Source organism: Gorilla gorilla, chromosome 9, assembly GCF_029281585.2.
Source record: "Gorilla gorilla gorilla isolate KB3781 chromosome 9, NHGRI_mGorGor1-v2.1_pri, whole genome shotgun sequence".
Classification (NCBI taxonomy): Eukaryota; Metazoa; Chordata; class Mammalia; order Primates; family Hominidae; genus Gorilla; species Gorilla gorilla.
The window spans coordinates 141,752,418-141,813,365 of NC_073233.2; the positions used below are offsets into that span (position 1 = coordinate 141,752,418).

The following is a 60,948-nucleotide window of genomic DNA, read 5'->3' on the forward strand; positions in this document are numbered from 1 at the left end:
AGGAGAATCATAGCCCTTTGGATGAGGAAACTTAAAGTCTTAGTTCTCAAAGAAGGTTAGTGATTTGCCCAAGGTCATACAGCTTTAATTGGCTGAGCTGAGAGTTCAACATGGGCCTGATTTGAGAGCCTGTGTTTTTAACCGCCAGAGTATAAAATATAAAATGTAAAACTACTCAATTGCCTTGATTTTAGGGGCCCTCGACTTGAACTCGAGGTCCTGGGAGGCCATCCTCATCTTTCCTTCGTAAAAGCTGGAGTCTCTTCCACATCCAGGAAGCCCATCCTCCAGCTAGAAATCCCTTCAGGCCTCCTTGAGGAAAGTATTGCTATAAATGAGGCACATTAGCTCTTTTTGTGTTGTGTATTTATTTCTTTATTATTTGCTCTCATTATCTAGAAATCTATATTTTAACCCTAATTGTCTCCCTGCGGCAATGATTAAGGCATGACTCTGAGATTTGCATTGCAAACACCATCAGGCCTTCAACAGGAGCAGATGAATTCCAAACTTGGCATCTAACAGCATTTATTGCTTCATTTTCATGTCTTCCCGGCTTCAGTTTGGGCCAAAGTTGTTAATATTTTTTTCAGGTTCAGAAAGGATGGGAGGAGCTGGAATTCAGGATCATGATTTCAGCCTGCGTTGACTCTACCCAGTAGATCAAAATTGAACTTTTACCACTGAAACGATATCTTTGAATAAAAAAACCTATGGATCAGTGCCTTATGTACATTTTACTAATGAATATTTATAGGACCACACACAGGGTGTACAATCTCATACAAGCCATTCTATTAAGACAATGGTTATTTGGGAAAAACAAAAGGGGCCCTAGAAAAAGCTGTGCAGTAAGTGGGATGCATTTTTATTCCTCCCAAGGGGAGGCGAGAAGCCTTCAATGGATAGCTGCACTTTTTCAGTTTTATTGTCTTAAAAGTTTTATTTATTTTAGAAATAGTTACAACCTAGCCAGGTAAATATATTGCGATAAATTCCATTTAACTTTTTCCCTCACTGGAATAGCCTCATAAAAGACAACAAAAACCTGCAGAAAATTCAATGAGGGAATAAGATTGTCAATACAGTGTGTGTGTATTTGAAAATAAAATGGCACAATCAGGTATAAAGAAGAGTCTTCATTCAAGTTAATAAAAATCAATCTAGAAGAAAGAAAACTGCATTTTGGTGTCTAAGTAATCTTATCTTTTAATAACAATAAAACTTTCTACTTTATAGGGCTTTTTCTTTGGAGTCTCTAAGAGTTTGTCAAGCAAGTGCTGGACTAGGGTTGATGGTACACCCAGAAGCTAAGAGTCTGTCCCTGACCTCCACCAGTAATGATGGCGAGACCTTATCCTTGAGGCACCTCCGCTACACATACAGTTCCCCACCATCGCCATCCCTTAACTCACCCATCAGTAATGCTGACAAGCCAGTGTTGTTCCAACTACAAAACCAAATATAATTAAGAGGAAATGGGAATTCTGTAAAAAAGCCTGTGCATTAGGTACTATTTTGTTGCAAATAATGAAATGCACTTAATAAATGGGAGCGATGCCACATGAATAGATGACTCTAAACACCCAAATGAAAAATAATAAATCTGACCTCCAGAGCCAGATAAAACTATTTTCATTTTATTGAACTACCATATTTTTATGTCTCTAAGAAGTCATTGATTGCAAGACACGCCATCAATCTAATAACTTTCCAGGGAGAAAGGAAAGAACAACCACATTGAATATACATATCAATTATAAGAAACATATTGATTTTAGAAATGTTAAAACATGGGGGGGGAATATGTCTTACAAGTGAGGAAATACAGCAAATATAAATGTATACTAAGTTTAAAGAGTACTTTTATATTTATTATCTAATTTTTACCACAATTTCATAAAGCTGCTATGATTATTCCATTTTACAGATGAAAAAAAGCCCAGCCTCTGAGATGTTGATGAACTTGCTCAGGATCACACAGCTAATAAACCAATACCCTTAACTCTTTGCTTCTGAATTCCGTGTTCTTCTCACCACTCCACACTACCTTTCCGTCTTAAAGTGATAGAACCCTTTTATCTAAAATGTTTTTCTGATCACTAATAAAGAAAGATACATTTTTACAAGACTGCTCCAATAAATTCTTCACAACTGCTCTTGAAATTTCTTCACGCTTAGCTAAGATGGTCTTCACACCACCTATAAATCAAGTTCTCTACTCATTCTTGGTAGTCAGGTTAATAGAGATGCAGCCATCCCAAAGGATGCACCCTCCAAGAAAAGATACGGATCACTGGCTGAAAGCTCATGTGGCCCCTGCAGCAGCTAGTTCACTGCTGTTCGCTTCCTCACTTATTCTGGACAGAGCACACCTGCTTTTGCAGATTAAAATTGTGAATTGGCTACATTAATTACCCTTGGTGTGTTGTGAATCTTCTTTTTGAATCTTCACTAATGAATGTGCAGTGCCCATGAAGCTTTCATTGACTGGTTATGCAATCAGCTGTCCCCACAGCGTCTTAGTGATGACAGTGGGAACCTGCAAGTGGCTTTCTTTATTACATAGATTGCTAGAAATCGATTCAGTGGTGGGAGTCTGGCTATACCTGGTTATGACCTGGAAGCCTCCTGGGAGGTCAGCAGATCTAGAGTCAGAGGAGCATTTGCCTAATACGGACACGCCTCACGGTGTACCATCCAGGCCCTGGGTATGCGGCGGCACTGGGGGACATCTGACATCCCCCATGGTGCATGTGGCCAGCACGGTGGCGGCAGAATGTGTAAACAGAGGAACCAGAGCACATCCTCATCAACACAATCGGTGCCACAACCGGATGGAGGACAGACAAACCTCGAGAGGGGAAAGGAGGCTTGCTCTTCCCTCTGGCCTGCAGTAAGGGCCCTCCAGGCTACTTCACCAACCACAAGTCCCACCTTAGACAAAGCCAGGTGCACTCTGCAATCCCGCCCCCTTCTCACCCGCAGAGACACTGTGCTGGAGGCTATGGAAGTACATACGGAGTTTCTGTTTTTGTCCCAATAAACATCAACAAGTAAGCAGAGGTATTTGTTTTGGTTTATTAGTGAAAGATTCCCCAGAACCACAAGTTTAGTGGTAATTATTTAAGGGTTTGAATTTTCCATTAGTATTCAGGGGCTGGCTTTATGCTTCAAGCCTAATGCTCTTACTAAGTCACTTCTTACCATTTAAAGAGGGGGAAGCTATAACTGAGCTTGTTGTGTAGGAAAGGCAAAAAAAATGAGGACAAAGAGAGAAGCCCATGATAAATTTGGAATGCAGTGGGGGTTCCAACAGTAACACCAAAGTGACTTTCTACGTAATAATCAGATCCTCTGAGACCAGTGGTCCCTTTGCACGGCCCCAAGAGAAAACCACACAGAAAACAGAGACAGCTTTTTAAAGGCAAGAGAAAACTTGTTTGATTTCCTCTTTTAACATAATTTGGGGAAAAAATACAAAACAAATTAAAAAATTGAGTTTGCTCATTAAAAAGCCACAATGAGTTTGGGTGTGGTGGTTCATGCCTGTAATCCCAACACAAGACAGATGAAGGCCAGGAGATTGAGATGAGCCTGGCCAGCATGGTGAAACCTCCTCACCTCTACTAAAAATATAAAAATTAGCTGGGTGTGGCGGTGCGTGCCTGTAATCCCAGCTACTCAGGAGGCCGAGACATGAGAATTGCTGAAACTGGGGAGGTAAGGTTGCAATGAGCTGAGACCACACCACTGTCCTCCAGCCTGGGGGACAAAGTGAGACGCTGTCCAAAAACAAAATAAAAACCCACAATGAAATATATCACCTCATACCTGTCAGAATAGCTCTTATCAAAAAGATGAAAGATCAGCAATGGCAAGTAGGTCAAGAAAAGAAAGCTGTGGCACACTGTTGGTGGGAATGTAAATTGGTACAGCCACTATGGAACACCGCACGGATGGTCCTCAAAAAATTACAAATAGAACTACCATGTGATCCAGCAATACCACCGCTGGGTCTATACCCAAAGGAAATGAAATCACTGTGCTGAAGGGATACGTGCCCTCCCATGTTCATTCCAGCACTGTTCACAACAACCAAGATAAAATGGGAACAACCTAAGTGTCCATCGCCATATGAATGGATAAAGAAAATGTGGTATCTATGCACAATTGAATACCATTCGGTCATAAAAAGAAGGAAATCCTGTCGTTTGCAGTAACGGGGGTGAATTTAGATGACATCATGCTAAGTGAAATAAGCCAGAGACAGAAAGACTATATTATCTCATTTACATGTAGAATCTTGTGGTGTTTTGTTTTGTTTCATTTTGTTTTTTGAAACGGAGTCTCGCTCTGTCACCCAGGCTGGAATGCAGTGGCACGATCTCCGCTCACTGCAACCTCTGCCTCCCAGGTTAAAGCGATTCTCCTGCCTCAGCCTCCTGAGTAGCTGGGATTACAGGTGCCCACCATCACGCCCTGCTAATTTTCTTTTTGTATTTTTAGTAGAGACGGGGTTTCACCATGTTGGCCAGGCTGGTTTTGAACTCCTGACCTCAGGTGATCCACCCGCTTCGGCCTCCCAAAGTGCTAGGATTGCAGGCATGAGCCACCACGTCCAGCCACACATAGAATCTTAAAAAGTCAAACTCATAGAAGAAGAGAGTAGAACAGTGGTTACCAGCGGCTGCGGGCATAGGGGAAATGGGAAGATTTTGGTCAAACGGTACAAACCTTCAGTCACGAGATAAACAGACGCTGGAAATCAGCAAGGGTGGTGATGGAAATGTTAATTAACTTGGTTGTGGCAATCATGACACCATGTATTCATATGTCAAATCATTATGTTATACACCTTGGATATATACAATCTTTATTTGTCAATTAAACATCTTTTAAATTAATTAACTAATTGTTTTAAATGCCCTAACTATAAAGAAAATTCAAAGCAGTTACTTTAAGAGAAACCCCCTTTCCCAAAAGCCATGTAAAATGGGGCAGACATTTCCTCCGTAGTGTGACCCTACGTCCCATCCAGAGACCAAGGACAGCACAGGAGGTTACCTTAGCAGCCCCCGCTCCTTAGGAGATGGATTTTACTTTTCTCTCTATTGTAAAAAGGGAACAGATGTCCCCTAGGCAATTTTACTGCAAAGGACCTCAGCAAGTGGCAGCTGCTTCAGGCTTCAGCCATCCCTTCCAGGCACTTCTGAACTAAGGGAATTTCCTTCCTTCCTTGGCCGCCCCTCCTGGAGTCTCCACCCACAGAGCTGAGCCTGCCTGGTCCGCTCCACTACAGAGCGTGAGGACAGATCTGATATACATAAATCAACATATTCCTCATTTTCTAGCACTGCCTTTGACAGCTGTTACATGAGCACATTGTTGGAAACTGTCAAGCAATGATACACAGTGCCTTTTACAACATATGTTGACTTTTATCTAATGTAGCTCCATAATTAGCCCCAGGGAAAGTGAATCCAGGCATCCACCTGGCTGTGTGATCTCAGTTAACCTTTGCTTTCTTCTGAGGGAAGTTAGCGGGGTCGGGGGTGGAGATCCAGGCAATGAGGCCCCCAGGACTCAGAGAAAGGCAGTAAGTGTGCAAGCTGTGTAGGGTATGGGAGACAAACTGCTTACACTTCCCTACCCTCAGCCTATGGTCAGAGATTGGGGGGTCCAGGGGTTCTGGTCAGGGTTTTCAAGTCCCTCAGGCCTGGATGAGCTCTGGGATCATTAATGGAAAAATAAAATAAATCTTCCTGGAACCTGGGTCATTCAACGTGAAAGAACCTGAGAGAAAAAGCTAAGTGTTGCTTCAAACAGTATTCTTGTTGCTCCTCTGTTTCTCTTTCAGGAAATGACAAAACTTGCAAACCACTCATGGCAAGAAAAACACATTTCCACTGACCTTCAGGGTTTGGCAGGTCTTTTAGCCATGAAAATTGATACAATAAAATATGGACTTAGGGTAAGAAGGTCTGGATTCAAGTTCCTGATCCTTCACTTACCAACAGAGTAACCATGGGAAACTTATAATTTGTCAGGGCCTTCCTGTCCTCAGCTTCAAATGGGAACAAGGGCAGCAGGTGCATTGCCAAAATCATTAAAGCCAGTGATGCGGTAGTGGTTCTCCATGGCTCCCCCAGCACCCTGGACAGTGCCTAGACCAAGAAACCTTTTTAATAAATGAATTCATACATTCAGTATTCTAATGAAGACCAAATGAGGAGATGTAGAAACATTTTGAGGACAGAAACTCAGTGTCCAAATATCAGTTACTTGATTTACGCTTCCATGTCTGGTTTTGGGAGCTAGGTCAGAGACAGAGCACCAGCTATCTTACAAGCAATAAACCAGAATAAATCTGAGGGAATTCAAAAGGTATGAATTGAACTAAAGGCAAAAGAGTTGTCTAAAAGTTTAACTATTTGAAGACAACTAGCATTCCCCATATAGACACACCCCAAGTCAAAAAATGGAAAAAGGAGTTCCCAAGGGGATGTCCTCCTGAAGGAATTGTACCTCCGTCCGCATCCGTTCACCATGAGTCCCACCTCAGCCGTCCATGAGTACCACCTGCCACATGCAATGCAATGTCAGAGAGACTGTGGGAACTCACAAACCGCATAAAGCAAGGTACCTGCTCTGCAAGTGTCTGGGTTGGGCCCCAGGTATGCAATAGACTGGACACCATGCTTGACCTCAGGGAGTCCAGTGGGAGAGGGAGTCCAATGGGGTGGCAGTGCAGCAGGGCTATGATACAAAGAAGTAGCCAGGAAAAGGGCCACAGACAGGATCCCAAAGAACAGCCATTTAGGATATGGACAAAGAGGACTGTCCAAAGTAGTAAGAAAATTAAGAGAAAAAGATGTCCTAGAAACCAATAGAGAAGTAAATTTCCAGAATGAGTCCTCATTTCCTAGGTTAAGATGCTATGGAAAGTTCAAGTAAAATAAGGACTGAAAACCATTCAGGAGATAACCAATCAGCAACGAACAGGTGATTTTATTGAGACACGTAAAAAATTAGGTAGTATTATCAAGGCAGATCTGACCAGGTGTCAAAGGGTAAAAATTATAAATGCTATGAGAACTCATAAGATGGAGGGAAAGATCTCTGTAGGAGAGAGAGGTTAAGAGATGACTGATTCACAAGATATAAATTGAAGTGGGCCTTGAGAGATGAGTAGAATGGCGGGGGATAGGGAGGACAGCAGGGGACTAGAGCTCCCAATTAGGGGTAAAGCTTGAGTACAGCATGGGGCTGTGTATACTCTGGTGATTTCCAAGGGCCAGGGAAGAGGGTTTGGGGAAATGAGGCTGGGAAAGGAATTTGGGGTCAGACTGAGAAGGGACTTAGAGGCCAGAGTCCCAGTTTGTCCCATAAGATTTGGGTAGGGTCAGACATGTGCACTTGAAGCCTGGAGAAGATCCATGTAACAGCAGTGTGCTGGCTAGACTGGAGGGGAGAGAAGCAGCTAGCTCAGAGGCCACAGAACAAGAGGAAGAGGCAGGGCTTAACCTGGAAAATACAAAGGGTCAGGCTTTCACTCATATGAGCAATATTTTTGTCATAAAAGAAATGAGACCATTTGCCTATCATGGCAGGGAGCAAATCCCCTTATCCCTTGTATCAGCATGCTAGGTTCCCTTAGAGTTTAAGACGATGGGGTCTGAAGTCAGACTGAGCTGGTTCAAAGATCAAATCGGTGACATCCCTACCACACGCCCTTGTTAGCTTGCCTACCTCCTTGGAGCTTCAATTTCCTCATGTATGAAATGGAGAAATCAATAGAACCTACTCAGAGTGTTTTAAGTATATTAAAAGAGGTAATGCATGTAAATGGCTGACAAAGGATAAGCACTCAATAAGTGTTATCTATGATACTATTTTATTACTGAAGAATATTGCTCAATCAGGTTGGAGAAATATCTGCAAAGCAAAATAAACACCTCGAGAAATGCAAGTCATCAATAAACATGAAAAATTGCTTACCTTCAGATATTCAAAAATTTACATGATCTAGTAGCTGACACTTAAACAATCTGAGAATACCAAGTGTGGCTGGCAAAATTCTGAGAAGGTCTCCAAGATTCCCACCCCATGATGTGCAGGTCCTGTGTAATCCCCTCCCCTTGACTGTGGGCAGAATCTGTGAATAGGATAGCAGTCCTGTGATTAGATTAACAATCCATCAACTTTTAGTTAATCAAAAAGGAGTTTATGCCGAGTGGGCCTGACCTAATCAAAGGGGCCTTCAGAAGGCGGCAAAACGTCTCGAGGCGTGCTTCTCTTGGCCTTGCTGATGCAGTGTCCGTGCGTCTTACAGCTGCAAGGAATTGAATTCTGCCGACAGCCAGGGGAAAGAGAATCCTGAGACTCAGATGAGACTCCAGCCCAGGCTGATACCTTCAGTGTAGCCTGGGGAGACACTGAGGAAAGGACCCCATTCAATTGTGCCCAGACTGTGGCCCAGGCAAACAGTAAGGTGATACACCTAAGTTGTTTAAAGCCATAAAGCTTGTGGCAATTTGCTATACAGCAAAAGAAAATGAATATACCTGTGGCTGGCAAAAATGTAGAGAATCAGAAAATTAAATCCGCTGTTTGGGGGGATGCATTTGAATTCAATTTGGAAAGCAGGTTGACATACTCTATAAGGTTGGAGATACATACACACCATACCCACCCACTGCCGTGCTCTTGCACGTGGCCTGGCTAAACCACTGCCTGTGTAAATAGGTGCATGTGTACCAGAATGTGCATGGCAGTGCAGCTTAAATAGTCAAATGCTAAAAACAACCTAAATTAAATGACCATCATGATAAGAATAAATAAATTTGTGCTATATTCAGAAAATGGAATATTAGCAATGAAAATGAGCAACCTACAGTTAAGATATAACATGATAGATCTCAAAAATATAATGCTGAGAAGCAAGATGCAAAAGAGGACACACATTCCATTTCCATAAAGTTTGTAAACAGGCATAGTAAGACTACCCCCACCTAGAGATGCATACACGGGTATGAAAAAGAGGGATTTTTTTAGAGGCAAGGAAGTAATTTTCGTGAACTTCAGGATAGTGATTATCTCCGTCTGTGAGGAGGAAGAGATTGTGTTTGGAAAGGGAAAAATGAGAGACCTTCCGAGGTGCTAACAATGTTTGTTTCATGATTACTTTTTACACATGTGTTCACTTCATAATTTAAAAAAATATACACATACACTCTATGCATGCCTCTGTGTGGAGGACAGATCTCAGGACTAACAGGTGGGATGCTGAAGACCTCTGAATGACCTATCTTATACTCTGCCAGGGAAATCTGCCTGAGAAAGCCCAGGGAACACAGATCTGGGGGCTCCTCTGACATGTGGAAGCCCCCAGTGGGAGTCAAGCTTCCCAAGAGCCTGTACCAGGCTTGGAGCTGATGGCTCAATGCACCGTCCCCCACCCCCTTCCACGCCAGAGAAGCCATCAGCTTCATGACACCTGTGCTGGCGCGGCAGCTGCGGGAGGGAGGAGGGAGCTGTCAGGAGCAGTCACTGGCATCAGACTAATAATAAGATTCATTTCTCCGAGACTCCCAGGACACAACCCAGGGAGACTGAAGAATGCTAATGCTGCCTGCAAGGGCTCTGGGGGCTGGTTACTTATTTTTATTTTTTAAGGTCAATTGTTTCAGGTCGGTACGCTTATTAGAGGGGGGATCAGTGGAAAAAGAGCATGTACCTCTATTCTAAGCCTAAAAGCAAAAGCCAGACAAAAAGAAGACATTCATTCATTAATCATGTCTCAATCCTCTTTGTTAGAGGGTACCTGAGTGGCCAGGGACAGAATCAAGACCTGTAGTTGTTAGTGGTTGTGGAGCTTGGAGCTGAAGAATCAGAGTCATAAGATAGAGATGCAAAACTTGGGGACTGCTGTTGCTCTTTCTTTCGTCCAGTCCTTCTTGAAGGTTGTTTCTCTATGCCTTCATCCTCATCACTGTATCAGTTTCCTATGGTTGTGTCACAAAAAGTGCCATACTTAGCAACTTAAAGCAACATAGATTTATTATCACAAGGTTTTAGTAGGTCAGAAGTCTGGGCATGGCGAGGCTGGGTTCCTGCTCAGGACCTGACCGGACTGAAATTCAGGCGTTGCCTCAGGTATGGTTTCCATCTGCAGCTGAGCAGAATCTGCTTCTGAGCTCCTGTGGTTGTGGCAGAATTGAGTTTTCTGCAGTTGTATGACTGTGGTCCTCGTTTCCTTGCTAGCTGTCATGTGGGGGTCACCCTCAGGGCCTAGAGGCCACCCACATCCCTTATCACATGGTCCCTTGCATCTTCAGAGTTAGCAACAGAGAAATACTTGTGCATCCAATTCCTTAATGCTTCAAATCTCTGACTTCTTTTTTTGCGTGTGAGCAAAGAAAATTCTCTGGTTTTATAGGGCTCAAGTGGTTAGGTCCAGCCCACCTGAATAATCTCCCTAACTTAAAGTTAACTGATTCAATGCCTTAAATATATCTGCAAATCCCTTGCACAGAAGTACCTAGATTAATGTTTTAAATAATGGGGAAAACATGCTTATGCCAACGGCTTGGAATCTTGGCAGATGGTCTTAGAATTCCGCATACCACAATCATCAGTTGTTAGTATTGCTATTCTGAACACAGCATTCATGGGGATGTAAACAAAACAATGTGCCCAAAGGGAGGAGGAATGTCAAAAGATGGCCCAGACAATTGGGAGATTTATTCATTATTTGAGTTGAACTACACCTGGAGTTGGGAATAATAGCTTTCATTTATTCACTCATTCAACAAGCATGCTAGATGCTGTAGGAGGTTACACAGATAAACAGACCCTTCCATGACATTTACAGTGTAAAAAGATAACAAAACTGTAATATTCATCCATTTAACAAATATGTATTGTGTGCCTACTATGCGGCAGGTGCTAGATACTGAGGATATAGTGAATGACTAACATTACTAGGTACAATGCTGCAAGTCACAGCCTAAAAGAGTGCAAGTCTCATGGAAATTCAGAGTAAAAAAAGGGCTTCTCCAGGCAAGGGAATGTGCAAAGGCAACCGCCTTACAGAAGAGCAGATGATGGGCTATGCGTTATTTTAAGAGGAACTGACGATATGAGGGGAATGGCTTGCTGGTTAGAGAAACTGATGTGAACAGAATCCCAAGGTGAGAAAGAGCAGCGAGAAAGTGGAAAACAAAGCCCACTTTAGATAGATTAAAAGTGATAGGAAAGAGTGTCATGCAAGATAAGAATATAAAGAAAGTTTGGGCCAGATTTTGAAGGATCTTGAAGGACAACGAAAAGCCCTTTTTTCAGATCAGACACTCTCAAAGCTTCACTCTCAGGAGGTCAATTCAGTAACACTATCCATTTGCTCCTTCAATATCTACTAAAAACCCAGCATGTAAACCCAGGCACAGTTTAAGCTGCTGGGCATACAAGCTGAAATCTCTGACCTCATACTTTCACTCTAGGGGAAGAGACAACAATAAACAAAAAAATCAATAAACAAGATCATTTCAGACAGTGATGTATCATAAAGGAAAAACTATCAAGCAAGATAGAGTGATGGAAATTGGGGGAGAATGGTTTTAAGTTGAAGGGTCAGAGCAGCCTTCTCTGAGCAAGCCATATTAGAGCGAAGACCTGTACTCTAGGAGGAAGCAAGCCATGCAGAGACCTGGGGGAGCTTTCCAGGCAAGGGCATAGGAAGGGATCCTGACATGGACATGGTGTGGCAGGTGAGAAAAGGCAAGGCTTCAGTGCGGTAGAGTGGTGTGAGCAAGAGGACCACGGAGGGAGTGAGGACCATGGAGGGAGTGATGTCAGAGAAGTTGGCAGGGCCAGATCTCTTAGGACTTCGAGAGCCAGGGAGAGTAGTTTAGATTTTATTGTAAATTCACTGAGAAGTTCCTGGAGATTTCTAAGTAAGGCAGAGTGCTGAAATTACTGATCAGTCAGGCTAAGATGAATCCTAGGGGAGCAGGAGCAGGCCCACTGCTGCTGTCCAGCCTCTGAGAGGCAAAGTCCCCAGAGGCCAGGGGCACTGGCTAGATGGGGATATCTTTAAAGGGAGCCGAAAGGTTTTGCTGATAGATTGAAAGAGGGGTGAGAGAAGGGGAAAACTGACAAGAGGAGAAGGGGGCAGGGGGACCTGGTAGGACCTATTGCTAACAGGATGGGAGAGCAGAAATGAGAGGCTAGGCCATGTCTGGCATCAAGGAGAGGGGGTGACAGGTGAGGAAGGTTGCACACAGATCAGGACTAGATCAGGCAGACGAGGTCAGAGAAGGAAGCTAAGGTGACTCTGATTCTTCCAGCCTGGACCACTGGGGGACTAGTGGTGCCCACTAACAGAAACAGGGAATTGAAGAAGAGCAGCACAGAAGGAGGGCAATGAAACAGTTGTGGACATGAGGCCTTGCAGGGGACAGGCTCCCTGCACATAGAAAGGAGGGGCTACTGATGGGAATTAATGAGCTGCATGAAGCTGACTAAGCCAGAACTGGCTGCCTGCAAGGTGGACTCCAAGGTCTAGTGCCATTCATTCACCAGCAAGGCTGCCAGCCGGTGCTGACCATAACCCGCCTCACTGGAATGACAAGGGGCCATGTTACCCCACAGTCTCACCCCATCCCCTACTGCCCCCACACAATGACTAATCGATACAAGACTGGAAAAGCTTGGCTCTGTTGCCTGAAGGTGGGACAGCGCTGGCTGCGCTCAGCGACCCCCACTGGGTCATGACGAGGCTGGACTCCAGCTTTTGCCTCGCAGCTAAGCGTCAGGCTCTCCCCTTGCCCTGTCTTGTGGTGACGATCATAATCCCAAAAGACACAATCCAAAATTCCATAGTCTCAAATGTTGAAATCCCAAAAGAGCAACATCCCCAAATCTAAAATCCCAAAAATCACAATCCCCAAAGATTAAAATCCCAAATGTTGAAATCCTGAAAGCCGAATTCTGGGGAAAGAGTGGAGCATTTTCAGTTGTATGCAGAATGGTTTCACCATGTTAGGTGGCACTATTGCCTTGCTATTGTCTTACTCGGAAATTAAGAAAGGTTTAAGGAGGTGTGTATGGGTGCCAGGTTGTCAAGGGGTGGACGTGTGGGCTGGATGTTAGGTGTCACTTTGACCAGAAGAAGGAATCCCTAGAGACCTGGTAAAGCCCTCCTTTGGGTGCATCTTGAGCTGTTTCCAGAGGAGACTGGAGTGTGAGTCTAGGTGGACTGGGGGATCCTCTGCCCTCAGTGCTGGCAGGTACCATCCAGTCAGCTGGGGGCCCAGAGAGAACAACCACAGAAGGTGAACTGCTCTTTTACTCTGAGAGCTGGAACAGACTTTTCTTCTGCTGCCTTGGACGTTAGAACTCCAAATGCACTGCTTTCTGGACTCCAGAACTTATGACACCAGTGGCCCCCCAGGGTCCTAGTGCTTTTGGCCTCGAACTGAGTTACGCCATCAGCTGCCCTGGCTCTGAGGCCTTCAGACTTGGACTGAGCTAACCTAGAGTCTCCAGCCTGCAGATGATGACCTGTCATGGAACTTCTCAGCCACCATAATCATGTGAGTCAATTCCCCTAATAAGTCCACTCTCCTTTCTCCCTCTCTCTCTCTCTTTCTCTCTCTCTGAATTTCTCTCCCTCTCTCTCTCTCTCTCTCTGAATTTCTCTCTCCCTCTCTCTCTCTCTCTCTCTCTGTCTCTTTCTCTCTCTCATCTATCTATCTGTCTATACATACACACATATCCTAATGGACCTGTCTCTGGAGAACCCTGGCTAACACAGATTTGGTATTGGGGAAGCCGAATATCATTCCTTCCTACTATATTCCCTATCTTGCTTCCTTCATTCTCTTACAGGTTTTACCCCCTCAATAAATACCTTGCATAAAAGTCACCATTTCAAGCTCTTCTACAGAACTGGACCAAAATCTATTTTTACTCAAAATAATAAATAGAATAACAGCTAACAACTATAATAATAATAAATAGAGTAATAGCTAACAAAAAATAATAAATAGAATAATAGCTAACAACTACTGAGCACTTAATGCAGGCCAGGCACTGATAACCCCTTTCTTGAATTATCTCATTTAATCCTCACGATAACTCTGTGGGATAAGAACACTATTATTGCTAGTTGTATTCATTTCCTGGGGCTGCTCTGACAAATAACCACAAACTGTGTAGCTTACAACAACAGAAGCCTATTCTCTCACGTCTCTGGAGGCCAGAAGTTCGAAATCAAGGTGTTGGCAGGGTTACACTTTCTCTGGAGGCTCTAAGGGAGAACCTGTTCTTCATCTGTCCCGGCTTCCGGTGGCTGTCACCATTCCTTGACTTGGGTCTACATCATTCCAGTCTCTGCTCCACAGTCACAGTGCCACCTCCTCTTGTGTGTGCCTTCCTCGTAAAGATACACGTGATTGCATATAAGGTCCACCTAGATAATACATGGCAACCTTCTCCTCTCAAGATCCTTAATCACATTCTTTTGCCAAATAAAGCAAGATTCACAGATTCAGAAGATTAGGAAGAGGATGTGTCTTTTTGAAGGCTATTTGTCCCACTACACCCATTTGTAAATGATGGGAGGAGAAAGGCAAAAGTAAAAGAATAATAAACAGAAATCACAAAATAAGACAGAAGAAATACATTAGTAAAAACAATAAATTTAAATGGAAAGGGCATCCCAGAATGGAATAAAACACACTAACAAAATATAGCTAAATGCGGTTTACAGGAGACACACAGAAATTGAAGGGAAACTGAAGGGAACAAGATTGAAAAGGATATACCAGGCAAATACTACTTCAAAGAAAATTGGAGCTGCTATAATACTGATAAACAAAACTGACCTTAAGGCAAAGGCATTAGTAGGAATGAATTGGAAGTATTAGTCATGATAGGTTAGGTTAGGCCGCAATAACAAACAACCCAGAGGATCTCGGTGACTTGCTTCTTACTCATGCAACACATCCATCTCAGAGTGGGGAAGCTCTGCTGTACGGTATGTTGACCCTTGGACCCGACCTGATGGATTCGTCTCTATCTAAAACAAATACTGTCTCATGGAAGAAGAAAGAAAAAGATACTATGAACCAACTTCTGGTTCTTAAATCTTTTGTTTGAAAGTGATGCTTCTCACTTCTATTCAGATGTCACTCCCCAAACCAAGTCACACAGCTAACACTTACGTCAAGGAGAAGGGAAATACAATCGTCCCTTAGCACAGGGAATAAATATTTTAACAATGATACAGTCTACCATAATGGGCCACTGAATAGTGATCAGCAAAACAATTCACCAAGATGTTATAACAATTCTGTTGTTTTGTGCAAATAATAATTTAGCCCCAAAATATTTTTTAAACCAACAAAATTTCACATAGGAAATGACAATTTTACAATTATACTTGGAGATTTTAGGATGTTTGTTTCCAAAATGAGTAAATAAAGTAAATTAAATTAATAAAGATATTAAGTATAAACATACAAAGAACTATTATTCAATCTTAAAAAAGAAGGAAATCCTACAATTTGTGACAACATGGATGAATCTAGAGGAAATTATGCTACGTAAACTGAGCCAGTCATAGAAGGACAAATACTGCACGATTTTATTTCTATGAGATCGTAAAATAGTCAAACATAGAAGCAGAGAACAGAACGGTGTTGCCGGGGGCTGGAGGGAGGTGGAAATGAAAAGGTGTTACTCAATAGTTATAAAGTTTTGGTTATGAAAAGGAATATTAAATATGCAAGATAAGTAAGTTCTAGAAATCTTCTGTACAGCATGGCACTTATAATTAACAATATAGTATTGTGCACTTAAAAATGTGTTTAAAAAGTAGATCTGTTTTAGCTTTTTGGCTTTTTTATTTAGCTGTTTTTTTTAGCTGTTTTTAGCTTTTAAAACAAGGAGCACCCAAAGGAGGGCTTTACCAGGTCTCTAGCGATTTCTTCATCTGGTCAAACTGACTCCTAACACCCAGTCCACAACGTTAGCTGCTCTGAGTCCTGCAACCCCCACACATGCACCCAAAGGAACACAAGGAAACTCGGGGAAGTAATTGATATATTACGACCTTGATTCAGTGATGCTATCATGCATGTATGCATAATAAGTTCAAAGTCATCAAATTGTGTAGTTTAAACATGGGCAGGAGGTTTTTGCATATCAGCTCTGCCTAAATAAGACTGTTTTTTCAAAAGACATTACAGAAGATGCAAACAACAAAGTAAGCAAGTTTGAGCCAATAGACACAAATATAGAGCGTTGTGCCAACAAAGAACATACATGAAACTTTCATAAAAATAGAACTTGAACTAGCACAGAGAACATTTCTGAAAATTTTAAAGTATAAATATCTTATAAAACAAATTTTTACCAAATTGTAATTAAACAAAAACTAGCAATAAAGAGATAAACCAAGACAGTCTAAAGATACATACGTTAGAAATTTCAGTCCGTTCTTTTTTTTTTTTTTTTTTTTGAGACAGAGTCTTGCTCCTTCTCCCAGGCTGGAGTGCAGTGGCACGATCTCGGCTCACTGCAAGCTCCACCTCCCAGGTTCACACCATTCTCCTGCCTCAGCCTCCCGAGTAGCTGGGACTACAGGCGCCCGCCACCACGCCCAGCTAATTTTTTTTATTTTTAGTACAGACGGGGTTTCACCATGTTAGCCAGGATGGTCTCGATCTTCTGACCTCGTGATCTGCCCACCTAGGCCTCCCAAAGTGCTGGGATTACAGGCATGAGCCACTGCACCCTGCCAATTTCAGTCCATTGTTTAATAACCCTTTGAATATAGTTAAGTCACTGTTAATAAGACATTAACAATTGAACACTAAAAACGTAATATATTAAATCTTGTAAGACACAGCTAAAGTTGTATTCAGAGGTAAGTGTATAGCTTTAAAATGCATTTACTAGAAAACAAAGATTGAAAAAAATACCTAAGTATCAAGAAGATTAAAAAAAACAAGGTAATACTCAAAAAAAATTTTTAAAAAGAAAAGAATTAAACCTGAGAAAAAATTAATAAATAGAAAAGAATCAGAACCAATAAGAAAGTTCAGCAAGTTTGTCATAGATATAATCTATTTATAAAAATCAATTGTGTTTCTATATACCAGCAAGGATATTTTTAAAATATTTAATAATTCTTAAAGATAATGAAAGAGTACAAAAATGTTAATGGTGTAGAGGAATAATAATGAAAGATACATATTACATTTCTGCTTAAAATAATAAAATTTTATTGAAACATATTAAAGAAAACACAAATGAAAGAGGTATGTCATTTTCACAGGTGGGAAGATAATATTATGAAACTGTCAATTCTCAACTTAATCTATAAAGTTTTTGTAAATCGATTCATCTGTAAATATAATTTACAATACAATCAAAAGCAAACATGGGTCTTCAAGAATTACGAGTTAATTCTACAGTATAGACAGAAAATCAAAATAACAAAAATTGACTAAAATTTTTGAAGAAGTACAAAGTGAAAGTAATTATTAAATCAAATATTAAGACATCATGAAGCAATAGTCAAGATAGTGTGGCATTGCTGCAGAACAGGTAAAACAAAATGGAGTGCTGACAGATAGAACCTAAAATATAATGAAAATTGGTACATGACAGAGAGATGACATAAGGCACTCAGTAAAGTATGGGATAATGAATAAATGGTGCTGTGACAACTAGGTGCTCCCGTGGATGAAAAACAAATTATATTCCTCACCCCATACCAAGGTATATTCCATATGGATTTTAAAGCTAAATGCAAAAGCAAATCTTTAAAATCCTTCAGACAAAAATTCAAGACACTAGATGACCTCAGGGTAAGGAAGGAAGGATTGCATCAGACACAAAAAACACAAGCCATAAAGAGGCCTTCACATTAAAATGGAATCACTATGAACATCAAAAGTTATCGTACACAAATTGAAAAGAAGAACCTCATACAAGAAAAAGGCATATGCAAGACATATAATTAACAAAATATTTATATCCAGAATATATTAAAATCCCAACTCAAGAAGCAAAAGGGAAAAAAAAAACCATGGAAAAATTGGCAACTGGAATCAAGAGGCAATTCATAAGAAAAAAAGGAAAAATGGGAAATGTGTAAGAATATGGCCAACTCCACTATTAATCATAGAAATGCAATTTGCAGCAGTGATCTACTATTTCACATCCATCTTTGGCAAAGATTAAAAAGCCTGACGATACCAAATGTTGGTGAGAATATGGAGCAATTGGAATGTGCAGCTAGGCAACATTAGAACAACCACTTTGGAAAGGAATTTGGCCAAATCTAGCTATGTCGAAGATGTGCACAGCCTTAAGATCTAGCACCTGCAGTTGTAAGTATATTCCCTAGGGAAGCCCCATGTGTGTGTCCTGGGAGGCGTGCATAAGAAGATTTTCTGTAACACTTTCTGTAATTGAAAAAACTCAGAAAACAATCTGAAAGATCATCCACAGAAGAATGGATAAATTGTGATATATTCATGCAACAGAATACTCTACAGCAGTGAAAATGAAAAGGCTAAACCAGCCAGGCGTGGTGGCTCATGTCTGTAATCCTAGCACTTTGAGAGGCCAAGGTGGGCAGATCACATGAGGTCAGGAGTTCGAGACCAGCCTGGCCAACGTGGTGAAACCCCATCTCTACTAAAAATACAAAAAAAATTAGCTGGGCGTGGTGGTGTGCACCTGTAATCTCAGCCACTCGGGAGGCTGAGGCAGGAAAATCGCTTGAACCCGGGAGGTGGAGGTTGCAGTGAGCCAAGATCACACCACTGCATTCCAGCCTGAGCAACAGAGTGAGACTCCATCTCAAAAAAAAAAAAAAAAGAAAGAAAGAAAACGTTAAACCTACAGTTAATAACATGGACAAATCTAAAATATATAATGTTGAGTGAGAAAAAGTTACGTCATTTTTACAGAATAAAACCAATTATACAAAGTTGAACGGCAAGAAAAAACAATACTTTATAATGTCGATGGGCATGTTAAACATGGAAAATTACATTTAATAAAAAACAGATTTTGAGCAGTGGTACCTCTGAGAAAGCGAAAGAAGAGAATGTGATTGAGGAGAAGTACATGGAACTTCAATGAAATATGGGGATAGGGAAAATGCTAAGATTTGGTAAATCTAGTTGATGAGAATACAGGTGTTCACTCCATTATTCTCTTTATCCGTCTGTACATCTGCAACATTCCACAATTCTTTTAAAATTAAAAAATATAAATAGGTAAAGACAAAAAGTGGAAGCTTTGTCCCAAGCTTGCTGCTACAGGGAGAAGTGGTAAAATTCTCACTCTCTAAAGATCGCAGTTGACACGTGAGGAGGAAAAGAATAAGGTCCTTCATGCCCATGAAAAGAAATATAGCTGGACCCCGTAAGAACTGGAAAGTGGTCTCCTCTCTCCCTTCCTCCAGTTGATCTCGAATGTCTACTTTCTATAAATTGATTACCTTATTTCATCTCTCCACCATGGGTCTTATATTCTCACGGGCCCTCAAAGCACCCTAGCCCCTGGTCTATTTGGCTTTTCAACTTAAGACCCTACACTGACCACATCTCCGCGTCTCCGCTCAAATTTCTGAGACTATCTGATTATCCCCTGCTAAGTCCATGGGTTTGTTGGCCTTGGGTAGATGCCTACTTCTAATTCAATTCACTTTATAATAAAAAAGGATCCCTTTTAGGGGTTTGTGGGCAGGACAGGATTTCAAGAAAGGTTTGGATAAAACACATACTTCCCCACCCCATCCATCAACCTAGTTTAAGTGGGCAGGAATTAGAACAGAAGCCTGCACAGAAATAAGGAACGTGCGTGAGGCTGAATCAGTCTCCTGTGGTCTTTCCCACACTACTTCTTGAGTGACCATCTGAAGAGTTGAAAAAAAGGTAATTGCTCACATCGGATTCTTGTCATGGACAACAAACTCAACGAACATATGAGAGCCAGATGGAAAAGTAGCCTCATAGAGAGGATGGGGGTGGGGACAGTTACAGAGCTTGTGAGGAGACTGCTGACGTGCAAGATGAAAGAAGCCAAATGTGACCCTGAAGCTGGCCATGGGGGCAGCTGGCCCCGATCAGAACTCACCTTCTCCACCCCCTAGTCACTTAGAGGCTTCTCTTCTGGAGCTCTTCTCTCAATAAATGGCAGCATTATTCATCCACTAGCCAGAACCCCAGGCATCATCCCTCTCCCTTTCCTCTCGTCCACCCTACAGCGACATCCTGTGGCTTCTACCCCCACTGAGGGCTTCTCCGTTTTTGCCGCATCTTTCCATTTGTCACTGCCGCCTCTCACCTATTTCAACCTTCATTTCCCTCTCACCTGGTCTTCTGAAAGAGCTATTCCCAACTCAGGTAGAGGAATCCTTAAACACCACCAACCCAATTTGTGTTCATCCATCATCACTACATCTCCACGGGGGTCAGCCAGTGGGAGGAGCACTGGCCAGAGACTGGCCAGGAAAGCCGCAGCGATCCTTGCATTAGCGTTGGGGAGAGAGGGCCATTAAAAAAATAAACATGAGAAAGAGTTTTATTGAAAGTTGGGTAAGTGCTCTGCAGGAAAAGCTCTGTGTACTTCGAGATTGCTTAATCAGGGAAACACAATTTCAATGGAAGCAGTCAGAAAAGACCTCTCTGAAGAGTGACTTTTGACCTGATGGAGTCATGGTTTCCTCCTTAAAGCCTTTCATCACTTCCCCTTTCTGAAGATAAAGATAATCCAGGGCAAAGCCAGATGTAATTGGCTTCTGCTTCCCTTCTTGTCTAAATCCGTCTTCACTTTCTCCCCAGCTTTTCCCTCTCCAGCCACCCTGCTCTCTGTTCCCTGAAGATGTCACTGAGGAAACACCTTCTTGTCCCATTTCCCCCAGCCAATCCTCATCAGGTATGAATTAACGTCACTTGCTCTAAGAAGCCATCCCGGAGCACCCCGAGGAGGCTCTGCCTGAGTGTGGTGTCGTGTATATTGATCCCTCCTTATACCACACGCTCTTGTAACCACCTCCTCAAAACCTGTTAAAACTCTCAACTCCGCATTTGTAGAGGAACGTCAGTCTTTCTTCTCAGTATAGCCCCAGGGCCTGGCTTATTAAAGGTACTTAACATGTAACTGCTACATAATCAAAGAAATAAATGAATTACTTCACTGACGCGGCTTTGTAAAGACCCAGAACCTCAGAATTAGCAAGGACCTCAGAAGTCATATGCTCTTCCTCCCACCAAGTCAGACATGGCCGATATATCACAGTCTCTCCAAGCCTTGCACCTGTCTCCCTCGCTCAGCCGCCAGCTCTTCACAGGCAGGGACAGCAGCTGATTCATCCTGGTGTCTTCCTCCTCCACAGAATTATGAACCAGAGAGCTCCAAAAGGATCATGATCTCCACCCACAGCCCAGAAACTATGTAGGATGAAGCCAGCAAGTGACTTCCTAAAGGGATTTCAGCGGAGCCAGCTGTGAATAGACCCATCCAGACTCCTCCTGCTGAATTTCCTCATCTGCTTCGTTTCATGGACGCTCACTCCAAACTCGCGGCCACCCTGCCCCGCCTGTCATCCCATAGTACCCAAGATTCCCACTTTACAGCAGTCCATTTTCCTCCAAGAATTCCCCGCCAGGCATCACACTGTGCCCCTCCTGCTGGCCAAATGCCTAGAGACGCCCTGGCTTCTCCTCGGCACTGTGATCTGTTATAGGGAATTAACAAGGAGCCAAAGACTAGCACACGTGCACTCGCGCGCACACACTCACCTCAGGGAGCTCCAGAAACGGCGTTTTCTTCATTTCCCCGTCTTTGGGGCGGCCTCCAGCTTTAAGTCCTCCACTTTTGGCAGCAGCCTTTCCCTTTGGGAGAAAGACAAGCAACTTTAGAGTGATATGGAAATCACCCCCTAAACATTTGCAAGCCTTGCAGGACTTGGAGCTGGTCCCAAAGCAAATTCAATCAGCCCTTTCTTCCCCCCACACTTGCTGCCTCCAGCTGAGCCCCATCTCATACAGTGAAGCCCAGTGAATGGGTGCACCTGATAAGTCCCGAGAGGCCCCAGCCCCACACCAAGAAAAAGAGCGAGAAAGCCACCACGAGAAAGGAGGAGTGGGGAGGGAAGGAAATGGGGCCAGGCCTGGGACAGCTGCCATACTGAGCCTGCTTTTGACAAAGGCCTCTTCCTGCACTGAGAAGGACCTTCAGCTAAAACATGAATTTACACGGCAAGGAAGTGATCCTGCTGGCCTGTGGGCCCAGTTCCTGAGCTTTTAAAGACTGAAAATGTTCAGCTTTTCAGTGTTTGACTCAGAAAGCCCTAAATCCCTCTGCCTTCTCAGATTAATAAATGATATTTGCAACTGGATACTGTGATACTGGTACTTCTCCCATCTCTTATCCATAAAAACCTAATTGTAAAGCATTCACTGAATTCGATCCTCTAATGAGACAATGAAATTTCAAAGGATCCATAAAGACAGGCAGAAGAAAGCCTTCAGTACACAGTCCTATGTGCTCTGAAAATATAACAGTACGTGTGTAATTGTGTCTTCCCGAGCAGTAGGAGAATGGGCGGGGCGCTGGGAGTAGGAGAGGCAGAAGGACAGGAGACTGACCTAATGAACATAAGGTTGAATGTTGAACCCTAATTCCGCAGGGCAGCCACCCACGACAAAATCCAAGGTGTTGTCCTACTCCTTCTTCATATTGATGGTTAAGCAATATCTTTTCCAGCTGTCACATAAACTCCCTGACTGCCGTCAGTACACGCTAACCCAGGATTTCCCGAGCAAAGCTCCCACCAAATCCCATTACATCAAAATAAGTATCAACATATTCAGAGGATTTGTACACCCTTAAGTGAGGTCTCTCACCTCACACTGTCACTGTCTAGGCATCTAAAAAGAGTGAATCCAAGGGAAATTGAAAAACCGGATGATGAAACACCTCCCACGGTGCAGGGTTAGAAAGCTATCTGCAGCCTTCAAGCAGCAACAAAGTGTTTTGTTGTGTTGAGTTCTGTTGTACTTTTTGGTTGACTCAGGCCTGTGTGAGAGAAACGAAACATGAGCCTTGAAGCCAGTCATGAGTTTTACTCCAGACTCTGCTATTTTGTGACGTTAAACGTAACACTTAACTTCTTAGCACCTTGGTTCTCTGGGATGGAAATAGGGGTAGGAGTGGGAATTATACTTCTTTTGGTTTATAGGTTTTTAGGCTCATAATTGTTATTATCAATGACATTTGTGTTTTGGGAGAGCTGCTGTATTCTCCACAACGTCCCTGTGATAGGCAGAAGATCTGAAAAGCCTGCCCTGCGCAGGTGAGGCAGTGCATCACTAGGACCTACACAGGTACAAGACCCAGAAAGCCGTATTTGCTGATCCTGACTGCTAAGTGACACAACATCCTCATGAACAATACACAATGCCTCAGGTGTAAACACAGATATCCTTTAAAGCAACCCAGTCATTTCCGAAGTGTGCTTCAGTGACTATCAACTATGGATTCCTACTTAGCTGCAACTTCTGATTTCCTAAATAAATCTTCCATCTCCCAAAAAGAAGACTGAAAACACATCTCTACCTCCCCATCAAGGACAGTCATCTCTGAGAATGGACAGGGAGGCCCCAAGAGCACTGGTCAGTGACAATGTCCCACAGGGGGGCCTACTCCTGTTGCTGGTGCATTCTCACCATGGAGACATTCCCAAACCCTGGGCCCACACAGACAGCTCGGGTCAAACTCATTTCCTGCCTGCAGTCTGTTTCACTCCTTCTAGGCCCCTTCTGCAGGAGCCCGAGGATGCAGCTGTGTTTGCACTAACATTCCTGCAGGGGGGAGAGAACATTGCTGCAAGGCAATAAGAGGACGATAATTAAAACAAACAATAAAATGAAAATTTCATCAGCATTTTCAAAATAGGAGTTTTCAACTAGCAGCATTTTGCACAGAGCTGGGACAATTCCATTTTGGCAGACATCCTAAATCCTTTGAAGCCGGGAGACTACCCGTGTCCTTTCAGGAGAAGAGCCTGGCGGGGAGCTCGGGGAGCGGGCCAGGAGAGGGTCTGTTGCTCATGGCCTGGGTCTTCCTTTTGCTGTGAGTTTGAACTACGCTGCTTTTGCAATGAGATTTTGAGCACTCTGAAGTATCATGCCTCTCAGAGGCAGATAGGAAGGAGAGGGGACATTCACTGGGCCAAATTGGGCCAATCATCTCTGCTTTGGGAAATCAGACGAATCCAAGCCAACTGGCTCCTGGAAGAAGATGTATCCAAGCCAGACAGGACAAGGCTGAAACAAAAGCTAAAGAATTCAAAAGGCAGAAAGGTAAAAGCCAGCCCTAAGAGCTAGCCAGCTATCCTTCAGCAGAGCCAGTCGGGCCAGAGAGCAGAACTTCCAGGGTTCAGAGCTGGCAGCGTAAAAACAGAAGGAAAATGGGAAGGGGCCAGGGAAGGGGGAGAGCTGGGGAAAGACAAAAGCAGGGGAAGTCTCCTGGATTTTCCAAAATGACCTTTGGTGACCACAGCGAGTAGCCAAGAGGCCAAGTTGCCACAGATGAAGTGAGGTCCAGTCCTAAGAAGGCAAATGTCTTTATCTTCCTAACAGCTAGAGTCTGCAGCCCAGCTGAACTGTGGCAGAATACAGGGACAGAGGGCCACTGAATGAGGCTCACAGCTGGTGCAGAATGGGAAACCCAAGGCCCCTCTACAAGGGGAGACATGCCCACGTGAAAGCCTGCCAACCAGAAATCTGCCAACTGTTTTTCAATTTGTTTTGTGTTCCTCAGTTTCCTTGTCAGGTAGGTCATATATTTAAAAACTGATTTTCATTTGGGAGGCGGAAGCTGGGGGATCACGAGGTCAGGAGTTTGAGACCAGCCTGGAGAATATAATGAAATGCCGTCTCTACTAAAAATACAAAAATTAGCCAGGTGTGGTGGCCATGCCTGTAGTCCCAGCTACTCAGGAGGCTGAGGCAGAAGAATCACTTGAACCTGGGAGGCTGAGGTTGCAGTGAGCCTAGATCATGTCACTACACTCCAGCCTGGTGACAGAGCGAGACGCCATCTAAAAAAAAAAAAAAAAAAAAAAAATCCCTGATTGTCAACGCACAAAAAACATTAAAAAGTGGACAAAGGACATGAACAGACACTTCTCAAAAAAAGACATACAAGCAGCAAACATGAAAAAATGCTCAGCATCACCGATCATCAGAGAAATGCAAATGAAAACCACGGTGAGACACCATCTCACACCAGTCACAATTACTATTATTAAAAAGTCAAAAAATTACAGATGCTGGCAAAGTTGTGGAGAAAAGAAAACGTTTGTACACTACTGGTGGGAATGCAAATTAGTTCCGCCCCTGTGGAAAGCAGTTTGGAGATTTCTCAAAGAACTAAACATAGAATTACCCTTTTACCCAGCAATCACATTACTGGGTATATACCCCCCGAAAAAAATTAAGCATTCTACCAAAAAGACACATGCACTCATATGTTCCTCACAATACTATTCACAACAGCAAAGACAAGGAATCAACCTAAGCACCCATCAATGGTGGATTGGATAAAGAAAATGTGGTACATATACACCATGGAATACTATGCAGCCATAACAAAGAATGAAATCACGTCCTTTGCAGCAACATGGATGCAGCTGGAGGCCATTGTCTTAAGTGAATTAATGCAGAAACAGAAAACCAAATACCACATGTTCTCACTTGTAAGTGGGAGCTAGACAATGGGGACTCATGGACATAAAGATGGACATAAGATGGACATAAGACATAAAGTGTCTACTGACACTAGGAGCTACTAGAGGAGGGGGAAGGGAGAAAGGCAACGGTTGAAAAACTCCCTCTTGGGTGCTATGCTCAGTACCTGGGCGAACGGTTCTGTTGTACCCTAAACATCAGCATCACATAATATACCCTTGTAACAAACCTGCATATGTACCCCCAAATCTATAATATAAAAGAAACCTGATTTTTTTCGGATTACTAAAGCAATATAAGCAATATACATTCTCAGCAAAAAGGAAAAATTAAATACCAATTACCTATACTCTCCTCCAGCTCCTGAGATAACCCTTGTTTATATGTTGGTGTCTACTCTACATTTCTTATATATCTATATAATAATTATGGTCACAAGTTCAAAATCATAATGTACAATCTATTTGTAACCTCTTTCCACCCAAAATATCATGATCACTCTTCTTTGTTGCTTGTGTCTCAATCAACACTTATTTATGATAAATGAAACTCACTAAAACTAGATTCGGCCAGAGGGAATCCATCAGATGACTCAGGAACCTCACAGAATCCAAGAAACGACAGCTGGGACACAGGCTAGCACTGGGACGCCTCCCTGACACCCCAGGGCATGGCGTCCTCTCACTCTATCTGCTCAGCAGTGCCATCTCTGCAGCCCAGGCCCCTGCTTCTGTGTGTAGCAGCAGGCAGCGGCTGCATAGCCCACCAGATCCACTGGGCTTATCTCATCCTAAATGCAAAACACCAGCCTGCTAAACTCCCAATTCCAAATGCCCAAGGTCCGTAATCCGGCTGGCTTGGTTTATGTCATCTCTACATCCTTGAAGTAATCAGCCATGGCTGGCGGGAGTGGGAGAGGCAGGGAATTGGTGTGCCAGGCCATTAGAGAAGTGGACTCACTTACAAATGTTATTTACTATTCCTTCAAAGGATATGCCAGGAAAACAGCTTGTATTAGTCAGGGTAGACTAACTGCTATTTACAGAAACCCCAAAGGCTTATTTCTTGCTCGTATCCCAGTCTACTGTGGAGCAGTAGGGATGATTGGGAGCAGGTGTGGGGGTCAGGAGGGTCTGGGCTCCTTCCATCCCTGGCTCCCCTATCTTGTAGGGTCTTAGAGTCCTCCAGTGGACCTTTTGAACTCAAAAACTTAATCATGTCTGATCCATTTGCTTCCAGGCAGCTCCATTTGCAAAGCAAACACTCAAGATTCTTTCCTAGACATAATTCTAAAATGTGCTTGATTTCGTTGTTTCCTCCCTTACCCTCCCACCTCTCTTGTTCTCAGCGGCTGTCTTGAGACTATGTGGAACAGTAGGCTTGAATGGGACAGCTACATCCCAATCTAACTTTCTGCTACAGGATTAAATCACTTTCTTCAATTGAAACACGTTTTAGGTCTCTGTCTCAATGTTTCTCAATCCCATCCCTTACTGTTAAGGAAGCAGCCAGCTTTTCCAACCCCTCTGTGGCAGACTGGATTTTCTCAAAACTGGCCATGGCCATAACAATCTTGCCAACGTCACGTGTTCTCCCAGAGCCTTGACACTCAGCCCACCATGAGGTGGAGCGTGATTCCCCTTGCTCTGCATATGGGCTGACCTTAGTGACTTGGTAATAACAACTGGCATCAGGCAGAGGTGACACCACCTGACTGCCGAGACCAGGTGGTAAAGTGATAGAACTTCTGCCTGGCAACCCAGCCACCACGCTGTGAGGAAGTTCAAATGAACCCACATGGGGAGACCAAAGGGAGAAGTCTATGTGGACAGGCACTGAGTCTCCAGGCAACAGCCAGAATCAGCTGCCAAACACACGAGTGAACCAGCCTTCTGATAATTCCAGTCACCAGCTTCAAGTCTTCCAGCAGAGCCCCAAACATTGTGCAGTGGGGACAAGATGTCCCTGCTGTGTCCTGCTGGAATTCCTGATGCACAGATGCCAAGAGCGTAAGAAATGGCTTACGCACTAAGTTTTAGGGTAATTTGTTACACAGCAATAATAGTTAGAACATGTTTGAGGCACCACACTTTTGCATTCTTCTTACTCCCTTTTTATATTACTTTTAAATCAGCTCATTATTTCCTAACTTCCTTCTTCCTGTGATACTTTGCCAAAGGCAGACAATAGAAGCCCACCACACATAAATATACACACACTGCTAATGTTCTATTTTCTAAACACTTCCCCTAGTGCTAAAATCTCAGGCACATGGTCTCCCTTCCAGATCATCACTGTGAAGTTCTACCAAACACTTTGCCACAACAACACAGGGCTTGACAGCCTTCCAGCCTCCTGGATGTGTCTCCTCACCACCCACAGCCTGACTATTAAGCCAATATCCCATGTTTTAGGCATTTTTATTATGGAAGCACCCACTTCTGGCATCAATATCTATATTATTCAGGGGAGACTAACTTCGGTAGCTAAGAATCCCATCATTCAATGGCTTAACACTATAGAGTCTTGTTGTCATTCATATTGTGATCCCACACGTGTGGGAAGGTCACAGCTCCCACACAGATGTCTTCTGTCTGGCTGATTCTCCATCACCAGCGCTCAGCAGCCTCCCCTGGGTCTTGTGCATCCTGCCAGTGTGGAGGATCATATGGTCAGTGCCTGGAAGTAGCACACCTTACCTCAACCCACATTTCACTGGCCGCAACTCAGTCCTGTGGCCCCACACAACTATAAGGAAGGCTTATGTCAGCTGTGCCCCTGGGAAGAAGAAATGAGTTTATGAGCATCTAGCCATCACACTTCCACACTGCCCAAAGCAAGGCTGAAAGTCCAGTCACAGTAATATCACGCTATGTCTCTTTCCTAACTGTCCCCGTCCCACAGTCCCTGCTCTGTGGGAGCCAGGCCTTCCCAGCAGCTCATTCCTAGGGTCTTGCTCAGGCTTGTCTAGATACTACTACAGTGGTATGCAGAATAGTGTACCAGCAGAGACGGCCACGTGCTAACCCCCAGACTCTGTGCATAGGTCACCTAGCATGGCAAAAGGGACTTTGAAGCTGTAAGTAAGGTTAAGCACTTTGAGTTATCCTGGGCTGTCCAGATGGGCTCTGTCTAATGACATGAGTCCTTAAAAGCAGAGAAACCCTTCCCGGCTGTGGTCACAAAGGAAGATGTGGTCAGAGAGATGCAAGGTTGCCAGCTTTGAAGACAGAAGAAGTGGGCCATGAGCTGAAGAACTCCAGAAGCTGGAAAGGGCAAGTCAATGCAGAAAGTGAATCCAGAGTGGAACGCAGCCCTGCTGACACCTTGACCTTAGCTCAGCTGGACTTCCAACCTACAAAACTGTCTGATGACAGGTTTGCGTTTTAAGCCCTCAGTTTGTGATCATTTGTCATGGCGGCAATAAAAAACTAATACAGCCAACGACTGCTCTTGGCGATAAATTCTGAGCCCCACACTTCAACAACAGACTGCCCAGGGCCCCAGTAGGAATATACCTCATGTTCACAAACTAGCTTCTGCCAGACTCTGGCTGCCTTCTCCACACCCACGGCTCCACCCCTGTTCTCCTTACTCCCCTGCATCCAAACCCCTGAGACTCAGGCCACCAGCCCTAAGGAGGCACTCTGGGCCACCCAGTCAGCACATGTTTGTCTCAGAGCCCTTCCCTGCTAAGCTTGGCCTCTGGCAGAGCAGAAAGACCAGAGGCCAGCCAGGGACAGCGTGTGCTCTGCCCAGAGGCCCTAAACCCAGAGTCGGCAGACCCAGCTGCACGAAGACAGAGGGATACACTGGTGTGTCCTACACATGACCATGGGAGACACGGCTCCGGGCAGTGCTGGTCAAAATATGACAATGTGGCCACCATTCTCCCTACCACCCTCAACAACTCCCCTCAAGAAAGGGGTTGGAAATGATTCCCCCGGCAGATATGATGGGTGATAGCACAGCACGCCATATACCCTCCCTCACACGCCCAGGAAAGATGGGCTCTATACAAGAACTTGCAGTTTAAGCCAAAACAAATAAATAAATGACGTATGGAATTTTAAGCATGAGGTGAAAGGAGGATTATTTATCCTGGGGTCTTCCCAGGATGCCTTCAATAACCAATATGTAAACTGCCCATATGGAAGTGGAGTCTAGACCAGCCATGAAAATAGGCACAGTTCTTGGAGAAGGAGAGCTAGGCAGAAGGAAAGCAAGATAAGAACTGAAGACACAGGGAAAACTGCACAGTGGAGCTGGAGAACCAAAGCTAACCCTGTAGGTCAGAGATGGCTCAGGAACTGGGTAGTTCTCAGGCTAAAGCAGGGGAAATGTAATCTGTGGGGTTAAAAGTGTGCTTGAAAGTCTATGGGTGGGAAGAGAGCAGAGAGCAGCGGGAGGCGACATGGTGGATGAATCTGCACGGGGCAAGGCCCCTGTTTCACAGGACTCTGGTATGCAGTTAGGTTGCAGTTACTGCCACCAGAGTAGGCCAGGAGCCACACACACAGCGCATCCAGCAGCCTACCCACCCGGGAGCCTCCGCTGCTCCTTCTGGAGTCACAAGCTCTGGCAGCCCCCACCTCTCCACTCCTGGTCCCTCCCAGATCCGTTCTCTTTGGAGGTTTTTCCCCAATTCCCAGGGCCACACCGCCCCCCACCACCCACCGCCACCCAGCCATTCCACTGGATGGGACAGATGGTGGCCTGGGACCACAGAAGCTTCCCAACTCTGTAAAGTCTTGGGATGTCCTCCCAACAGCCCTCCAAGTCTTGGAGCAACCTCTCCAGATCTCTGGGGATTTCCTGACACAAGCCCATCGGGATTCCCTCTGATGAGCCATAAAAATTGATTAGCATAATTAGATCAGACGTACTATGATATCATTATGATCTCCTCTGCTGTCTCGCCCTTCATTAATAAAACACACGCTCAAAATGCAACTGTCTAGTCCCATCTCTGCTGGCCCTGAAAGTGGTCCTGTTGGAAGAGATGGAGAGACAGTAGGACTAGCTAGTGACTTCACCCTGTCAGCATTCCCATTCCCTCATCCCTCCTCTTGCTGCACCTGACTGCACCAGCCTTGCTGGATGGGGGAGGAGCAGGCCTGCTGGGCACCAGGTCCCTGCAGGAGGAGAACTGCACAGTGAACCTGGAGAACCAAAGCTAACCCTGCGGATCAGAGACGGCTCAGGAAAAGACTTTCCCAAGGCCAAAGGTGCGTCCAGCCTAGACGGCATCAGAAGCCGAGTGGGTGTGGCAAGCTTGGCAGCACACGCAATCTAGAGACGGCAGCAACCGCGACGGTGAAGAAATATTCTGGGCTGACCCATAGACGGTGGTATCAGGGGAAGTGAGAACTGAAAGTGCCTTACACATCACTGGGGTCCCTCCATTTAACCAAAAATTATCAACAGGCCTTTGTTCCTCAAAGCCCCTTTGGCTTCATCTCTATTCCAACCGTTCAATGGCCCAAATTTTGGAACTCTCTTCAAACATTCTACTGAGAAAGAAATCCCATTATTTCATGAATAAACAGGCCGAGGCCGTAAGACTCACAGGCTGAGGTGATCCAGCCAGGTGGGGTCGACAGAACCTGCTGCCAGGAGTCCAGTGTCCTCTCAGCTGCCCACGCACATGACTGTCCAAGGAAACTGGTAGGAAAGAAGTGGAATAAAATGGAGTGTTTTACAGCAAAAACCATCCTGTGCTTTCTTACCTACAGAGGTACCATTTCATGACCTCTGAGATGAGGGGTCAAGTTCAAAATATATCAACAGTGAAAAGACACAAGAAAAAGCAGAGAGGTTTTCTTTTGTGAGAATTGGTGTTATTAACAACGGCTCTAACAAGTAGAAGCAACGTTTACTGAGCACTTCCAGCATGCCCAGCCCCTGCCAAGTGTGTTCCTTCATGCGTGCTACTTGTTAATCCTCACAACAGCCCTGGGAGAGATGTACTGTTATTGCCCCATTTTCCAAGGAGGAAACTAAAGAACAGAAAGATAAACTGCCTTTCCCAGGCTGCCTAGTTGGTAGAGCATCGGGCTGGGACTCCAACAAGCCCTGGGGCCGCTAAGCCCATCTGCTTCACTGCAGCTCCAAAAGCCCGGGTGCTGGCCTTTAGCCTCAGTCTTGCAGGGAAGATCCAGACACCTCCAATCCAGTCTCCAGACAGGGCTCTGCTGAATGCACCCTGAGTTTCCTGCATGGCATGGCCCTAGGCAAACTCTCTGCTGTCTTTGTGAAGCCCAGCAGTGCTAAGAGACAGACGATGAACTCAAAACTTAGAAAATCGCACACTCTGTTGGAAGGTGGTGAGGATGAATGCTATGGGGGCAAGGGAAGGGGGAGACGAGACATGCAGAGCAGTCTAATTTTAAATAGACTGTTCAGGGAAGGCTCGCCTAGAAGCTGACATTGGAACAAAGGCTTGAAAAGGTTAGGGAGTGTGCACAGGGTGTAGAGCTTGTTCCCGGAAAAGTTCTCTCCTCCCAGGCCTGGAAGATCCATCCTCATTTCACAGAATCCCCAAATGAGAAAAGAGGTACAAGCTATGTGATAGTGCCTGCCACATAGTAGGTATTCACCACACGCCCCTTTCCTTTCCTTCTAAGGGGGATGCGTTTTCCTTCTAGGAAGAATATTTGAAGCCAGTTCAGAAATGTAGGCACTGAAGAGCTGGAAGAGAGATAAAAGGGGCTTTGAGAACAAAGACCCATTGATAATTCTCAGTTAAGCAGAGGGACTCAGCCCCGTAACAAAGATCAAATTAAAGACACTTCCTTCTCTTCCTTGACGGGGTGAACGGTGTCCCCTAAGTAATCATATGCTAAAGTTCTCATCCCCAATAACCCGGAATGGGACCTTATTTGGAAATAGGGTCATCACACATGTAGTTGTAAAGAGGTGGTCACACTGGAGTGGAATGGCCCCTATCCAATATGACTGGAGTCCTTATAAAAAGGAGAGATTTGGACAAAGAGGCAGACACACGAGGAGAACGTGGCATGAAGATGAACGAAGAGGCTGAGGTGACATAGAGAAGCCAAGGAACACCAAAGATGGCCAGCAAACCTCCAAAAGCTAGGAGACAGGCATGGAGCAGCGTCTCCCTCCAGGCCCTTGGCCCTGGGCAGGAGCACCCCTGCTGGCACCTTGATCTTAGGCTTCCAGTCTCCAGAACTGAGAGACGGTTCATTTCTTTTGTTTAAGCCACCCAATTTGTGGTACTTTGTTATGGCAGCCTAGCAAACTCATAACTTCCAAGCCTATTGTTTCTGATGTCTCATTAAACTGCGAGGGAGGACGGCTCCGGGCGGAAAAGAATTTAAGTACGTTTGAGGATGAGATCTTGGAAAGAACTTTAGCTGCTGATACTAGTATTTGGAACTGACTGGAAGCAAATAGTTGAGAAACCTACCAAGTTTTTGAGGGAACTGAATACCAAAGAAACTGCTGGCCTAAAAGAGCCTGTGAGTAAAAAGTGCCCATTAGTCGGAAGCAGACATATGCCCAGATGCCCCCCTTGGTGTCCAATGTGACCACGGAGGGGGTGGATAAGGAAGTGCCTCCTAGAGGGTACACAGGGGCTCTGAAGGACGATGGACAAGGACATCTCTCACAGCGAGCAGAGGCAGGTCTCACCATGCAGCAGCCCCACTGCCAGGGTGGAGCTCCTCACATTGCCCGCCAGCAAAACTCCATCCCATCCATGGATGTGGTGTATCACCCACGGACACTGGCCAGCTTTCTCGTCCTTGCATCCCAGTTCTATCTTGAAGGCAGATAAATTGCCTTGCTAGCTTGGAGCTCGCCAGACCTTGAGAAGCTACACGAGACTTGAGGGAAAGGACTGCCCCCTTGAGGCCAGGGTGTGCGAGCATGTTCCGCACAGGACAGAGAGCAACTCAGATATTTGACCACCTGGAGGGTGGCCAGCAGTAGAGTTTCCCAGCTGTGCCCCAGCACCCAGCTTTCTGTTTTGCTCCTTTCTGGGCACACAGCAAGACTGTCCTCCCTTGTAGCGAAGCATGGCCTCTCAGGACAGCGCTTGCCAATGGAGCATGAGTCACAGTGATGGGTGCCTCTTCCAGATCAAGCCTTCTAAGAGGTGTCTGCAGCCCCTCAGCTCTCTTTCTCCTCCCACCATCTAGAGAAAGAGGCAGCAAGGCCCTAGGAACTCACGGGACCATGCGATGAACACTCCTAAGCGCCTGAGTCATCGTGGGATGGAACCCCATCTGCTGATCAGAAATGCCACATCCAACTGTTACACGGGCAAGAAAGAAATGTCCATGCTACTGAGTCACCAAAATTTCAGAGCAGACAGTGTTACCTTACCTAATAGAGGCGGCCCTCTGAATCTGCAGGTTTCATATCTGCAGATTCAATCAACTGTGAATCAAAAATGTTTTTAAAAAATAACAATATAACGATAAAGGTAATTCAAATCCTAAAATACAGCATAATTATTTCCATAGCATTTGCATTGTATTGAGTATTATAAGTAATCTAGAGATGATTTAAAGTATATAGGTGGACGTGCATAGGTAATCTGCAGATACTATCACATTTTATATCAGAGACTTGAGCATCTATGGATTTTGGTATCCAAGGGGGATCCTGGAACAAATCCTCCTCAGATACCGAGGGACAACTGGATACGCAGTGACTCAAAGTTGGGGATAGCAAGAACTCCTCTGTCAAGGGGCATCATGGTGTCACAAGATACGCCCTGGATCAGGATTCAGTTCTAGAATCAGCCCTGCCATTAACCAGCCTACGTCCAGAACAGGTCAGGGGACTTCCGTGAAGAAGGGAGGTCCAATCCAGAAGTGTGGTTTTCAAGCTTTCCCCTCCTCAGGGGTGCAGCAGTGGTGTGGGCCCAGGGCTAAGCAGACAGGCCTCCAGACAATGCCTCCCAATGGCCAGAATTGCCTGCCCCTGATTGTGAGGCATCTGTGGGCTACCCAGTGAGATTTTTATCTGAGGAAATGAGAGCGTGATGGTGTGCTGACGGGAAGGACACCAGAAGCCCCTGTGCCAAGGGCATCTCTGAGGACTTTTATGTCTGCCTCGTGCAATCAAAAGCTTCACCCTCTCTTGTTCCCACTTACCCCAGGGTCCCCAGTGGGTCGTGTCACAGAGTCAGAATGCAAACCTGGCTCCCTGAAAATCAGATCTGAGCGTGCACTCAACCTGTCCTCCCAGCCCTGCCAATGAGGGTCACTGGGCACTTCTCAGAGAGAGGGGAAAGATAAAAGGCACTCACAGAGCAGAGGCCCCAGGGTGGGCCAGACATCCTCCACCAACGGCATGGCTGTACTGAATCCCATGACCCTGCCCCATACGCAGCGTGTTCCCTTTGATGCACATGACAAAGCTGAGGCTCAGGGTGATGTATGACCTGCCCAAGGTCACACTGCTAGGCAGCACAGCCAGAAGGGCAACCCGTATCTGGCCAACTCCAAAGCCCTTCATGCCAAACCAATGCCACGTCCACATGCCCTCCATCTGGTCAGTGGAAGGGCCTGGTGCTGAGTTTTCTCTCTGCCCCCTCACATGCCCTCACTGCACTGTCCTTGACCACCAGGATGGAAAGGAGCCCCCTCCTCCACAACCACCAGGAGCTGCTCTGGAAGGTGGTGCCTATGGCTGGGCACAGGGATGGCCCTGGGGTCCAGGGGAGGTCGTTCCTTGCTGCCCTGGAAGCAGTGGATGAAGCACGCAGACCCGTCTGCCCTCTAAGGAGTGCTCAGCACTTTTCACATGTAAATATCTCAAATATTCACTATGCTTTAAAGTAAATGTGCATATTTTTATTTCTTGGTATGAAGCCATTTCAAACATTACCCAGGGAATCTGGGTTAACCACCCTGTCTGCTGTTTGCCTATTTGTGTTTCATTCCTTCCTTCCTTCCCTCCCTCCCTCTTCCTTCCTTCTTTCCCTCCTTCCTTCATATTTTATTTAAATTTTTTGTCACCCTATATCTCCTCTGATATCAGTGTGTTTAAGTGCTCAGACTAGGTAAGCTAATTATAATTGCAAATTTCCTGGATAAAGAACATAAAAAATCATTTTAAAGTCAAATAATTATTTTATTGTCTTCTCTTCTATATTGCCCATTAGTAATTACAAATCAAGATTTAGTTGAGAACAGGAATGCCCAATCCTAACGACGAGGATCACAGTTTATGGAACACAGTCATGTGCACAGATTTTTTTCAAGGGTCACCTCTGTGGAACAGGCCTCAGGGCAGCTGTCATTATCCCCATTTAACCAGTGAGGAACCTGAGTCTCCAAAACTATTAAGTAAATTTCTTGAAGGGATACAAAGTAGCTTCAAAACAAATAAAGTTTCCTGAAGACCCCTTTGCCCACAGCTCTGTGGCCAGGACCCAGGGCTGGTGAGGGGTAAGGGCCCGCCCCTCCCCCCGGGCACAGGAGCCAGCCCTCCTTCCTGAGTCCTTCCTGCATCCTCCAGGCCTCCTCTTAACCCTGGGCTCTCCTCTCACATTTAGTTGACAGAAGGTGAAATTAGAGGTTGTTTTTCGTAACGTTAACAAAGACCAGCTCTTCCCAAACACCAAAAAGATGGGAGAACTGTAATACAGAAATTTTTTTTTTCTTAAAACTCTTCTGACAAAGTACTCCAAGGGTGGCATTGTCATCTTGAAAGGGCATTTAATGTGTCTCCGTATTCTCGGGCCCCTCACCCTTGGCCTCTAGATGGAGACAGCCCGCACCCCGCTCCCACCTCCCCTGCTCTCCACACCACTTGCCCACAGGCAGGTCCAGCCCAAAGTCTGGAGGAAGAGCAAAAAAGTTTTAGCATCAGAATCCTCCAACACATGACTTATCTAGTGGCACTGAGTAACATGCGGGCGTATTTCAGTGTTTGGGGGCAAAGACTGAACTTAGAAGTGGGCTTGTCTTAGAATATTAATGTCAGAGGTGGAGATGGAAGGGATGAGGCAGAGAAAGCCAGAGAGGGAAAGAGAGCTGTCTCCTTCTGTCAGGCGCGAGCTCTGGAGCAATAGAGATATACTGGGAGTTCAATTTCTGTTTGCCTGAGCCAGGGAGAAAATCTAATTAAATATGGTGTCTGAGTTTGGAGAAGCCAGGATGGGGCTGGAATATAAAGTGTGGCAGCTACCCATAGATCAGAGGGCAATATTAATAAACCCACAGAAAGGGACAGCAGGATCCGCTGGTGGTATTGATAAAATGCAACGCAAAGACAAAGCAGGCTGGGGAATATTGCATGATAATGCCGATAAAAGCGCACCAGGGACGCCACCCCCACCGCGGTGGACCTGGGACTGCTGTTCCAGGAAGCTGGTGCATGGCGGCCGGTCCCCTTCCCTATTCCTCTTTCTCCTCCTCTTCACCCTGACTCTGGTCTCACCTCTGTTTCCCACAAACATGCGAACTCAGCATCAATGAGTTTTCCGAGAACTACTGAAGCCAGGATAGGAGATGAAGAATTAACAAGAGGGATAAATGAGACTCCATTTCAACAGAGAATGTTTGGAGAAGGAAGAAATCATAAAGGCTGCAGAACTCCTTTCTTTGCAAACTTCCAGAAAGAGCTGGTTGCATATCCGGCTCAAACAGAGGAGGGTCTTGCATGGAGGCTGAAATGTCTTTTGAAAGACATTTCCACAGAGGTCACTTGAAGGCAGCCCTCAGCCTCCATGGAAGACTCTTCTCTATTTGAGCCTGATATGCAACCAGCCCTTTCTGGAAGTTTGCAAAGTGCTAGACACTCACAGAATTCCCCAGCCCTCTGACACTCCAGACCCAAAGGAGGAGCCTTGGGGACGTGCAGTTTTCAAAGAACCCTCAGAACTCCTTGAAGGTGTTGGAGCACAGTTCAGGGTGAAATCCCTTGGAACCAGCTGGCTCTTTGTCATAGATCTTCTGCCTTCTCAAGAGCTGTTCTCGAAGGGGTTGGAGATGGGGGGCTTTTCCTCATGGGCAGAAGCACCACCACTGCATCCCTCCCCACCATGCACCCCAATCTTTCTCAGGGCCCCCATGCAGTTGCAGTGAGGCTCTCAGATCTTAGCTGAGTTCATGTCATTCTTTCGTCATCTGTACTTAATTGCCATCAGCTGGTATGTTTTGATTTCGCCTGATTTTCCTAAGCTTTCTGTGTTATAGCTAGCATCTGCCTAGAGTATTTTCAGCAATTTTTATTGTGTATTAATCTGTGCAGTCTATAATGCTGCATTATTTCCAGGGACTGTATGTGTGACCATAATAACAGTGGCTCTCGAGAAGTCCATTTCTGCTCAGATCTGATTCAGGTTTGAATCTATGCCTCAACCTCCACATATCCTACCTCCACAGATAGTAGCATCCTCTTCTTTGGAAGTGAATTTGTATCAGAATGTTTCTGTTGAAGGCCAGCACTCGCTGGCTGTGTATATTCATCCCTCTAGTCTCTGAGCCTCCATTTCCTGGTCTGTTGAATGGGAATAATAAAAATTTCAACCACTCTGGATGGGCTGTGAGGATCAAGTAAGGTAATCAATGGGGAGAGTGTTCTTCAGGTTCTGAGAATGTTGTCTGATGCTTGCCTGAAGAAATGGAAATCCATTCAACAATCAAGAGAGGCCTAATTATTGTGATAGCAGCTTTTTGGTATTGTGCACCCTAACTTCAAGTGGCCCTTATCAAACATGTCGTTTGACCTTGACAATATCTGATGAGGTCTGGAGGCACCGTTTCATTTTACAGATTGGAAAACTGGATTACAGAGCCCAGTAAGAGATCTTTTCAGATGCAAAGATGATCCTAGCCACTGCTTTAAACTTCCACCTTGGGAAAAGGGCAACCTGGAATCCTAATCAGAGCCCATAGCCAGCATCTCCCAGCCAGACTCCTCCACAGCTCCTCCTGGGCAATCAGCCCTCACTCTCCACACAGCTGTGTTGCCTTGTCCTAGGGGCTTAACATCACTCAAGTCGCACTGCATCCCATCCCCTCTATTCCCTTCCTCCCTCTGCTGCAGCCACAAGGGTTGATTCTTTCACAGACCAGGCCCACCTGTGCCTCAGGACTTAGCACATACTCTTCCCTCTGCCTGGAACCCCCTTCCCCAGATACCTACAGCTCACTTCCTGATCTCATAGGGGCCTGTCCCCAAATGTCACCTCCTCAGCAAGGCCATCAGTGACCACGTTCCATAAAAAAGCAACTGCCAGCCATCCTCTCCACGCTCTGCTTTACCGTTCTCCAAAGCATAGCGTACCACGGCTTTCTATCTATTAGATCAGCTCTCTCTAAATGTGGTGCCCCTCCCTCCACTAGAACCTGAGAGCAGGGACGTTCTCCTACTCACCACTATAACCTCAGAGCTTACAAGAGTGCATATATGTTCCTTGGCTTATTCAATAGTTCATTATATAATTTTTTCAATGAGTTTTAGAGAGATTAAGTCACGCATCCTTGACTTGATTACACATTTAGGAAGTAACAGAGCTGGGACCTCAAGTTCAATGTTTTCTACCATATGAAAATCTAAACTCTGAATAAATACAACTCAGGGTGACCATGACGTAGAGAAGACTCCCATGGTCAAATACATCCTGCAATGACTGAGGAAGCCATTTCCCCTACAGACACTCACTTGTGTCCCAGAACACTTCGGGGCAACTTGAGGTGGGAGAATCAGAGGAAGCCAGACCTGCCAAACTCAAGGGACCATGACCAAGTGACCCACATGCGCCAGGTCCCTCAGGAGCAGCTGGTGGGCAGGCTCTTGTTTGAAGGAATTCTTATCCCTCTTTGCCAAGCACAGCTGTATGAGTGGCAGATTTGCCCGTTCCTGCTCTTTTTGTACCCAGATCATGAAGGGCTTATTCTTAGCAATGGAGCAAGCCCACTGATGGGGATCATGATGCTGAGGGTGAGACCTGTGGATGGCAGAGAGAGCAAGAGAGAGGGAGAGGGAGAGGGAGAGAGGGAGAGAGGGAGAGAGGGAGAGAGAGAGAGAGAGAGATGGAGAGAGAGACAGAGATGGAGAGATGGCATCAAAAGCGACTGAGACATGAGAGAGAGAGAGAGAGAGAGAGACAGAGAGTACCACACGGGGAAAGAGATCTTGCGAAGCTACTGTTGCTGGTCTTCCTCTTGGTTTTCATGCCCCCTGGAAAGTCCTTTGTGTTCAGTACTAAGCATACACCACACTCCAAAAGCTCCATCCTGAGGCTATTGATTACTACAGGAACGGGCACCACAGTGATCTTTCAAGAGATACTTTCTATGGCCAGGGTTCGTTCAGAGGACCCGTCTCACAGCCATGACAGAATTCCATCCAGGGAACGACACACACTGTTTGCGACTGGAGCAAGCCCACTCATGGGGATTATGATGCTGAGGGTGAGACCTGTGGATGGCAGACAGGTAGAGAGAGAAATAGATGGAGAGATAGCATCAAGAGAGACTGAAACAGAGAGAGACATGAGAGACAGAGAGAGAGAGGAGAGGAGGTGGAAGGGATGGTTCATGGAAGGATGGAAGGATTAGGAATGCAGGTAGGGTGTCACATTAGCCTGGGTCTGAAAACATAACATGCAAATCGGTTGGCTTTTCAGTGGGGTGGTTCAGGCTACATTGAATCAGTTCAACCTCTATTGAGACCATGAAGATGGACAAGACCCAAATCTTGCCCTAAAGTATCTTACAATGCAGTGAGCCTGACAGGCCCATAAATGGCTGGTGGAGGAGAGTGGGGAGGCAGGGAAGAAGGGGGAACTATTTTTAAACATAATATAAAAAGAAACTATGCTAAATATATAGACAGTGAGACGTCTTAATATATAGACAGTGAGAAGAACTTAATCTTGCTGAGGAGCTGGAGGCCAGGAAAAAAGAGGACACATTTCACAGAGGATGTGGCATTTGAGTTGACTGCGAAAAGGCATGTGGAATGGCATTCCCGCCTGAACAGCTGAAGACTTGGAGCCTAGGAAGAAGAAGGAGGCCACGGGGCAGGACCCACAGACTGTTCCAGAAGCATAGGCCTCATCTGTCTGGGATGGATTAGGTGAACTCGGAGATGTCATCTCGTCATCTAAAATAACTCTATGGACTATGGCCTGAAGAGAATTCCATGCGTCCAATCCCTGCACATTGGCGGCTTACTGAGGACAGGAGTATGTTTGTATTCCAAACCCAACTTACCCGTGCAAACCCTTGAGGCTCCCGGGGTTGGAACTGGGAGGGATCTCAGATTCAGAGGCTTGGCAAGGAGGCAGCTGCTGCCTGCACTGTCGCTTTCCCTCTCCTGTTGCAGAAAGGAAATGATACATTTCTGCCCATCAGGAATTTAAGTTTGTTCATTGGCAACATTCATTCTGAGTCTCCTCCCTGCTCCTTCAAAGCTCTGGGTGGTGGATGTCTCGATGGAAACAGTTTTTCTATTTTAAAACATTCCCCCAAGAGTAGGAGTGAAGAAAGAGCTACGATCCCTCCGGTGTTGTACTGATCTCGGCAGCATTTATTGAGGCACTTAACAAACGTGCAGAACGCTGTTAGAAGCTCTGTGTGCAACTGCTCTGTCCCTGCCATGCGGTATTATTATCATTCCCATTTCACCTGTGAGCCTAGAAACATGAACGGGCTTGTCCAAGGCCACACAGCCAATCCAAGGTTTAATGACTCAACACAATTTATTGAGTGTCTACTATATGCCAGGCACTGGGTGGTTCCCAAGGTCAGCCCATCTGGGATCCGTGGCACAAACCCAACCTGAGGATGGGAGAACAGGCAGGCCTCAGAGGACCGGACAAAGAACAGTCTAACACCACGGTCTTGGCCAGACCCCGAGGCAGGAGGCAGTGAAAGTATCAAACCATAACACCCTTCCCAACTCCAGTTCCTCCCAACAATTTCAGCTCAAACCAACTCTGGGTGGTGAGGGGCTCTAACTGTCCCATTTTTTAGAGGGGTAAGCTGGACACACTGAATAACTTGCCTCTTCTCTTTGGAGAAAAGGGGTGCAGCAGGGGATGGAGGCATAGATAACATGAAAGACCACCAGCTCTGCCCAGAGATGGTGCTGCGGATTTGCATGCAGTACCTCACCTAATACCAACACTGAGAGAAGGACATTATTAACTCGCAGATGGAAAAACGCCATGTCTAGAGAAGTCAAGTGACGTAAGCATTGCCACACAGCCCAGCAAAGGCAGGGCGGCACGGACACGGTCCTGTGGCCCCCATTGCTTTCTCCTCCCATGGCCCACATGACTCCCTAGACTGTTGGCCACAGGCCCTGAGAAAGGGGGCCAAATGGTGCAAACTCAAAGAAAAGCACCCTTTTCTTTCATTTTATAAGGCATCATTCGACCTTGAGGCCCAGTGGAGTAAAGTGTGTGCACACGTGCAAAGGCACACACACCCTGTGTGCACGTTTCTGCAATATGAGTGGTGACATTGTCCTGTGAGGCTCAGGGAAAGACTACACCCATGCTGCTGGTTGGGTCTCTTCCCTGTAGAATGCAGGACCAACCCCTTCAGAAAGAAGGTTAGATTAAAGCCAAGGGATCCAGGACCAGGGGCAGGGGGTGCTTAATGGGCTCAAGTTGGGTGAGATTACCCGCTACCTGCTCAACCAAATTGTTTATAACTTGTGTCTCTCTGTTTCTCTCCTTTTTGTTAACTCTCCAGGACCAAAGCAAGGCAGAACACCTGGGGGTGGCCACAGGTATAATTAGCAAAAGGTGTTCCAAAGACCAGGTGAAGGGCAGCTGAAGTAAGCAGAATGTTCTCCTGGTGCTGATCGTGGAGTTGCCAAGTTCTCTTCCACTGGGAAAAACAGCATGCTTTATCCTTGTGTATCTAGACCCTGGCCTGAGGATCTTTAATAAGTACCTCCTGGAAGGGAGTCCCATACCCAGGAAGGTTGGAGAAGCTCCACTTTGCTGCAGCCTTTGAGGAAGTAGATGCAGGCCCTGGGTCCCGAAAGGGGGTTCCACAGCTCTGGGACTCTGATTCATGGTGCTGCTCCTTCTTTTGTCCACCCCTGCCCTTAGGGTCCCCTGTTCCATCCCTCCTGCAAGACATCCTAACTGACTGAAGAAGCCCCGAGGGGTGTGCAGGCACAAACTGTGGTTTTGTGGCATGGCAAGGTGAATCCACTTCCCCAGAAGTCAATACCAGTCCCCGCTGCAACACAGCCCAATCTCACTTCTTCCCTCAGAATAGAATAGAAGGTCTACTGTCCACTGCTCACTCCCAAATCCTGGAGTCAGTTCTGCCCACGGTGGGTAGAGAAACTTGTCCCCACCAGAAGAACAAGCACAGGGCTAGCTGCAGGAGCTAATGGGGGTGTTCTGGTATCTTGTGCACAGGGCACTCAGTGGAAAATGAGCAATCAGCAGCTGGGGCATGAGTGGGGGGTGGGAGGGCACCATCCAGAACCTGGCAACCTGCACCACTAGATCAACAGCATCACCTGCTGGCCACAGGATGCCACACCACTCTCCTCCCAGTCTAGGCCCCAGAGAGCCCTCCCTCAGGGGGCACTAAGACGCAAAGAAGCCCCCTCCTCAGAATGCCAGGAGTCCTGGGTCCAGCAGGTCCTCAGGGGAGCCCCTCTTTGAAGCCCGTAGAGCCAGGACTCTGATTCTCCTTTGAAAATATGCAGACCCCACGTTGACCAAACATGAATCTCTGACAGCACACCCCCTCCTACACCGGCTCCCAAATGCACACCTAATATTTTTATTTTTCCTAAATGTTTGTCTGTGGTTCCCCAACATCTTTAGAGGCCCTCATAATCTTTTCCCTTCCAGTATAAGCTCCTAGAGAGCAGTGACTATTTCCTTCTGGACTGACTAGATCACCGACTCACATTACAAAAGGCTTAGGAAAGTGTTTTATGAACGTGAAGACTAACAGCCAGCAGTCATTGGTGCTGGAAAGGGCTGTGCTACGGCTGGTGCCTCTTCCCGGGTATAGGAATCCTCATAGCTACCCTGTACTGAGGGTCTACCAAGTGGCGGGCATGTGATGCCCCCTCTACCGGGATGCCATCTCACTTGATCTTCACCAGGACTCCAGGACACAGAAGCACAGAGAGGTTAAGCCATTTGCTCAAAATCTCACAGCCGCTAAATGGTAAAGCCAGGGTCCGAGGCCTGGCAATCCGAAGGTGGAAGCCGTCTTAGCAGTTATGCTACACTGCCTCCCAGAAGCCCACATGGGCACACACGCTTCTGGTAAGCACATCTTCCTTGCTGAAAGCACGCCACAAGCAGCTGCTCACTTAGCCTTCCCGCCTCCTCCTTAAAAGGCAGAGACTGCTGTACCTGCTTATAAGGCAGAGACTGTTGTACCTGCCCTTTTCCCTGGAATCCTGCTCACGTACCAGGTTTCCCTTGCATGACCCGCTCATCCTTCATTTTCGGGACCTCCAGGCCTGCCCACGAACAGGTGCCTATGAAGACACAGAGAACGAGGGCCCTGAAGGGCGGAGGAGGCAAAGAACTGATGCGAGCACTAAGGCACTGCAGCGAAAGCCCACCCAGTCCTTTATTCCTTCCACGAATATTTACTGAGCACCGATGTCACGCACCGTGTCTGGGGCGCTGGGGAAACGGCAGTAAAGGGGGAGGCGCATTCTAACAGCCGCGACGGTCCGCGGATAGAAGGGGGCGACTGACCTCGGAGAGCGGCCGTGCCCAGAGGGCTGGGAGGGCAGCTGCGGGTGTGAACTTTCTCCACTCACCGCCCGCCCCGCGAAGTCCTGCCCTGCCCTCCCCACCCCGATCAAACCCACCGGTTGGGGAGCTTCGGGCTGCGGACCTTGTTGTGGTCCAGAGGCCCAGAGAATAAGCTCGAAGGAGGCGGACGGGGGAGGGCAGTGGCTCCGGGAGCGAGCGGGGATGGGCGCTGGGCTGGGAGGGGGGCGCGGGGCTGCGGGGGCTGCGAGGCTGGGGGTGGAGAGTAGGGCTGGGGGGAGGAGCTGGGAGAGGAGCCTGGGACTGCAGGGAGGGGCGGCGGGAGGAGCCCGGAGCCACAGTTAGGGGAGCGTCGCGGGCGAGGGGGGGAGGGGGAGGGGGATGGAGGGTGGGGGAGGGGGAGGGGGACGGAGGGTGGGGGAGGGGTGCGGGGGTGGGGGAGAGGCGCGGGAGTAGGGGTGCGGGGTGGGGGAGGGGTGCGGGGGTGGGGGAGAGGCGCGGGCGAGGAGGGGGAGGGGGAGGGGGATGGAGGGTGGAGTGGGGTGCGGGGGTAGGGGTGCGGGGGTAGGGGTGCGGGGGTAGGGGTGCGGGGTAGGGGTGCGGGATTAGGGGTGCGGGGTGGGGGAGGGGCGCGGGAGTAGGGGGTTCAGGGGTGCGGGGGTGGGGGGTGCGGGGGTGGGGGAGGGGTGCGGGGGTGGGGGAGAGGCGCAGGAGTAGGGGTGCGGGGTAGGGGTGCGGGGGTGGGGGAGCGTCGCGGGCGGGGAGGGGGAGGGGGATGGAGGGTGGAGTAGGGGTGCGGGGGTAGGGGTGCGGGGTAGGGGTGCGGGGTGGGGGAGGGGCGCGGGAGTAGGGGGTTCAGGGTGCGGGGGTGGGGGAGGGGTGCTTGGGGAGGGAGTGCGGGGTAGGGGTGCGGGGGTGGGGGAGGGGCGCGGGAGTAGGGGGTTCAGGGGTGCGGGGGTGGAGGAGGGGTGGGGACCCCGAGCCGCCCGGTGCCCCGCTCCGGTTCCGGCTGGTTGCGGCAAAGTTTCCCAACTCGCCGAGAGCAGCTGCTGCCTTCTCTTGCCTTTGTTTTTCCCCTCTCGGGATGGAAAATGAATTTCGAGCACCGCTGAGGAGCCTGCCAAGTCATCGGAAAACATGTCGAACACGGCGTCTGGCTGCCGGGCGGAGGCGGGGTGGCCTCCCCGGTCGAGGTTCCCGGTCCCTCGGGGCAGGCTGGTGCCGCGCCCTCCCCAGGCCGGCCGGCGAAGGGAGAAGCCGCAGAAGCCTCCGGGCGTCGGGCCGGGGGTCCCTCGGGCCCGTGGATGAGACGGGTCCGTGGCCGAGCGCTGCAAGCCGTCGCACAGTCGCCTGGTGGTGTGGGCGCCTCGCCCGCCCTGGCCGCTGAGCCCCGAGAGGGCCTGGGCTCCCGTGGGCCACCCTACTCCGCGGCCGCGCGGCGCCCTGATCGCGCGTCTCAGGCCCCGCTGGGACCCGGGGCGTCCCTGCCCGCTCCACTCCTTCCCGCGGCGCACCCCCGCCCTCCGCCTGCCCCTACCCTGCCGGCCCCCCGCCAGGCAGCCTCTCCCGCCTCGGAGACCACCCGCCCGGTTTTCATGTCCTGGTTTGCCTGGGTGTCTAACCTCCGCCTCTCGGGATGGGACAGAGCCCCACCCCACCTCGCAGTGGACACCCCAGGACAGTGGCTTGGTCTTTACAACACTGCGTGCGGTTCATGGAGCAGCACCTCGCCTTGCTCCCTGCAGTGACCCACGCAGGAGGCCGCCTGCCCCGGTGGACGTGGGCACACCCTCCCCGTCTCTCTGGTGTTCCCGAGCTTGACTCTGCCTGGACGAGTCTGTCTGACATGAGATCCCCCCTGTCTCTGTCCAGAATTAACAAGGTCCTATTAGGAAGTGACCTGCAAGACAGAGACAGGCCAGCACCGCACATTGCCACCCCCACCAAGCAGTCCCTTGATAGACCTCCACCTGCGGCCTCCTGGACTGGCTCCCCGCCCACCTGCCACCCCCAGCTCTCACCTCTCCCCTCAAAGGATCCATGACCACAAAGCCTTGATTAGTTCTTTCAGCTCCATTTAACTACACAAATGGCTTGGTCACGGCTGACTGGTCCCAAATTTGCCAGTGATTTTCTTTTAATTTACCGTAGCTCAGTCCCCCTGTAATACAGGTAGAGGAGGCATATTTGTTCCCAAACTCCCCTCCTGGGGTTAATCATGCACAGAACAAAACTCCATTTGAGCCACTTAATGATTTCATTTCCACCCTAGGTTTGAAGGAGCTGCGGCTATAATACTAATATGGGTCCCTCTCTTCCCAAACTCCAGATGCGCGCGAGAGACAGACAGTGGGAGCCTGTGGGTGACTCAGCCATTCCTGCCCGGCTGCTGCCCTCCAGCCCCTTCTGCAAGCCATGTGTTCCCCCTCTTTTCCTGGGCCCATCTTCTCTCCCCTGGGAAGCCAGACCTGACCAGCGTGGTGCTCTTCCATGCTTCCTCCCCTGGGTCCTCTGCCAGTCTCATGGTGTTATTTTGCACCCACCTGCCACCTCTCAACACCTGACCCACCTCCCAGCCTCTTCTCCTGCCATTCCTCCCACCACAACCCCACCCACCATACCGGCATTCCAGACATTCAGACAGCCAGGCCCAGTTCCCTAACCCTCCTCCATCCTTGCTACATGAACTGGACTTTCCCTTTGCCTGGAGGACCCCTCCTTGGTTGTCAGAGCCTGGCGAAAGCCTCTAAAACTCTGCTTAAGCATCCCTGCCTCTGGGAATCAGCTGACAATTTTTCTCTCAAGCAGAGAAAACCACTCCCTTCTGTGCTCTACCATTTATACCCTTTTGGCTTATTTTCACACAATATTTCATTATTTGTTTGCACTCAGCCCTTCTACCCATTTGAGCTCCTTGAGAACATAACAGAACATTCACCTGGGTATCCTCACACAGCACGGGCCCAGTGCTGGGCATAAATGCTCCACAAATGTTCTTGGAAAGAATAGGTGCTATGTGGTTCAGGCAGGTGGATGTGAAATGTATTCATAACAACACGAAGACACTCAGAGGTGCTCCATCTTCAGAGGCTTCCCAAACGGTCCTAAAATCTCTACTGGCCCAGCCTGCAGGAGCTGACTCAAAGGGAAGGCCAGGTCACCGTCAGGAAATGTGTTTTTTGTGTGGAAACGGCACCATCTGGTGGTTTCTAGTGAAACAGCTTCTCAGCTGCAACAGTGGAGAGAGGGCTTCCTCCCTTTGCTTGCTTCCCAGGGCCACCAAGTTCAGAGAAAGGTGCTCCCTGCAGCAGCACCATGGGCTCTGGCAAGCCAAGCACCGCTCCCTGCCTTCCCAAGAAACCTGAGTGAGCGTTTGGAAGGGCACAGCCCCCTCAGGGCTCTGAGGAAGGCTGGCTTACCTCCTCTCCACCCCTCTCCTCCGCTGACATCCAGGCTGCAGCCATTCTCGAGCAGGCAGGACCCCCTTTCCAGCAGCCTGGGCTTGTGCCACTTCTCTGCCTTCAGTGTTCTCCAAGCTTCCCCTGGACCCAGGCCGTGTGTGTCCATCACCACTGGGATATCTGATGGGGACCCAGACTCAGGACCCAAGGTGAACTGATTTCCTCAACTTAGGCCCACCTACCTGAGCTAATGGCAGCACCATCCCCCAACTGTGCCCCCAGGACCTTTCTTCTCCCCCACTCCAGGAGCCATGTATCGCCAGATCGCCACTCCCATCTCACACGAACCTGCCACTGCCCAGTGGATCCTTCCTGGGCTCTCTGCTGCCATCCTTTGCCGCAGCCTGTCTCCACGTGTAAAATCACTTTCTGCTTTAACATTCCTGCACATCCTGTTTCCTGTCTCTGCTGGGATAAGGCAGGATCCTTAACCAGGTCTCCACTTGCCACATGGCCCACCCGGCCTCTTGACAGCCTCCCCCATGCCCCCTCTCACTCCCTCTCTCCCATCTAGCCAGAATAGGCTTTTGGTGTGTCCATGAAGCCAGACTTCTCTCCCCTCTCAGAGCCCTCTCACTTGCTGCTGCCCAGGGCTGGCTGCTCTCCTGCCCCTCTGCCTGGTTACCTCCTACTCATCCTCTACTCCCTCAGCCTACCTTACTGGAGCATGCAGGAAAAGGGAGGCTGGGAGGGAAAGGTGGTGGGGAGAGAAAGTCCAGGTGTCCTGGCCCCTAGGAAGAGTGGGGCAGGGGAGGAACCTTAGCCTCTCTCCCTTCCTTGTGCAGTGTCTGGCAGGTAAAGCTCACCACCAACAACAACCGAAGTGTTCCTTCACCCAGCTCTGCCGGAGAGGGCAGGGGTTAAAGACACTGGCTCTGGCATGAGACCATTTGGATTCAAACTCTCGCTATGCCATTTCATGGCTGGATGACATCAGGAAAGCTATTTAGCCTCTCTGGACTGCCTGTTCCCTCATCTGTAAAATGGGGATGACGATTTTAAAATAGAAATCTAGGTTCTCTTCTCTGAGTAAGGCAAGTTCCCATTATATGTAGGACTTCACCTTTCAAGTAGTTATGAAAATTGTGACTCACAACTAATGAGTTTGTGTAAAATTCATCTGCCTCATCAAAATGAAAGTTCTACCAGGGCAGGGACCAGGTGGGTCTTATTTATTGCTGTATTCCCAGGGCTGGCCTGGGGTGCACACACAGCATAACAAAGTGGTCAAGAAAGCCAGGCTGGGGTTCTAGCACTCTCCAGTCACCAAAGTGACTCTGGTCAAGGTACTTAACCAACGTGTTGTGTTATCTCCTCTCTAATAATAATACTAATATCTATGCCAAAGCCTGCTTGGCTTAGTGCTTGGATACATTTCAAGTCCTTGGATAGGACCAGGCATATAGAAAGTGCTCAGCGAACATCAGTGGTCATTCTCATGGACACTCAATAAATACTTCAATAAGACTTCCGGGTTCTAGTTTGATATTTAAAGAGCTTGGAAGTCATCACGCTCATCCTAACAATAAGAACTGAATAAATTGAAAATCAACAACTCTTCTTAAATCCCTCAGAGAACTGAGCTCAGAAGGCAAACCACTGACCTGAAGACTGGAAAGGCAGAAAGTTGGATACAGAGACTCACAACTTACTGGACAGAAGACCAGGCGCACAAAATTCCACAGGAAACAGTGCTGGGCAGGAACACCTAAACTACCTAAACTGTAACTGACAAATTGCTGGAGGCTAAGTGTGGACAATGTTGACTATTAAAAAGTCCAGGGCCCAGTCATTGGGGGGATCCCCACACTTTCATGAGTTTGGCCTTTAGGAGCTCTACTAGCTCCTCACAATGAAAACAGAAGGGGAAAGTAGCCATTTTTAAATATGTCCAGAGCATTCTGTTCTCCTTAACAAGAGCCCACCCTCAAGGGAAACTATTTTGCCAGGGCCAAGCCAGCCTGGGAGAAGGGAAATACCCAACACCAGACCCTCCCCTCTAGCCTTCCTGTCTTTCCTAAGGTCAATGAGGGGGGAAGCTGAGAACCACACAGACAGGTCACAGCCCAGAGGGAAAGACTCACTAAACACTGAGAACTAATCTTGCAAATATAGAACACTTCCCCTCCCACGCACTTATCACCACAATATAGGGTTCCCATATTGTGTTAAATTATTATATAATTATGTAATCCCTGGTTATATAATAACAGGGGATTACAGCAGAAATAACTGTAAACCTCAGACTCTATTTAAGAAGGAGCCTCTAGGGACACTCAAAGACAACAAGAAAGACAAAGACAAGGATGCCAGAGGAAACCTTAACCTCTGACATGCTACAAAACCATAAACACAGCCTCCCAGCCAGGTAAACATACAGCCTCACACTAATGGCCTATTTACCGCAGCTCCTTTTCCTGATAAATCATGTCCTGCTTTCCCCAAAATAATTACAAAGCTTGCTAAAAATATATATACATAGCTTTATGAGACAAAGCAAGTATAGAAACCAGTCAGATATGTTGGAATTATTAGACTGGGAATTTAAAACAGCTATGAAAAATATGCTAAGGGCTCTAATGGGGAAAGTGGACAACATGCAAGAACAGATGGGTAATGTAAACAGAGAGATGGAAACTCTAAGAAAAAAAGTCTAAAGAAAATGCCAGTAATCAAAAACACTATATAGGAATAAAGAATGTCTTTGAAGGACTCATTGGTAGACTGGACAAGGCTGAGGAAAGAATTGGAGTTTCAAGAAATGTCAGTAGACAAAAACAAGCAATGGGGAAAAGAGTCCCTATTTAATAAATGGTGCTGGGAAAACTGGCTAGCCATATGTAGAAAGCTGAAACTGGATCCCTTCCTTACACCTTATACAAAAATTAATTCAAGATGGATTAAAGACTTACATGTTAGACCTAAAACCATAATAACCCTAGAAGAAAACCTAGGCAATACCATTCAGGACATAGGCATGGACAAGGACTTCATGTCTAAAACACCAAAAGCAATGGCAACAAAAGCCAAAATTGACAAATGGGATCTAATTAAACTAAAGAGCTTCTGCACAGCAAAAGAAACTACCATCAGGGTGAACAGGCAACCTACAAAATGGGAGAAAATTTTCGCAACCTACTCATCTGACAAAGGGCTAATATCCACAATCTACAATGAACTTAAACAAATTTACAAGAAAAAAACAAACAACCCCATCAAAAAGTGGGCGAAGGATATGAACAGACACTTCTCAAAAGAAGACATTTATGCAGCCAAAAAACACATGAAAAAATGCTCATCATCACTGGCCATCAGACAAATGCAAATCAAAACCACAATGAGATACCATCTCACACCAGTTAGAATGGCGATCATTAAAAAGTCAGGAAACAACAGGTGCTGGAGAGGATGTGGAGAAATAGGAACACTTTTACACTGTTGGTGGGATTGTAAACTAGTTCGACCATTGTGGAAGTCAGCGTGGCGATTCCTCAGGGATCTAGAACTAGAAATACCATTTGACCCAGCCATTCCATTACTGGGTATATACCCAAAGGACTATAAATCATGCTGCTATAAAGACACATGCACACGTATGTTTATTGCGGCACTATTCACAATAGCAAAGACTTGAAACCAACCCAAATGTCCGACAATGATAGACTGGATTAAGAAAATGTGGCACATATACACCATGGAATACTATGCAGCCACAAAAAATGATGAGTTCATGTCCTTTGTAGGGACATGGATGAAACTGGAAACCATCATTCTCAGCAAACTATCACAAGGACAAAAAACCAAACACAGCATTTCCTCACTCATAGGTGGGAATTGAACAATGAGAACACATGGACACAGGAAGGGGAACATCACACACCAGGGCCTGTTGTGGGGTAGGGGAGGGGGGAGGGATAGCATTAGGAGATATACTTAATGTTAAATGACGAGTTAATGGGTGCAGCACACCAACATGGCACATGTATACATATGTAACAAACCTGCACGTTGTGCACATGTACCCTAAAACTTAAAGTGTAATAATAATTTAAAAATTAAAAAAAAAGAAATGTCAGTAGAATCTACCAAAACTGAAACACAAAGAGAAAAAGAAAAGAGTGGAAAAAAGTGAAACATTTTCCAAAAACTGTGGGACAATCTCAAAAGGTGTCACATATGTGTAATGGGAAGACAAGAAGGAGAATAAAAAGAGAGAAGAATACCCGCAAAAAAGAGTTTGATTAGTAGTTGAGAATTTTCCAAAATTAATGACAGACACCAAACAACAGATCCTGGAATCTCAGAGAACACCAAGCAAGATAAATGCAAAAAATAATAATAATAATAACAATAATAACTATACCTAGTCATATCACATTCAAACTGCAGAAAATCAAAGACAAAATTTCTTGAAAGGGAAAACACCTTATCTATAGAGGAACAAGGACAGAAATTATATCCAGCTTCTCCTCGGTTACCATACAAGCAAGATGAGAGTGGAGTAAAATATTTAAGTGTTGAAAGAAAAAAAGATTGTCAGCCTAGAATTCCGTATCTTGCAAAATTACCCTTCAAAAGAAGGACAAATAAAGACTTTCTCCAACCATCAAAAATTGAGGGAAATTGTCACTAGTACAGCTACCTTGCAAGAAACGTTAAAAGGAGTTCTTCAAAGAGAAGGAAAAGGATATAGGGCAGAAACTCAAATCTACATTAAAAAGGAAGAGAGCTAGAGAAGGAATAAGTGCAGATAACATAAATATCTGAAACAAACCAGCACACTTCCCTCAAAAAGTTCTCCCTGCCCCAGCCACAGAGCACTCCTTCTTATGTTCCAGGAGCACCAATATCGCCATTGTCACATTGCTGGAACAGCTGCTGTCTGTCTCCCTCAAGGCTGTAAGTCATGTGTCCCCAGAGCCAGGCCTGTGAGGTACTCAGTGTCTGATGAATGAACAAATGAATGGCACAGCACCCCAACCAGCAACAGGGCGGGTTGTTAAGTAGCACATCTCTTTATTCGTAGTTCAGCAAGAAGACTCCAGTGCTGACACTGTCGCATGAAGAGCTCACCTGCTGGAGTCTTTCTGCCCAGGTCTGGCCCTTCTTCAGGTCAAGCAGAGAAGGATGTTCTTCTGATACAGGTTGCTGCTGGACCCTGAAGGACTTCCACCTAGGAGGTAGAGAAATGCCCAGGGGACACAGCAGGGAGATGTGATTGGCCAAGGGGTAGGGCTGATGATGACTCCCTGTAACCCCACTGTTCTCCGCGTTCCCAAAGCTCCATCTAGAGAGCAGAAACCCATGGAAGAATCGACAGTGGTGCATCAGGCAGCTGGAATTGAAGCCTGAGTCTGTTTCTTCCAGCTCAGAAGCCCCTGCGAACTGTGTACCCTCCCAGCACTTCCTGTTCTTCTCTAGTAATATGAGCAAACAATTGATGCGGCATTTACCATGCGCTAGACACCATCACCCCCAAGACAACCCTCCAAAGTAGATACTCTGTTGCATTGAGGAAATTGAGGCACAGTGGCATTATGTAACTTGCCCATGGTGGAGCTGAATTGGAACCCAGCATCTGCTCCCGGGCTTGACTTAAGTTCTGCCTTCTGTATAATGGGTACAACAACGCCCTCTCTTAAGGTTGTTTTTGGATCAAATGATAAACCCTGACAAACTACCTTGTGCAGAAGCTGATATACAGTAAGTGCTTGATAAATGCCAGTACTGCTCTCCAACAGCCTTCCTGTAAGCATGCTGAGGTCGCTGTGCCTAAATCTCTCCCTTAGCCCCAGGATGGTCAGCACAGCTGTTCACCACAGGCTCAGGGGCTGCATCCCGGATAGCTCCTGTGGTTGTTTATCCTGCCATTGGCCTTCCGCCTCCCAGGGCCTCATAAACAGCCCCCGTGTGACCACTGGGCCAAGCACAAGGCAAGTGGCCATGGGACCAAAAGTCACATCACAAGTTGGTGGCAGATCTAAAACTTATACAGCATCACTCCTGACACTACAATCTGTGACTCAAGGTGAGGTCAGCAGACCAGCGGTGACAATGCCCAGAAACTTTTAGAAATGCAAAATTGCAGGCTCCACCACAACCTCCTAAACACGAAAGCCTGGGCCCATGAATGATGGAGAGGCAGTGCTCTCTGACACCACAGAGTCAGGAAACCAATCAAATTTGACTTCTAGTCCTTCCACAAACTTAAGAGAGGCGTTGCGGGAGCCTAAGGCAGCCAGCCCTCCTCTCCCACTACTGGCCCTGAGTGCAGGCCCCTCCCCAGTAAGGAAAAGCTAAGCCTCTTTACCAAGTTCCCAGCTGCAGTGCCCCTTCCCACTGCCCAGGATAACCATCTTCTCTGCCCAGTTCGTCATCCGTCAGCTCTCTCACCTGTTGCTCTCAGCAGTCTGAGGAGGAGGGTCTCATACTGAAGTCCTGAGCTGAGACATCTGTAAGACGGGATATGCTGCAGGGGACAGAGGAGAAGGGCCAGGTGGAGGGAGGCTGCCTGATAGCAGAGCCTACCCAGACCACGGCACAGGGGCTGCGGTGGGAGGGCAGGCCGTGCCTAGGCCGTGGCCGCATTGGACCTGGGAGCACAGTCATATGAACAGGCCCACAGCCTGGAGCCCTTCTGTGCACTGGCAGACACCATGGGAGGCTGGCAAAGCCCTGTCATGTGGAGCACAGAAGACAAGACGCAGCCCTGGGAACTGTGTGTCCCTGCTCTTGATGTTGGCATACCAGAGACAGCATTGCTGGGTGTGGGCGGGAAACCCAGCAGTCACCCCCACCCTACCTGCCCCCAGTCAGGAACACAAATCAACCAGTTCCAAACAGCTTACCTTCGTCTCACCTGCTCTATTCGATCTCGCATGATGTCCTCTGTCATCTCACTTGGCACTTGGAAGATACGAGTGTGGCTGCAAAAGGCCATTCGTACATTGGCATATGGGATCTGAGTTTCTTTCTTAACAGGCATAGAGAGCTGCTAGAGATGGGATCCTGCAAACAATGACTCTTGCCCTGACACCATGAACTTTTGAGCTGGTCTCTCCCCCTTCTTGACTCATGAGCACAAAGCTTTTTTTTACTAACCAGGTACCCTTGAGCCCCCAGTAATGCTGAACAGGTAGCAGACTGTCCCAGGGATAGCCAGGGACACAGAGCTGAGCGCCCTTACTAAAGGCAGCAGGCAGTGGTCTCGTGAGCCGTGAAATTCACCCTTCTGAATTCAGTCTTCTGAATTCCTCTCCTATCGTCAGCTCTTGATGACCTGCATCACCCCACACCCACTGTGGTTCAGAGATGCTTCTAGGAAAGCCTACAGCGAGGAAGCTGTGGGGTCCCCTGGGGAGCCTCCTTGCTTTGTTTCATAAAGGGATATATATATTTCCTGACTATATACTTACTGAAATAAGAGGGGGACACCAAAACCAGTGGGTTGTCAGGGGAGATAGGCGGAGGCTTTTGGTTTAAAATCTTTGTAGAAAATCCAGAGTGGAAAAATTATATGTAGATAATTGACTGATTCCTGTAGCCTGTCTCAAAAGCTTAAACCTAGTTTTTTTATACAGCCGAGATTTTTAAAATATTGGAAGATGATGTGTGTGTTATCCAAACCAAGGAGCACAATGTCCGCAATTCCATAGCACAACCACGTCAGGCACAGAAAAGCCTGGATTATAATCAACAACATTTATGATTTTAGGGGCCTCAGAAGGCTTCCCATCCAAAAAAACTCTTTCCCAGGGAGCTCTCAGATCCCACCATGTTATTCCTTTTGGTTATGAAATTTGAGTCTTCTTAAAAGGCAGATGCCACTAGAAGGGGTAAGCACATGGAAACCATTTCTTGAGAAATGGAGCCTCCTTGATACAACAGATCAACACCAATGATGCGGCAGGGAAAGGAGGAAGAGAGGAGGAAGGGGAGAAGTCTCCTTCAGGTTCCCAGAGGACCAGTCTAAGCCCTCAGTCCCTCTCCTGGGAAGGGGTGGCTGATGTGCTCCAGAGACCACCAGTGAACACAGGTGCAGGAAAGGAAATAGGAAAGCCTCTGTCTGAAGCGTGATGGCTTCAGGCCAGCTCCCTGGGCCTCGTGGCTCAGCATCTGCAGAGCCACGAGAGGCAGTGGGGACGGCTGTGAGCTGGCAGGCACCCGGGACGCTGGCGAAGCCGCCATAACCGAGTGCAGAATTCTAGCCTCGGGCGCTGGGAAGCCTCCCCACACCTCAGTTGCAGATGAGAACTTTGGCTTTTGCATTTTAAGAGCTTATTTTCTTTTAGCTCTTTAAAGTGCAGCCACTTCTGAGCAACTCAAGTGCAAAAATAACAGAAGTCTGAAATGTATTCAGAAGCATTTAAGAAATGGAGTGCAAGCCCAGTTTTCCAACCCCTCAAGTCATTTAAAAATGTAGAAATGAGCTGGGCTTTCAAGATAGCAAGGATATTCCCGTAAGACCCCAAAGCAAGGCTGAGGAATTTGTCAGCCAAAGACGACATCTCTAGAGAAGAGCATCTGAGGGTTCGTGAAGAGAGGGGCTTGCGCATCTCTCCCTCCCCTTCCTTCGCCCAGGGCAAGTGGGATACCTTACCTCCATCTTATGAACTGGATTCGTGTTCTCTCCTCTAGGACCTCTTGGCTCTGGTTTGCCAACAAATCAGACTTAGAGAGGTGGTGCTTCACCTGGGAAATCCAGAGGGTCCATGTGATTCCTGCCCAGTGTGGCCAACTGGGCTGGCACAGAGCCCAGACGAGGGCCTCACCCTTGCCCAGAATCATTTACGGTGCACCTCCCACCTCTCCCCTCTCCCTCACCGCTACTCCCAGGCAAGTTCTCAAACTCTCATTTACCACATCTCTGGTCACGTGGATGTCCTGGCCATGGGTGGGAGGGGAGTCAGTGGACATCTTCTCCCTTACACCCTGGGAAGGGTGGTTGATGGACAGCTTTTCCTTTATGCCCCGAGAAGCCTCTTCTTCTGTCTGAAAGGTGGGAAATTCCCTCTGAAAATGTCACTCTGCATCCAACCCTGGGTCTTCTCCTCTTCCTTCCCTTTTATTCATTCTCCATCACAACTCACACACCACATATTCACACACATACACTCCTTACCTCACTGTTCCCGCAATAAGCTACTTCCCTGTAAAGTCCTCAGAACTCCCTAAGTCCCTGGCCCTATCCCAAGGTGTTCCTGAGACACCCTTGAGCTGGGAAGGATGCAGCTGAAACCCTTAAGCCAGGATGCTTGAGAAGCAGGACGGCGTTAGTAGTGGTGCTAACACATTTCCTGCCAGGACACAAGCCACAGTGTCCTCCAGCACATGTGAAGAAATTAGACTCAAATCTAGGAAGGGTGTCTGGCAAAAAACTTGAGTTCCAGTTCCATGAAGAAGGAAGTCCAGATCCCCACACTCACTGAGACCACTTCTCTAGGATTTTGGATATCCTGAGTCATAAAGAAATCTTACTCACTTTTTTCAACCAATGATGTAGTACAGACACAGCCTCGCTTTCCACAACGTCAATGTCCTGGAACAAATTGGCAAGTTGGTGACCTCAGAAAACCTAGAAACTCAGCTCTTCCCACCCACCCCCCACAACTGTTACTCAAATTTATTTGTAAGATCTCTCTGAAGTGCAGCAGGGTCCCAGAGGGGGAGAAGATATATGAAAAATTATTCCATGTGACTACCACCAAGCTGCTTACCGAACTGGTTATTGGTAGGAAGGGAAGCCCTACACCTTTCCGAGCAAGAATATACACAATCCATGTCGTAATTATCATCTTTGAATGTATACCAGGCCCCCTTCTTGGCTCCCTCCTTCCATTGAAGCTGCCTGAGAACTCCTATGGGACAGGAAGGTCATTGAAGGGAGGTGTCCACCTGATTGGCTGACCCATGGTGATGTGACAATGGCATCCCTTTGAAAATGATGTATGTCAGTATAAATGCCGTTGCCAAGAGCCCCTGCATTTCAGGCTCTGGGTGCACTGCCTATGAGTTACCCTGCTTCAAGGAGCAGAACCATTGAATAAAAGATTGCTGTCTAACACCACTGGCTGACCCTTGAATTCTTTTCTTGGGAAAGCACTAATTTGGGAGCTCACCTTGAGGCAGGAGGATGGGGTCTGGAGCCAGGAAACCTAAGGCCGATTTACACTGACTTCCTAGAACTAAATCAAAAGGAAAACCCCAACTTTCCATGCCCAAGTAACAAAAAGACCAGAGGCTACTCCCTTTGCAACCCTCTCCCTTTCTGCATGGCAGATGAAAAACTGAAAGTATCTCTGATTGCTCCCCTCCCACAACCAATCAGGCTGGTTGTGGGCCAGGTCTTCATTTGCATAGAGATATAACTTTATAACTTCACTTCAGCCTCTGATTGGTCACTTTCCGCAACCAATCAGACTGATCATGAGCCACTACTTCGTTTACATAGGGTATATACCAAGTAACCAATGGGAAACCCCTAGAGGGTGTTTAAACCCCAGAAAATTCTGTAACCAGTCTGCTCCCATCCTGTGGAGTGTACTTTTATTTTCATTAAATCTCTGCCTTTGTTACTTCATTCTTTCCTTCCTTTGTTTGTGTGTTTTGTCCATTTCTTTGTTTAAGATGCCAAGAACCTGAACACCCTCCACCAGTAACAACCTGTCCCGCAACAACTTGTCATGTGCTCTTGACCTAATCATTAGTCCCTCTGGTCTGAGTTTCTTTGTCTTATACTGAAAGGGATAAAGTTGTGTCCCTAGCTTTCTTCTAACTCTAATATTCCATAAATTTTCCCACGTTTATTCTTCTCAGGACTATAGAAAACCTTTTATCACTTTCTCCAATTCCCCTGATACAGCCACTACACGTCTTCCCTCTCAACAATTCGCCTCAATTTTATATCATCCCTGACATAGTCAGAATAGGCTAGGCTCTGCTGAGGACTGAGGCAACAAACCAATCTCCAAATCAAAAATGTTTATTTCTCACTCTCAAACGCTCTCGTGCAAGTTGGGTAATTTCAGAGCAATTGTGTGCCATGTGGAGACTCACAGGTCCACATTCAGAGGACATGACCTCCATGACTGCCAAAGCAGGGAAGAGAGCACAGAGAGGAATCAGGTCAGTGTTCGACCTTTCAGCTCAGAGGCTCCTACTTAGAGCTTTTGATCTAGAACTAGTCCTATGGCCCCAACCTAATTCCGAGGAAGACTGGAAATTGTAAAATAGCAGATGAAATTACCTGTCAACATCTCTGTTTCTACAGCTATCCCCTAAAATTTATGTTTTCATCCTTACTGATGTAATTTTATTTTTGAATATTTAAAATATTAATGTGATTCAAAAATCAAAACATGAACAGATACATTCAAGGACGTTCCATCTCTTCCCCTATACCTTCAACCTTGTTCTAACTCACTTCAGAAGTAAAATTTTCATTAGTTTCTCGACGACATATCCTGTGTTTATGTTGTCAAAATGAAGCTCATACATAAATCTATTTGCTTTTTGATTACAGTGTTATAAAATGCATACAGTAAAATGTACAAATATGCATACAGCTGAGAAAAATTTTTACACACACACACACTTACTTGTTTAACCACTGCCCAGATCAAGATAGAAAACATTTTTTGTAGGACATTTGTATTATATTTGATTTGATGCTGTTTAAAATCATGCTGCTATGAAAATTTTTATACGTACCTATCTTTTGGTTGACGTAAGCACTAAATCTTCTGAGTATATACCAAGGATTAGAGTTGCTAGGTCATAGACTTTAGATATGTGTAGCACTCATACACCAAACAGTACTGCAAAGGGGTTGTATTAATCTACTGCCCATAAGCAATGTGTGAAAGTGACAGTTACTCCACGTTTTTTCCAACACTTAGTATTGTCACTCCTTTAAATTTAGCCAATCTAGTAGAGGTGTAGTGGTAACTAATAATACTTTAATTTTCATTTAACTGATTATCGGGGGCATCATGCATGTTTTTATTTGCCTATTGATCACTTTGGATATTCTTTTTTGTGAAGTGCCTCCTTGAGCTTTGTGCCCTTTCATTGAACTGTTGGTCTTTTTCTTATTGATTTGTAGATTTTTGAATGTATTGTAAATAGTAGTCCTTTATCAATATGTGTTTTGCAATTATTTTATCTCAATGTATGACTTGCCTTTTCACTCTTTGAGTACTGTCTTATGAGGAACAGAAACTCTTAATTTTTAGTCAGTTTTATTGTGATATATTTAAATAATATAAAATTTACCCATCGTAATGTATAATGAAATAATTTTTAGTAGATTCAGAGAATTGTGCAACCATCACAACAATTCAATTATAGAACATATCCATCACTCCAGAAATGTTTGTCATGCCCATTTGCATGCAACCTCGGCTTCCATTCTCAGCCCCACCAATCTGCTTTCTATCTCTAGAGATGTGCCTTTTCTGGACATTTCATACATATGGAACTATACCGTATTATGTCTTGCTTATTTCACCAAGCATGTTTGGGAGGGTCATCTACATACCTTGTAGCATGTGTCAGTAATTCACTCCTTTTTATTATGGGGTATTACCCCATAATACTATTCCACTGCATGGACATACCACATTTTGTTTGTCCATTCACCAGTTGATGTGCCTTAAATGGTGTCCAGTTTGGGTCTTCTATGAATAACACTGTAATGAACGTGTTGTTGTTGTTGTTGTTAAATTTTTTAGTTTTATCTTTCCATATGTGTTGGGGTACAGGTGGTATTTGGTTACATGAGTAAGTTCTTTAGTGGTGACTTCTGAGATTTTGGTTCACCCATCACCCAAGCAGTGTACACTGCACCACATTTGTAGTCTTTTATCCCTCACCCCCTCCCACTTTTCTCCCCAAGTCCCCAAAGTCCATTGTATTATTCTTATGCCTTTGCATCCTCATAGCTTAGCTCCCACACATCAGCTAGAACATGCAATGTTTGGTTTTTCATTCC

The 60,948-nt window shown here is 46.5% G+C and overlaps 1 protein-coding gene across 4 annotated transcripts; it reads right to left on the reverse strand.

Annotated features, from left to right (window-relative positions):
- Positions 1 to 9,903: 9,903 nt before the first annotated feature.
- SPATA19 (spermatogenesis associated 19) lies at positions 9,904 to 57,830 on the reverse strand. Of its 4 annotated transcripts, XR_002007725.3 has the most exons (10): positions 57,674 to 57,830; positions 57,439 to 57,495; positions 56,817 to 56,948; positions 56,557 to 56,648; positions 54,817 to 54,883; positions 54,351 to 54,426; positions 53,031 to 53,130; positions 31,357 to 31,451; positions 21,834 to 21,926; positions 9,904 to 10,007 (listed from the first exon to the last, which is right to left on the reverse strand). XR_002007725.3 is itself a non-coding variant. In XM_019035965.4 (7 exons), exons 1-7 carry the CDS (start codon positions 57,749 to 57,751, stop codon positions 53,066 to 53,068), a joined length of 567 nt encoding a protein of 188 aa, XP_018891510.1. In that variant the 5' UTR covers positions 57,752 to 57,830; the 3' UTR covers positions 52,952 to 53,065. The 4 variants fall into 4 exon arrangements, 2 of the variants coding, with proteins under 2 accessions (XP_018891510.1, XP_018891511.1); XR_002007726.3 differs by lacking the exon at positions 31,357 to 31,451 and having other exon boundaries at positions 9,906 to 10,007; XM_019035965.4 differs by lacking the exons at positions 9,904 to 10,007; positions 21,834 to 21,926; positions 31,357 to 31,451 and having other exon boundaries at positions 52,952 to 53,130.
- Between the last annotated feature and the right edge of the window lie 3,118 nt (positions 57,831 to 60,948).

Coding starts and splice junctions, on each gene's coding strand:
- SPATA19 (XM_019035965.4), bottom strand. CDS start 57,751: ATGATAATTACGACATGGATTGTGTATATTCTTGCTCGGAAAGGTGTA. Junction 57,496..57,673: donor TCCTACCAATAACCAGTTCG/GTAAGCAGCTTG, acceptor AATTTGTTCCAG/GACATTGACGTTGTGGAAAG. Junction 54,884..56,556: donor ATCCAGTTCATAAGATGGAG/GTAAGGTATCCC, acceptor GGCCTTTTGCAG/CCACACTCGTATCTTCCAAG.